The following is a 64777-nucleotide window of genomic DNA, read 5'->3' as shown; positions in this document are numbered from 1 at the left end:
ATGCGAAACCATGCAACTTTCGGCGGCCGAACTTCACCTTCGGCGGCCGAACCTGGCTTTTGTCCCCTTGACCTTTTCATTTCAAAACTCAATTTTCTTAACTCAAAACATGCAAACATGATAAAACACTTAAAAACATCTTAAAAACCTTTCTTATACCCTTAGGGCAAGCTCCGACATCCACGAATCCCGACTTCCAACGGAAAATCCGCCGGAACGTAGGAATTCCGATACCGGGGTCTAGCCGGGTATTACAAGGCCGCTCCGGGTGCGTTCCCTGCCAAGCTCGGTGGGGGTTGAAAGGGATTGGTGTTTGGTTGTTTGGGGTTGTGGGGCTAGAGAAAGAGAATTGTTGCCCCTCTTGGATGGAGCTCAGGTCATTGGGAGTGTTTGCAAGGTTGTTTTCATTGTGGTTGGCCATTATGGATCTCAGTGGGTATTGTGAGAGTGGAACTCCGGCGATGAGAAGATCTCCTTCGTTCCCACAGACGGCGCCAATTGATGATCTGAGATCCAGGAAATAGGGTTTACAAAGCGTTCTGTAAGCTTAGAAAAAACTTGGTCCTAGAGGAGAGTGTTTCTCCCCTTTTATTCTTTTTCTTTGTCTGCCAGGGACGTGTCCCAGCCTTACTTCCATTAGGCCACCTGTCTCTGCCATACTGATACGGACGTACGAGAGTATCAAGTCTCTGTTCCATGCGTAACGGCCATTTAATTCTCCTCTGGCACGCATGCGGATGGACCCACCAGTCGGATGGGCTAGATAATGAGATTAAGGCTGAGCCTAGAGGAGGTCTGTTCATTGGGCCGAAAAGGCTGGGCCGACCTGAGTGGGAAATCTAAGTGGAGTATGGTCCTATGGCTGAGCGGGTTGGACCTGGCTCATGCGAGTGACTTAGAAGCCTTCAGATCATGGGCTGTCATCATGGGCCTGGCCTTAGACCAGGGAAATGAAATCCAGCGGTCATTAAGAACCATACTATTCAGGAGGAATCACACCTCCTTCTCTTCAGGGGGAGAGTTTTAGTGAAGAGAATGTGCCACAATAAATAATGACAGATTTCTTAGAACTAGAGAAAGTAAGTGAAGTTTTCAACATAACAGTCAGCAAGGTCTTCCTGAAAGATGTGATGAAGATTTATTAGTTCCTTCTAGAAAATTACAAATACCAACGTCTGCTGAAGAATCACCAACATCTGAAGAATCACCAACATTTGGAGAGTTGCCATTGCTAACACCATCAACCAAAGAATCAACTCAGAATGTCCTGGACACCAACATTTCTACTCAGGTAAACCCGGGTCCTATACTTGATGAGTGTAATGAAACAACTCTTGTGACAATTTGGCTCCTAGATATCCACAAAGATCAAATAAGGTTGTACCAAGGAAACAGTATGAACCTGACCTTAGAGCCAATGTCAAGTATCCAATTAGTAATTATCTTTCTACTCATAGATTGTCCAAGTCATATGCACTTACTATTAATCAATTATCCAAAATATCTATTCCTAGTAGTGTGCAGGATGCCTTAGTAGATCCAAAATGGACAAAGGCGATGAACGAAGAGATGGAGGCCCTACAAAAGAATTCTACATGGGAACTTGTTTCTCTACCTGAAGGAAAGAAGACAGTTGGATGTAGATGGGTATACACTGTGAAACTTAAAGCAGATGGAAGTATTGACAGATATAAGGCGAGGTTGGTTGCAAAAAGATATACACAAAAGTATGGAGTAGATTATCAGGAGACTTTTGCACCGGTAGCCAAACTTAACACAATTTGTATCCTTAATTCTGTAGTAGCAAATCGAGGTTGGCCTTTGAATCAATTTGATGTTAAAAATATTTTTCTTGATGGAGATTTGGATGAAGAAGTCTATATGGAGGTCCCACCGGGAGTTAAACGGAGTACTTCAAACAGAAATAAAGTTTATAAACCGAAGAAATCATTGTATGGGCTTAAACAATCACCTAAAGTTTGGTTTGGGAGGTTCACTTCAGCGATGAAGGCATTTGGTTATAAACAGAGTAATTCAGACCATACTTTATTTATCAAACACAAAGAAGGGAAGGTAACAGCTTTAATTATGTATGTCAATGATATGGTCTTAACAGGAGATGATCCTTGTGAAATAAAGTTATTGCAGGACTATTTGGCTGCTGAATTTGAAATGAAGGATCTTGGGCAACTTAAATATTTCTTAGGTATTGAAATAGCAAGATCAGAACGAGAGATTTTTCTTTCATAGCGGAATTACATTCTGGATTTATTGATTGAAATTGGAATGCTTGCCTGCAAACCAGCAGAAACTCCAATGGAGGAGAATCATAAACTCCGTTTGTTTACAGAATAAATTCCAATAGATGTGGGACGCTATCAACAATTGGTTGGGAGATTGATCTATTTGACTCATACGAGGCCAAACATAGCATATGTTGTAAGTTTTGTAAGTCAATTCATGCATAAACCAAGTGAAGAACACATGAATGCAGTATATCGAATCTTGAGATACCTGAAGGGGGCTCCAGGCAAGGAACTATTATTCTCAAAGAATGGTACATTAGACATTGAAGGATACACGGATGCTGATTGGGCAGGCGATCAATCAACAAGGCGATCTACTTCGGGTTATTTTACCTTTATGGAAGGGAATCTGGTTACATAGAGAAGTAAAAAACAAAAGGTTGCGGTGCGGTCAAGTGCAGAGGCCGAATTCAGAGGTATGGCATATGGTTTATGCGAGCTATTGTGGATTAAGAGCGTTCTAAAAGAATTGGGAATGGACAATGCAAGCTCAATGAAATGTTACTGCGATAACAAGGCTGCAATTGAGATTGCACAGAATCTCATACAACATGATCGCATCAAACATGTTGAAGTTGATCAGCATTTCATCAAGGAAAAGCTAGACCAGAAGATTTTACAGTTTTCATTTGTTCAAGTCAGAAGACCAATTAGCTGATGTACTCACAAAAGCAATGTCTGGAAAGACATTCCATGATATGGTTGACAAGTTGGGCATGATAGATATCCATGTTCCAACTTGAGAGGGAGTGTTGGAATAAACTGCCTAATTAGGAGTAGATTACGTAATCATAGGAATTTGCATAATTAATAGATCTGATATATATTGTTTCCTGTACAGGCTTATTTTGTTTTCTTAGAATAGGATTGTTTCTTTTTTCTCTCCTGATTTTGTGTTGTAAATATATCTATATATAACCTCTTTTCGGAAGAAAAATACACAACAACTGAATTATTCACAGATTCTATCGTTCAACACATCGTGAAACCCTTTTGAGAACATCGATGCATAAGTATAATGTGCAAAAGTAGAAAGAGAAATAAAGAAAACCCGACGCAAGCCATAAAGAAACCTCCCTCACTATTAAGTTCTGCTCATCGAAAAGCCAACAATCATTAAAAATATATATATATACATCCACGCCTACACATGGAGGGGAGGGAGACAACTTACATCCGAGCGAGAGAGAGAGAGAGAGGGAAGAAGCCGCCCCGCCTGAGAAAGGTAGGGGCAGCTGCAGAAATCTGCGGAGGAATGGCCTTTTGCCCGAGGAACGGCCTTTTGCCTAAGGAAGAGACACCATAAATTGAGAGTGGGATTCAAGTTATCGCCATCATCTATGTTCTAAAACTTTTTTCTAATGAAATATATTTTAGCCAAAAGAAAACAATTTAACTCAATGCTATTTTAATAATTAGTTTTATTTCAATAAATAATAAATTTATTTTAATATAAAAATTTAAAATCTCCAAAAGATTTAGAGCATGTTTGATATATATATTAGATTTAGATGATGGTTGACAGATCTATTGTTATTGATAGTTAATATATTTTAAATATTTAATAAATTATATATAGTTATTAATTTCGGTATAATTTATTATAATAACAAAGTATATATTTCAAAGCATTAATTTATTGTATAATATATATAATAATTAAAATATATTTTTAAAATATAATTATCCTATGCATATATATAAATTTATTTTATAATAATCAATATTGTTTAGTACCAATTTTTGTAATTTCTTTTATTTTTATTTTAAAAAAATATGGATAAATTTTATTAAGTAGTATCACGTCTAACTGATACAAAATATAGTTAGACAAAATATACGGAGGTGGTGAAACAGTCCGAAAATGATTGTACCTGCAACGGTAGAGTTTCTGTTTAGCCAACACAGAGAGGTAATTATGCAGACATCAAATCAGCTTTCTCTTTCTCCTTGAATAAGTTGGGCATCTGCCGAATCCAAGCAACCGAAAAGAATATACAAACAAATTCCTTCATCAAACCCCACAGCCATACACTTCGCAGACATGGTCCACATCACATTCTCCTGGCTTAGCAAAGCTAAGCACTTGCGTCACCAACTAGAGGAGCTAGCTTTCTCTATCTTCCTCTAAAATGCCGACACAAGAAGGAAGCACATGCATATGATCATATCCACAAACTGTAGACACACAGAGCTCGTTCTTCATTAGTCATTACTATGGCTTCCGATTCCCACCAACTACACTTTATCTTGTTTCCTTTCATGGCACAAGGCCACATGATTCCAATGATGGACATAGCTAGATTATTAGCTCATCATGGAATGATTGTTACAGTAATCACTACACCACTTAACGCCCAGCGTTTCAAACCAATCATTTCTCGTGATGTGGAATCTGGACTCATAATTCAGTTTATTGAACTCCAGTTTCCAGGAGAAGAAGCAGGATTACCAAAAGATTGCGAGAATATAGATATGCTTCCTTCACTGGGATCAGGCAATGAGTTCTTCTTGTCCACTTACCGGCTTCTGGAGCCAGTCCAAAGATTGCTCGAAGAGCTAAACCCTCGGCCTAGTTGTATAATTTCTGATATGTGTTTACCCTACACAGCTCAGGTTGCTAGAAAGCTTGGTGTTCCGAGACTTGGTTTCAATGGCTTTTGTTGCTTTTCTACACTATGCATGCTCTGTTTACGCACTTCAAAAATACTTGAGAGCATAAAATCTGAAAACGAGTACTTTGTTGTGCCTGGATTGCCCGATTCTATTGAAATAACCAAAAAGCAGCTTCCAAGAGCTATGCTTCATGATTGGGGTGCATTTTCTGAGCAACTGGTAGCTGCTCAAGAGGTGACTTACGGGATTATTCTTAATTCCTATGAAGAGTTGGAGGCAGCATATGCTCAAGAATTCAAGAAGGTAAAGAGGGATAAGGTTTGGTTCATTGGTCCAGTTTCATTATTCAACAAGAACAACTTGGATAAGGTTCAGAGAGGGAATAAGTCCTCAATTGAAGAATCTGAATGCTTCAACTGGCTTGATTCACAGCAACCAACGTCTGTAATATATGTCTGCTTTGGTAGCCTTTGCAATTTAATAACTTCTCAGTTGATAGAACTTGGGTCAGGCTTAGAAGCATCAAACAGAACTTTCATTTGGGTGCTAAGAGGAGGGGAGAAATCAAAAGAAATAGAAGATTGGATCGTAGAAGATGGTTTCGAGGAAAGAACCAAAGGGAGAGGTCTCATAATTCGAGGCTGGGCGCCACAAGTAGCAATACTCCAACACCCAGCAATTGGTGGGTTCTTAACACACTGTGGATGGAACTCAACGCTAGAAGGGATATGTGCTGGTGCACCAATGGTTACATGGCCACTTTTTGGAGACCAGTTCTTCAATGAGAGACTAGTTGTTGATGTACTGAAGATTGGCGTAAAGGTCGGGACAGAGGCTACTGTGACATGGGGAATGGAAGAGAAGATTGGAATTTTGGTGAAAAGGGAAGCTGTTACAAAGGCAATAGAAAGGTTGATGGACGAAGGAGAAGAAGGTGAGGAAAGAAGAAAAAGAGCAAAAGAGTTTAGCGTCAAGGCAAGGGCTGCAATGGAGGAAGATGGATCTTCTTATCTCAACATGAAATTATTAATACAAGATATCATGCGACAGAAAGCAAATGTTAAGTAATTGCAGTGTGTGAATTTCAATTAATAAATTTAATCGTTGATTATCTCGTACTAACTCGCCCCCAGTTCTTCAAGCGTTCATCAGTATGCCTGCCTAGTTCTGTTTCTAGCATTTTCAAGCTTGGAAGTCTTTATCAGTGGATGTCTTCAGTCTAAATTCTGGAACATGAACTTTTCCACAATTGTTTTTCTATAATTTTATCAAAATTAATATTGTTAGATATTAGTTTTGGTGAGCGGAATACAGGAGGTGAGATGAACCTCCACTTTTACTAGATTAAGTTATTAACCTTAAATCCGGATTAATTGAATAAGTGAATTTCAACATATTTCTTGGAATTAAATCAAGTTGATATTATTGAAAACTAAATTAATTGCAGATTTCAATCCAACTAAAAACTAATTTCATAAAGCATGTTAAATTATTAAATACTAATACATTATTATATTTTTCTGAAAAAAAATAATAATTCTTTAATAGGTAATTAATTTATATTTGGTAATAGATTAATTAAAATTTGTTCAATCACAGATGAATTAGTTTCATTTAGCATCTGCCGAATAGTCCAGGAAAAGCATAAGAATATACAGACAAAATTTCTTTATACATATCCTCTGGTCTTTGGAGCCACACAATTCACCAGTTAGTCTCCTGCATTGTCACAACGGAGTCTAGGCCGGCAGAAAGTAGAAAGCAATATAAACCAGCCGATCAGAATATAGCCATAGCTCGGAACTTGATATTATCACCATGGATTCCAACTCCCATCAACTTCACTTTCTCTTGTTTCCTTTCATGGCCCAAGGCCACATGATTCCTATGATGGACATAGCTAGATTATTAGCTCATCATGGAATGATTGTTACAGTAATCACTACACCACTTAATGCAAAGCGTTTCACACCAACCCTTTCTCGTGCTGTTGAATCTGGACTCAGAATTCAATTTATTGAACTCCAATTTCCTGCAGAAGAAGCAGGCTTACCCAAAGATTGCGAGAATTTTGACATGCTTCCTTCATTGGGTTCGGCCGTTGAGTTCTTCTTGTCAACCTACCGGCTTCTGGAGCCAGTCCAACGATTGCTTGAAGAGTTAAAGCCAAGGCCCAGTTGTATAATTTCTGATATGTGTTTACCCTACACAGCTCAGGTTGCTAGGAAGATTGGTGTTCCAAGAATAGCTTTCAATGGCTTTTGTTGCTTTTCTATGCTATGCATGCACTGCATTTACACTTCCAGGATTCTTGAGAGTTTAAAATCTGAATCCGAATACTTTGTTGTTCCTGGATTGCCTCATCATATTGAAGTAACGAAAGACCAGCTCCCAGAATCTGCGGTTCAAAATATAGATGCGTTTAATGAGCAATTGGCAGAAGCTGACAAGCTGACTTATGGGATTATTATTAATACCTTCGAGAAGTTGGAAGCTGCATGTGTCCAAGAATACAAGAAGGTAAGAAGAGATAAGGTTTGGTGCATTGGTCCCGTTTCTTTATACAACAAGAACAGCTTGGATATGGTTCAGAGAGGAAATAAGGCTTCAGTTGAAGGATCTGAATGCTTCAAGTGGCTTGATTCACAGCAACCAGGGTCTGTAATATATGTCTGCTTTGGTAGCATTTGCAATTTATTAACTTCACAATTGATAGAACTTGGGTCAGGCTTAGAAGCATCAAACAGACCTTTCATTTGGGTGCTGAGAGGAGGAGGGAAATCAAAAGAAATAGAAGACTGGATTGTAGAAGATGGTTTCGAGGAAAGGACCAAAGGGAGAGGTCTCATAATTCGAGGCTGGGCACCACAGGTCGCAATACTCTCACACCCTGCAATTGGTGGATTCTTAACACATTGTGGATGGAACTCAACGCTGGAAGGGATATGTGCTGGTGCACCAATGGTCACATGGCCACTTTTTGCAGACCAGTTCTTCAATGAGAGACTAGTTGTGGATGTGCTGAAGATTGGTGTAAAGGTTGGGACAGAGGTTACTGTTGGATGGGGAAAGGAAGAGAAGGTTGGAGTTTTGGTGAGAAGAGAAGCTGTTACAAGGGCAATAGACAGGTTGATGGATGAAGGAGAAGAAGGTGAGGAAAGAAGAAAAAGAGCAAAAGAGTTGAGTATCATGGCAAAAAATGCAATGGAGGAAGATGGGTCTTCTTATCTCAATATGAAACTGCTAATACAAGACATCCTGGGCCAGAAATGCTGAGATTCCTGATGTAAAATTATTTATAAAAATTTAGGTTGTTGGTCTTGGTTGGTGAAGAAGATTTGTTGCTTACCAACATAAAATCCATGTTATTATTTTCCATTACTGTTTTAAACTGTCAACTTGAATAAATTGAAGGGTTTGGAAAAAGGATGAACTGATAATTAATAATTTCAAAGGAAAATGACTAATTAATATGCTTTTAATGTAAAAGAATCAAATAGATGTGATTTCTTGTCATTTGAAAGGGTAAATGGGTAATGAAGTACATCTCAGAGTCCAAAACGTCATGTCGTCCACGAGACCCCTTTCCAAGGTTTTTTTTTTAATTAATTAATTATTTATTTATTTATTTATTTTAAGGAAGACAGCTTTCTAGTTTCCAGTAGGTTCTGTAACTCATTGTGCTGGAATCTTAAGCTAAATTCCACCGCCTCGATATATACTTTATACTTACGTTGTATGGTATAAAACTCAATTTGAGGCGAGCTTTGCAGTGTACAGGACGCTTATTCCGAGCTCGTCTAGCAGAGTCGCGTTTTTTTCCGTCCCTCGAAAATTAACTGGACTTCAATGGCGGATGCTACGGAACCCACCGCCAGTGCGGATACGGAGAGCAAAACGCCTGCCTCTGTCGTCGAGAGTACAGAGCTAGAAAACAAGCCACAAACGGCGGAAATTACCAGTACTTCAATGGTGGATGCTGCAGAACCCACCGCCAGTGTGGAGACGGAGAGCAAACCACCTGCCTCTGCCGCCGAGAGTACAGAGCCAGAAAACAAGTCACAAACGGTGGAAATAAAGCGATGGGCTGATGTAGTAGACGATGAGGAGCAACCGAGCGGCACTGCCTCCTCATCCGAGGATAAAATCGCTGAGGAACTCAAAGTGGATAAATTAACTATTGATGATGCCCAAAAAATCAACAAATTCCTCGATGACCCCGAAGATTCTAGGATCCAAGCTGTAAGATTTTTGTGCCTTTTGCTAGGGTTTTGTAGAACTATGGAAATTGGAAGAATGTAATCGAGAATTTTGGTTGTTAGTTTTCTTATTCTACTATTTTTTATTACTTAATTTGGATTGGATGCACCTGCTAAGTATGTGTTATAATACTGGAATTATGTTTATGCTTTTGTATGCTGGGTAGTATAAATGCTGCTTCAGGAATGAAGATTTAAATTTTGAGGTGCAAAATTTTAAAATATCATATTGACGTTAAGGAAAACATGTGATGTAATTTTTATTGTAAAGCATAATAGTTTTTAGTGTAAAGCATAATTAGTTTAGTTCTTCTCCCTGACTTTGTTGTTATTTTGGGGTTTATTTGATGTAGGTTACATCTGGTGATACCCCGTATACTTCAGCAAGTACATTTGAAGATTTGAACCTGTCACCTGAGCTGCTGAAGGGATTGTATGTGGAGATGAAATTCCAGAAACCTAGCAAAATCCAAGCTATAAGTCTTCCGATGATTTTGACTCCTCCATACAAAGATTTGATTGCTCAGGCACATAATGGTTCTGGTAAGACCACTTGTTTTGTGCTTGGCATGTTGAGTCGCGTCGATCCAAATGTGAAAAGACCTCAGGCACTCTGCATTTGTCCTACAAGAGAGTTATCCATTCAGGTTAAGCTCTTATACTTTTTTATTTCCTTGCTCCTATTTTATTTTATGTATGTTCAATGCTCAATTTGGTAAATCAAGACATATAGTAGGAAAACTGCTAACAGATGATAAATTTGGGGCAAGTTCCATTGAAATATTTTTGCATTATGTTTTGAAAAGCAATATATATGTATCCAGTATCATCAAATTTATGTTGGGTCGTCAAAGTTCATTTTGTTACCTGAGATCTTCACCACAAGAATTTTATTGGACTAAGGCATACAAACTCTTCAAGCTCTAGTTTGAGAGATAACAGTTAGGAGGTAGTTAGGGCAACAAAATAATGTGCATAATCTTTATTTACCTTGTATTATGTGACATGTGGGGTTTTCTCATTCCAATTTTTTGTTGTAGAATTTGGAGGTTCTTCAAAAGATGGGAAAATACACTGGAATCAGTTCAGAATGTGCGGTGCCAATGGAGAGTGGAAACAGTGATAGGTCTAGAAGTCGGCCACCAATATTTGCTCAAGTAGTTATTGGCACCCCTGGTACAATAAAGAGATTAATGTCGCAGAAGAAATTAAGTGTTATTGATATGAAAGTTCTTGTTTTTGATGAGGCTGATCACATGCTTGCCAAGGTACATTTTTTATATTGCTTATGTTTATACAGTGGTTTGGTTGCAATTTTAATATATTCTACACGGCCTTTACCTCCATTGAACTTTTAGCTTGGCCCATTCTTCTGTTTGCTCAGTAATTTCTTTTATAACATTTTTAACTTGGTTAGCACTTTTTTACTAGTTTTTGGATTAGTGAACCCCCTATAAATTTCATGAACATGAATACATGCTTCTTTGGAAGTATTAAAAAGTGAAAAAAATTTTTACTGTGGTCCAATTGCAGTATATTTCAACAATGTTTAGCTTCTAATTGATTCACTGTGATAATTTTCTCTTGTCTAGATGCAACAATGACATGTTCTTTTGTGATATCTCATACTATTATTTCTTTATTATGGTTTAGAAATGAAATTAAGAATCTTTTAAAGCTGTTAGTCCTCAGCTGCTAATAAAAATCGAACTGTGTAGGATGGTTTTCAAGATGATTCCTTGAGGATAATGAAGGATATTGAAAGACTCAATGCTCGCTGCCAGGTTTGCAAACATGCTGCTTGCATATTTTTTTACCGAAGCTGATGGTGCAGAACTAAGATTGAACTGATATTTGTGTTAATTTTTCTTCAATTATAAGATTCTGCCTTTTGTCAATGATCTTTCGGAGTAATCCATGTCATTGAAAAGGGAAATAAAGTTGCATTTGCAAAGATGAAGAACAATGAGTTACTTGAATCTATTTCCATTTTCTTTTCAGATTCTTCTGTTTTCTGCAACATTTGATGAGACTGTCAAGAATTTTGTATCAAGGATTGTGAAGAAAGATCACAATCAACTCTTTGTGAAGAAAGAAGAACTATCATTAGATTCTGTAAAGCAGTACAAGGTATACTGTCCTGATGAGATGGTCAAAATTCTAGTAATTAAAGACAGAATCCTTGAACTGGGAGAGAACCTGGGACAGACGATTATATTTGTGAACACAAAACGGAGTGCGGGAATGCTGCACAAGGCACTTGTGGACTTGGGTTATGAAGTGACCACCATTCATGGTGCACTCACTCATGAAGATAGAGACAAAATAGTCAAAGAGTTCAAAGATGGGTTGACTCAAGTTCTGATATCAACTGATCTTTTAGCCCGAGGCTTTGATCAACAGCAGGTGCCGCTTCACGTCTAATAAAAAATGGTCCTCTTATTGAATGTCTAATGTATTATCTTCAATCCTAACTCTATTGTTTATCATTTGCAGGTTAATTTGGTTATCAATTATGATCTTCCAGTGAAGTACGAGACTCCATCAGAGCCTCATTATGAGGTGTACCTGCATAGGATTGGTAGAGCAGGGCGTTTTGGCCGCAAAGGTAAGTTTGTGTATTTGTTTTGCTTTTGGTGATCATATGTGCTTTTGTTTGTTTTCTTTTGACGACCATATGAGCTTCTATTTGAGAAATTGGTTCTTAGAAGATGTCTTATTTGTTTTTGTGGTTTTATATTCAGAATATGAATATGTCACTGTATTATTCATTTACCTTTGACAATATTTGAGCAGTTCAACTGAGAGCATGATTTTCCAAGCTCATTAGTTCCTAGATTTTAGGTATAAACCTCAGATTGAGGTGGTACTTAAATTCCACTGGAATTGGAGCATATGAGAAGTTGATTTCATTCTCTCTTTGAGGTTTATTGTAATACTTTTGTTATTTGTAGTGAACGGGGATGATTTGCTTTCTCCCTACCATGTGCTATTTGTATGCATCAAAGCAACTGTGACAATAGTAATTGTTGATTCTAAATGCCCTCTTGTGTTACTGCAGGAGCTGTCTTCAACTTTGTGATGAGTGAGAGGGACGCGATGATCATGGAAAAAATTGACAAGTATTTTGGCACCCAAGTAAAAGCGGTAATTATAAAATACTCTCTCTTGCTTATTTAAACATATTTTTTTCAAGATAATTCATACAATGGTTGATGGTGTTAGAGGACAAGTATTTTTTGGAGTGCCAAGTTTTAATTTTGAAATACATCTAGAGAGAGATGGAATGTTTAGGGTAGGTTGTTCAGTAGTGGTGAATGTTACATAAGACGTCTTTGGAGCAAGCTTCTATTCATAGTTCCTTCAAATTCTACTTCCTAGTGGATGGTGGTAGTCTTAACTGCTTTCATCTCATTACTCCATCGTGCAGGTGCCATCCTGGAACAGTGAGGAGGATTTTAAGATAGCCCTGAAAGAAGCTGGATTGCTGTAATGTTAGCCACGTGTTATCGTTGAGCTTGGTCACTACACACAGAGTCATAGATGTTGGAGTGGGATAGTCTATAGGAGTTGCAGATTCTGGTATAATCTTAATTTTCTAGAGTTGCAGTTTGTCTCGGATGCCAGTTTGCTGTGCCTGAGTCGATCATTCTATGACGTTGCCTTTTTTGTTTTGGAAAATAGCTATATTGATTAAATTATTTGTGTATAAAATTATTATTTATTAAAAGCTTTCAATGTATCTTATGTATAAACATATATTTAATTTCCAAAAAAAGGTTGATTATAGAAGTGTTGAGCTGTGAGCAATGAGCGTGGTCCATGGTGGATTTGGGTAGAGGTGGCAAATGGTTCGGCACTCTCTCTGTCTCTCTCTAAGGTTGAGCCGATTGTATTATTACGGGTGGTAGCTGATTTAATTTATCCATTGCATTTTTATTTAAAAATAAAATAATAATTTTCATCTGATGTGCTCTTATTTTTCTTTTTAAAAAGAATAATTTATTAGTTCTTTTGGTTTAATTGGCTGGGATTAGATCTCAAATTTAAGATTGCTCAACTCTGAAGGTAGATACCTGTACCAATCAGGTAAAATTTATCAGTGCATAAGTCTCAGGCATGGTGAAGATTACAGGTCAATTAGTGGATTATTTTTTAGCGATGATTTGATAATTACGTTAATAGATCAGTATCTAGCATCTAAATTAATTAAATCCATTTTTTAAAATAATATAGTAAAGTTTTGTTTAATAATATCATCCAAATTTAAATTTTATGTTTTTAAGTATTTATTTGTATATCTATAAATATTTTAACATGAAATAGTTATAATTGTTCAATAGAAACACTAATTTTTTTATTAATTTCTTAAACTCATCCAAAAAAAGCAAAAACAAACTGATATATATACACTAACAACTAAGAAATCTTATATATGTTAATATGTGTGATAAATAATTATAAAAATTCCTTCAAATATTTTAAAATATAATTAAATTTAACAATACATAATGTTAAATTAAGGTTTTGACTTAAATTAGTTTATATGAGAAAAAAAGACATACTATGGTCTGTCTCAATAACTCTGTTGGACAACTCAAATAATAAATATTAATATAGGTATGGTATGTAAAGTGGATTGCACGTCTCAATTGGTGGCCACCACTTCGACTGTGGCATGGCATTGCATATAAAATGTTGTCTTCTGAGCCTGTCTTAGCATAGTATTCATCTCTTCCTGTTTTTTACACACACACAGAGAGAGAGAGAGAGAGAGAGAGAGAGAGATGGGTCCAATGGCAATGAAATTGATGGCAGCAGCAGCAGCAGCAGCATTAGTCCTAGTGGGATGCACCAATTTAGCGTTGGGTTGGAATGGGGCTGGAGTGTTACATGTGGCTGGCAAGGTGATGTGCCAGGATTGCACTAAGGGCTATAATGAATGGGTCAATGGCGATAGACCCATTAAAGGTGCTTTTCTTCCTATTCCATTTTTCTGTTCTTGTACTTCATTCAAGCATATTTTTCAAAAGAGTGGAGATTCAAAACCGAAACACTTAGAATTAAGCTGAAATTTGCATACCAAATCATGGTTTCTATATCAATCCATTTGGCATTTCTCCTCACAATTAGGATACTTCACACACACTCATTACTTCCATCAATATTGATGGTTTAAAGATAAAAAAAATTGATGAATGGCAGGAAGCAAGGTATCTCTTACATGCATGGATGAAAGAAGAAGAGTAATGTATTATAACAGTGATGAGACAGATGAGTTGGGGCAATTTGAGATGACAGTGAACAAATACATAAATGGGAAGGAGTTGAAGGAGAATATGTGTTCAGTGAGAATTGTATCATCTCCAGATCCCACTTGCAATCTTCTCACAGACTTTGGTGCTGGAAAATCAGGCCTCAAGCTCACCCAACCCAGCTTCATTTATCGTGATTTGGTTAAGTATGTGGTCGGACCGTTTTATTTCACAACTCCATTGTGTGATCAACCCGATACTACTGAATCTTCTGATGATTATCGTGGAAAGAACTATTGATTTTTCTTTTTCTTCTTTTTTTTTTATGCTCCTTTTGTTCTTACGTTTCTTTTCTTTTTCCCTTTTCAATTTGTAATCATAATTTGAAATCAAGAAAGTTACAAAAAAATAATCTCTTATCAGCAGGATTTAATTTAATTAAAAAATTATAAGTGGAAAAAGAATTTAAAGGCAAAAAGAAGAGTAGGGCCCAACCGGGTTCGAACCGGTGACCTCTTGATCTGCAGTCAAATGCTCTACCACTGAGCTATGGACCCGTCTGCGACACCTTTTTCACATTTCTTTAATTATTATTAGAAAGCATATTCCTCCTCTCCAATAGGCATAATTCATGAGAAAAACATTTAAATTAATTTCTGTAAAATTATGTATAATTTTATTTCTATTAAGAATAAAAATTTTATAAGTTAAAAATTTAAATTAATTCCTAAAAAATTATGTATAATTTTATTTTCATTAAGAATAAAAATTTTATAAGTTCAATAAAATAATTTTTATTTTAAATAAGAAAATTAATAAATTAAATTAAATTAAAATAAATTTTTATAAAAAATTTTATTCCAGAAGAGATAAGTAGGTGACTTTCAAAAGATAGTAAATCTTTCATTTTTTTTTCTAATTGGAATAAAAAATCAATTGATTTATTTTCTGTTAATTTTTATATTTTTAATAAAAGAGTTAAATTCTTTTAAAAATATTAGTATAAGTAATATTAATATAAATTTATGTGTAGGAATTAAATTAAATTAAATTATATTTATTTGGAGATGGTTTGTTATAAACATGTTTTTATGCTAATGGATTCTTGAGGAAAATGAGAGTTGAGAAGGTAGAGAATATAAGAGGGATATTCAACTCTTGAGCTTATAATATTTTAGTAAAATATTGTATATTTTTATTTATTAAACACTTCAATTTTAATCGTAATTTAATAATATATAAATTTTAAAAAATTTATATTTAAAAAAAATATTATTTTAGTATTTAAAAATTTTTTTAAAAAATTTCACTTTTAGAGATAATTTTAAAATTATAAATTTAACTATAAATTTTAAAAAAAATTAAAACTATGAATTTAGTAAATTTATATTTAAAAATAATATTTTTTTAAACTTAAATATTTATTCGATTCCATTCATATTTTGAAGAGAAAGTGCAATGAAAATTAAGATTTTATTCATTTGTTCTGCAATTCTGCATATAAAAAAGGTTGTATAAGGAATAGTTATAAAAAAATTATGATGCAATTTCTTTTTAAGTAATTTAATTTGTGACAATAAAAATTATGGGTTTAACTCTTAGCAAAGTAAACTTTTCACATTAATATTATTAATAAATATTGATGTGATATTTAAAAATTAAATCATAATATTTTTAATTATAATAAATTACATTTTAATTATTAAAATTTTATAGAACATATAATTTAGTAGATGTATTTCTAAATCTAGTTATAAAGTTTTATTTTATAATAAAATACCCCCTTCAATTATAATTTATCTTTATATTTTTATAAATTAAATTTTAAATATTAATTATAATTTCTTTAAATAATAATTTTATATAGTTATCTCTTTTATAATTTTATAATTTTATTATTTAAATAATATTTTCTTTCATTTTTCTCTTAAACCTAAACATAAGTGTGAATTCCGCTTTTCATTTCATATTTTTTATTTCTCATATTTTCTTTCCACCTACCTTTTTTGGTATACTAATAATAAATAATAATAAAGTTTAATATTATTATAATCATTTCTAAAACTGTGAAATTTCATAGGATTTGTTTGTACGTTTTGAGTTAGCAAAAATAATAAAAGAAAAAAATGCTTAATTCTGTAATTTTCTTGATAATCGTTTGTAAAATTTAACTAAATTTGTAAAAAAAAAAAAATAGTGCAAATTAAAATAGAATTTTAAGGAAAAAATTAAGAGAGGGCCCAACCGACCTCTTGATCTGCAGTTAAATGCTCTACCACTGAGCTATGAACCCCTATGCAAATCACGAATTGTTAGATTTAATAATTTAAATAAACTCAGTTGCTTCATTCTGCAGATAAAAAAGAAAAGCAAATTTTGTAATTTTATTATTTTGCTTTTCCTCTTGAATTCGAATAAATTGTGAAATTTTCTCTCCCTGATTTTTCGTTTCATGATTTTTTTTTTATTTCTCCTATTTTCACCCTACCTTTTTTTTTCTCCTAAATATAGGGTCAATAAATAAATAACGATAATCAAATTAAGTGGTATTGAAATCATTATAAAAACACGAGGTTTCAAATTTGAAGTATTAATAATAATTTTCAAAATAATTAATGATTTTTCATGGGATTTGTTTGTATGTTTTGATTTAGCTAATAAATAGATGCTTGATTCTGTAATTTTTTCTCATTAATTGTTTGTAAGAAATATCCAAGGTTATGTTCAATTCCTGCAACTTTTGTGTTCGTTAATGGTAAATTAAGCTGAAGAGGGTTGGTATTTGATCAGAGACTTCTCTTGCTCCTCATGGGTTTTACCATTGAAGAAACAAACCCAATATAGTTTCAATTTCTAAATTGACCATAAAGGTGGAAACTTCCACTGTTAAATCTTTTTCTTGGTGCATTGCCACAAAGATTATCAACTTCCTGTGTCTTCCTCTAAAAGCCATTTGAAAATAAACAGAGAAAAAAAAAATAGAATAGAGAATTGAACCATAAGAAAAGTACGATCATATAATACACAAACATGTCAAAAGCGTATTGTCTTGCAAGAACATTGATACACAAGCAAACATCTTTTCTAAGTATTCAGGTATTGTATTCAAATTCTTTGTCACCCAGTTGATGTTTTAGCTGCAAGGTGGATAAGCGCACGTCTATGGTAGGTTGTGCGGAGTTTTTTGTACTTTTGTACAAAAGCTGGTAGATCTATCTCCCTGTCAATAAGTTGTCTGTGCAGGCTTTCAGATTCCTCTTCTGTCTTATTCATTCCTTCTGCAATTGAGAAACCGATCATTTATATAAGACTTCAAAATGGTATTTTTCTTAAATGATCTTATCATAAGCCTGAATCTTGAAGAGGGATAACTTCTATTATTTACCTTGAAGCCTTTGGAGAAGGGATACAGGAGAGCAGGACCTCATAATCTCTTCTTTCTGTCTGTACAGTTCATTTAATTTCTCCTGAGCAGCAGCCAACTCAGTAGTCCGTATTATTCTGGACTGTTGACATGAACAGGAATTTGGCTTTAAATTCTGTGCACAACAACAATCGAACAAAACAGAAAATGAAACATGGCTTCTGGATCTCACCTGGTTCCTTAGCTCCATTATGCGTGGCTCCTTGTCCAAGTTCTCCCCTATTCATCATGAATAACAGTTCAGCATCCTTTTTCTCTCCATTAATAGTTCAAATAATTTGAAACTTAAAAAGGAAAATGCATAGTATATTAATAAAAGAACTTACTAGCCAGCTGTAGAGTTTCTTTGCGAAGTTCATCCCTTATCTGATAAAAGAAGTGATTGGAGTGGTAATGAATTGGCAACACCAAGTTCCAGAATCAAGGCAACAAGAAATGTATTTTATTAAAATAATTTCTGCTCCCCACCCCCCCCCCCCACCTAAAAAAAAAAAAAACAAAAACCGAAAAGAAAAGAAAATGTGCTACTAAAATAGAACAAGGAAATTTTTTGTATTCCATGAATAATATGTAAATCACAGTTAAACAACAGTTCAGAGAAGCGCAGTTGCAACTTGCAATAACCCCTGATTGCATGGCAAAGGGAACCCTGGACCTTTCTGATCCTACAACATCAGAAAAAACCAGTTCCAATACAACACGTATGTCTTTTTTTAATTTTTGCACATAGACATATATATATAACAATTATATAGGGAAAAGACTTTAAACTAAATCTCCAAAAGAACAAAAGATTGCACCCAACAATATTTATTTCTTGGTTTGTATAGGCAACAAGAAAAGGATAAGAGATTGCAACTTACATTATTTTGAATTTTAACCTGATCAACCGAAAGTAAAAATTGATGATATGCATCCTTGTCTGATAACAGTTTCCGAAGCTCATCAACACTAGAAACATATAAAAATCAAACAAGTAATCAGAAAATAGAAGAAAACAGGCTATTGGAAACAATCAGCGCGCCCCAGATTTTTCTTTACCCATCTCATAGAAGCTACAAAGACAATTGTCTAACTCTGAAAGATAGGATTTGAACCTATGACCTAAACCAAGCAATCTTTACAAAAATCAACAATGTGTTAATAACTGTGCCTCAAATCAATGCATCTCACAGACCTTAGATCCATGCATGATATCAACAATCTACTTGATTTTACTAAGATCAAAACAAAATCAGGCACATAAGGCATATCTCTCAACACTATTTCCAGTTTCCTTCATGTCAATTTCCATGTGTGCTGTAAATTTGTCACAACCAAAAATGGTAGGAAGAATTAAATGTAGAGTGCCCAAAACATTGGACTTTCCTGAGTTGCTAGAAAATATTTATGCGTGGATAAATAATGAACACTGACAGCAAATCTAAGAAAGAGAACAAATCTCATATAGCCCAGAAAACTAGAAAATAATGTTGAAGGAAACAATCAATACAATAACAATATGCACACTGTGCATTAAGCAACCCACCTTTTATCCTTCAAAAGGGCAATAACACCAGCTGCTTCAGAAGGTGACACATGTGAAGGAGACTGTGGTCGATCTGTAGGCCGCTGCACATAGTTACTAGAAGAGCTACTACTTGGTGTTACAGGGCGAGAGGAATTAGGGGAGCTCACTACAGATGGAGGGTACCAAGATTGTGAAGGAGCATTTTGTGGCTGTGGCTGAGTTTGCTGCTCCTGAGAACTCCTGCAGACAGCCATAGTTGAAACATAAGAGCCAAAAAATACAACCCACATGAATGAAAAAGATTAAAAAGGGAATGAAATAAAAATAAAGTAATACGCAAGCGTAATGAGTATGGACACTAGAATTATGTATCAACCACAACACAATTGGTCATTGGATATGATATATGCATTTGGGAATAATAGGTTATACAAGTCATCAATAAACAAGACAAACAAAACCACAATTGTGGATATAACATAAAGGGTATATACTAACGCATAAGCACAACCATTTCACCATGTCTGGAAGGCAAAATCAAGAGCATGTAATGTTAAAATCACGTAGTAATGTCTTGATTAAAACTTGCAATTTTTGCAAATGATGTTGAGTGTTTATTACATCAAATTTGACCATAAAATTCACAAAAATAAAAAGCGAATTAAAGACCATCCAAAATACCCAAATTGCAGGTGTACCAACATCATCGATCAATCCAAACCATTTAAAAAACCAAAATTCAGCACAGAAATTGATAATAAGATCAAGAATCTCAAAAACTCGAAGCAACACCAATTAAACTGACAATGACAAAAATAATTAAAAAAAATTCCCAAATTTAAGAGCGGAAAACGCAATACCAGAACTTGAACATTGCTTGGAAGGAGTCCCGATCGTTTTAAGCAATTATATAAGAAATAGGAACCGTAAAATTGACAAAAAGGCTCTGTTCAAAAGAACAAAAGCAAGGAAACGAGACGATCTCTCTGTGTTCTCTGTCTTCCTTGCCTTGAGAACAGACGGTTTTCTTTTCTCGAAACTTTAGACTTCTATGCGGTGCGCGTGGCGTCGTTTAATGGGTAAAGAAGAAGCGTTTTCTTGGTGCTTTTGGAAAGAAAATACTACGAAATAAGCAGCTGCGCTGCGTTTTGGCGATGTCGTTTTATGTGGCTTTGTGAACTCCTTCGGCCCATTTTCCTCTGCGTAGCCCATTTGCTTAGCTTAGAATTTTGGTTTATTTCCTCTTTAATATCTTTTAAGCCAATTATCTAAAAAGCTGGTGCCTATTTACATTTTAATTTAATTTTTTTAATTTTAATTTAATTATTCTAATTTTTATATTTTAATATAATTTTAATTAATATTTAAATTTTTAAATTTAATAATTTATATGATAATTTAATAATATAAATAATATGTCGTGTGTATTAATATTATTATTTTTTAATTGATTAATTAATAAAAAAAATTCAATGTTTATATTGTTTTATATTTTAATTTAAATATTTAAATTTTAAATAAATTAATTAAATATTTATGTTTGAATATAATTTTAATAAATTTTTAAAATTAAAATTAAAAATAAATAATTTAATTATTAAATATGTAATTCACTATAATTAAATATAAATTAATATTATTTTTATATATAAATTAGCTTATATTTTAAAAATAATAAAATATTATATTCTGAATTTTTATCTAAAATTTAAACGTTTTAAATTAAAACTCAAAATATAAATATCATTTTTTTCATTATTTGTTTATAATAATAATATTTAAATTATCAAATTATTTCAATTATTTGTTCATTAATTTATATAAATAATAATAATATATTATATACTAAACTACCAAATTATCACATAAATTTAATATTACGTATTTATATATTAATTAAAATTACATAAAAATATAAAATTTAAGTTAATTAAAATAAAATTAAAAGAATTAAATTAAAATATAAACACACACAAACTTTTTTAATCAATTAGTCTATCTTTTATTATATATTATTTTATTCTTCCATAAATAAAAATGTTTTTTCAACTATACTTTTAATATAATAATAATATTAAAATAATTTTATAGAACGGTGTCAAAACTAAATGAACAAAGAATATTTCTATTTATTCATTTTTTTTATCTCAATTTCAATTTTGTTCAAGCTTAAGTTTTCACCTAACAATTGATTTTTAAAAAAAAAAAAAATTTGAAAGGAAAATCCGATTTATTCTTAAATCAATCAAAATGGTCAAGCTGAGACAACGAGTACTCAAACTTGTCTACTATTTTGCCTATGAGTGATCATTATATTTTAGTTTTATATTTTATATGAAAAGGAGTTCTAATAATTATTATATTAAGAAAAAGTTATTATTTAATTTTTATATTATAAAAAAATTATTAATTTAAAAAATATATTATAATGTCTCTTATATTTTAAAAATTAGTAATTATTTTATTAATTTTAACTATTAAATATTTTATTATTTATAGTTTATGATTTAAAAAAATTAATTAATTAGTTTTTTAAATTTATAAAATATAAATTAATTAGTTCTTAATATTAAATTTTTTTATATTATTTAATAGTTAAAATTAATTAAGGAATTAATTAGTTAATTTTTTAAATTTCAAAGATAATTTAATTTATTTTTAAAATAAAGAGATTAATTAATGAGTTTTTTCATAATATAGAAATTAAATTATAAATTTATTTTATATTAAATATTTATATTTTAAATTATATATATATTTTTAATTAATTTTGTATTTCCATTTAATATTAAAAATTTTGTAAAAATTTAATTTAATTTAATTTTTTCTAATAATTTTGAAATCTATTTTCTAACAATTTTTATTTTTTAATTTAAAAAATTTATTTTTAAAATAAGTTGAAATTTTTCATAATTTTATGACAATTTATTTAAATTTTTTAATTATAAAATAAATCATATAAATAAAAGTATAAATTTAATATAAATATTTATGTTGTTAATAAAAAATTAAATGAATGAAAACTCAATATAAATCTAATAAATAAAATATAAATTTTTAGTAATATTTATTTTATTTTATTATTAAACTTGTTTATAAGAGAGGCTCATATTAAAAACCTTTATAATGTAAAATAAAAAAAATTACAAATAAAAATTAAATTAATTTTTTATTTATTAATTTAACCTGAAAATTATGAGTCTCGATTAGTAAAATTTGAGCTAAATTTCTTATATAATTTAGCGAACAAATGAAATCAAAAGGTCATGGGATTCTCTCTGGCTATGCCATCAAATTCCATAATTATACAAATTAAACTAAGCTCTAAGAATTATTGGGTGATTGGGTAACAGTCCCCACCATCTGCAGAGAAATGCATGGCTGCTCAACTGGGACCTGCATAAATTTCACAAAATTAATCAAATGGTAAGATGGATTTTGAAAAAAGAAAATAAAAAATATATATATATATATACGCTTACAAAGTGGCCAGCTCCAAGAATCCAATAGAAAGACAAGTTTTGGTATGAGGTTGTGAAGGCTTTGGTGGTGGAATTGTGACCTTTGCAATACAAAGGAGTAGGATCCACACTTAGAAAATTTTTCAAGCCATCCCATCTGAAATTTAAAATTAATCAAACCATTAATATTTGATTATTGAAGAAAATAAATTAAGAAATGAAGCCAAATATTTGTACTTGAGTTTATTAAGCCATGCTTCTGCTCCCTTGGTTGAACATATGAGATCAAGCTGCCATATTAACTACTTCAGCTGATGAAAAATAATGCAAGGGTAATCAAGAACTTTTCCTATAAGCACGAATCTCACCTGCCCATTGTATATGATAACTCTTACACCTTTGGCTAAGAGCTCATCAACCTGAACAACACACAATGAAGGTTGTATAAATTATATAGTAATTATTTTGGGTTTACTAAAAAAAAGTCCTAAAGTTATTTAACACTTTAAACATTAATTAAAAATTCTCTGTAAATTAGATTATAAATTTATAAAAGCAATATAAGGATTTTCATATACCTCTTGGATTCTAGGCTTCATGAAGTCACCATGTAAAGCCGGAAAAACTAAGCCGTTTTGTCCTCCCCACCTAATAATAGCATAACAAATTAACTTCAAATCTTAAAAAGCTAAATACATCAATTTCTCTTTATATCATTTTTATTTATATATATATATATATATATATATATATATAATGGAATTATAAAGAAGATATTATATTTGAATATTATCGTGGATAAAAAAATCTCGATTTATATATTTAACCCATTTAAAATCAACTCACAAATGATGACTGCGAAATACTTGGGCTGAGGCCAGATTTAGAAGAAGGGAAACAGGCTCAAAACCCAATAAAACCAACCAAGCAGTCCAACCCATCAGCGCGTCATCTAACCCGTAATTTAAATAGGCCGGACTGATCTAAGGCCTAAACCCCTCAAAAGAGGCCCTAACACCAGTGTTGTGACGAGGAGCAATAGAACATATCCAACTACACTCTAGTCATATAAGCATGTGCGCCGAAAGAGAATTAAATAACAGTCTGACGAGTATGGCCTAGCAGGTACGTCTGTACGTACGGGACTAAATGATAAAGACAGGTGGTACTATATAAGGGTGACGGTTATACATAACTAATGAAAAAAAAATAAAGGAGAATAAATGACTCTCAGACTAAATTTAAACACATCCTTGTAAATCCTATTTTCTTTAAATTTGAGAACATCAACCAGCATAAAATAAAGAAATTTGATCTTACGTGACATTGCGAGGAATAATCTTGAGCTTCTTTTTGATAAGCCCATTCATCAAGCTGTACAGGTCACTGCTACTCCCTGCTGTGGCACCAGCTGATCTATAAAACCTTGCCTCAACATACATTGAGTACCTATCTTTGGAAAGTCCTTTTGATCTTTCTTTGGAGATCCCCACCACTGGATCATTCTCATAATCAAGCATGAAGTTATACAGGTCCTACAACACCACATTCTTTCTTCATCAACTAATTATACTTATTTTCAATGTATAAGGAAGACATTAAATATTATTAAATACTAAGAGATTATTTAAATTTTATAAAATATTGTATTAAAAATAAAATAAAATAAAATAGGGTTATAATTCAAATTTGTAAAGATTTGTTATAGGTAAGAAAAACATACCACATTGTTACTATAGTCAAGAACAACACTCTCAAGTTCACTCCATGTTGATGTAGCATTTACATATGCACCTTCAGCAAGCTGCTGCTGAATCTTCAAAGCAAGACTGAATTTTGCAAAGATTAATTTTTGTTGGATAATGATTTTTCATTTTAGACATCAAGAGATGATTAGTCAAAGGTAAATAGATTATGAACCTGTTTGAGATGTTTAATCCATTGCTGCTCATTCTTGATAGGTCTTTAAGTAAAGGTCCCCATGAAAACTTCATTTCAGTTCATATGTCTAAATCGTCAGTGACAAGAGAAGCAGAAACCTGAAAGAGAGAGATCTTGAATTGTAGAATTCACTTACCACAAAGTCTTCAGGTGAAATCCAGCTATCTCCCAGAGCAATTCCTGAAACAAAATGAATTGGGAAATATTTCTCTTCAGGACTCATTACCCTTTTAAATTTACTACAATTCAAGTGTGTTTAGTAAAAACGTGGGCATGGACAAAAATTAAAAAAAATTACCATGTGATCCTTATATTTTAGAAAAATTTATTAATTAGTCCCTCAGTTTTGAAAAATGTATTAAAACATCCCTGAATTTAAAAAAAAAAAAATTACCTCCCAGTTGAAGCTTTAATTCCCCTGCTTCAATGGCTTGAAAAGCAGAAATCCCAAGAGTGACGGCAAATTTTCCTCCATAGGACTCTGCAAATATATACAACGGACTCTTTTGAAGGGTCTCATTTCTATTGAAGAGCTCCTTCAATAAGGTAGTTAAATCAGTTGCTGCTTCTTCATCAGTCCTAACCACCAAAGTCTCATTTTCAACATAACTAAATCCTGTAGCCACTGGACTATCCTAAAATTCCATGAAAAACTGTAAACCCTCAGAACAAATCATAACTTACTAAAAAAAAAAAAGACACAAAACCCAGAATTTAAACTGTACCACAAATAAGAGATCAGCTTTGTGGAGCCATGTGGAATTCCTGGGCTTCAAATTGCTGTCCAGGGGTCCTATCTCCAAGAAATTTCCAAATGCAACACCTGAGCCTCCCTGAATTCAACATCAACATTAGCATCACATACTTAAGGATTGTGAATTTCACAATGAACCACATATTTTTATAAATTCTCACTCACTGGTCCTCCTTGGAGCCATAGAATAATTGGCCATGGTTTTGATGGATCTTCCACTCTATAAGGGCTTTTATAAAGCCACCAAAACAGGTGTGCCTCTACATTGTATAAACAAAAAACTAAACTTTAATTTCAAACTAGTTAGAATCAGCTATATGAAAAAAAAAAAAAAAAAAAAGTATTACATACTAGGTCGAACTTCGACGTAGCCCCAGTATTCAGACCCATCAAGGGTTCCTGCAGTAGAGGCCAGACATACATGAAACAAAGTAAAAGAAAATACAAGAGAAATCAAAAGAAGGAAGTGTTTCTCCATGGTGGGTGACAAGATGAAGACTGTTGGTGGTGATTTATATATAGCATAGAGTAGAGAAAATCACATAAGAATCATCACCTCCCTTCCCCTTTGACTATATTTGAAGAAGAAAACAAACATGGAGAAGACAATTTCAAGGAAGCATGTTTTATGGAAAATTCATAGTAAGATTATACTATGAATTTTGTTTGTTTTTATTGGCTGATAACAATGAGCATCATTAGTATTTATTATTAGTAAGCTCATCTTGACGCAATATCAAAATCAACGATACAATCATACACAGCAATCATAGGAAATGGCTCATGATCTCGATTGCTTATTTCTCAAGTGTTTATGTGCATTATGTTATGAAATCAGAAATAACATGGTTAGCCTGTCTACACCTCAAAAACTGTATTTTTATTTAGTTATTTTAAAATTTATCACGCTAATAATAAAAATTATTCTCTTTCGATATATAAAAATTTTTTATAATACAATCATTATAGATACGACAGTTTTATTATTTTTTTATACGATTGATTTTAATGGGATTTGGACATTATAGTTCTGAAAATGATTTCAATACTAATTAATTGAGACTCATTGATGACAGAAATAAGTTGAGATTCCATAATTTCTCAACTTCCCTTGATGGGTAAGTCATGGATTGGAGTATTACCAATATTTCAGAAGCAGGAAAGCAATAGACAGCAGGATAATATAGGGAGTGGAAGTGGAATGGATACAACTCATAATTAATATACCAAACATAAGAATCTTCAAACCTCTCTGTCTTTGCCTAAAACAAATACCTCAATTCCAACAAATCATGTGCAAGAATTTAATGAAAATCAGAAAAAAAAAAGTTTATATAAATATATTTATACAAGTAGTAGGGTATGCATGATCATTAAAAAAAAAATTGCCGAAAACTCTGTCTCTTCCTTTTGTCTTGGGTGTCTCCCCATATATTTTGCTCTCTTATTTGTTTTTTGAGGCCTTGTTTGTTGTTGGAGTGTGTTTCATTTTTATTGGATTAATATATATAAGCCTAATTAAATATAATATTTAGTTATTTTATGTGTATATTATAGAATGTTACACAAACAAATATAAAATAAAATAAATTAAATATTATTTAATTATATTTATATTCTTTCTATTATAGGAATAGAGGATAAGGAATCAAACCCAGATCCTAAAATTGAACAATATTTAATTCTATATTTTCAAATTATCAAATTATATGAAGTATTAGTAATTTAAGTACATCATATTTAATTAGTTATTTTACTAATAAATACTTTTCCATTATTTTTTTAATAGTATATAATTAATTTTAATTATTAATGTAACAATAAATAAAATTTTTCTCAGCGCTATATAAAAAAGAATGCATTGCAAACTGTGTTCAAAATAATATCTTAAATTTCCTTCATATTTTTTTTTTGGGGAAGTCATGATTCAATTTGGGCTCGTATTGCTTCAAGAGACAAAAGCTAGATATAGGCAGAAGGCCCAAAAGGCCAATACTCAAGTGTTAAACTCGCCTGATTACTTGGACATCTCATTAAATACTTCTGAAGTAACGTTTACTCATCCATACCTAAATTATAAATTTTACTTCTTATAATTTTCGGATTTTTTTAGGGGTGTAAATAACCAAATCGTTCGTGAACTATTCGAGATTCGATTCGATAAAAATTCGACCGAACTCGACTCGATTTCTAAACGAGCCAAACTCGAGCTTAATTTTTAGGCTCGTTTAGTAAATGAGCCAAACTTGAACTCCATAGTATTCGGCTCGTTAAAACTCGTGAGTTCGACTCGTTTCTAAATTTATGAGCAGGCTCACGAATAGGCTCGTAAATAATCTCATTAAGTAAACTGAAATTATTATCACAAGAGAAATAAAATCAAACCCTGCATATACTTTCATGAGCCAAACCTAAATTTTCTAAAATTCTTCTCTATATAGTTTAGTTACACTCTTAAACTTGCATATATTCGGATCATTAATATTTAAAAACTCATGTTTATAAGTTTACTAGCTAATTTGTAAATATATTTATTTAACTAAAATTATTTTAGCTTTAAACTTATTAGTTTTAAATTAAATCTCATTATACATGTAAATAAATTGAACTACTCGTGAACTATTTGAGATTAAATTCAATAAAAACTCGACTCGTCTAAACTCATTTGCTAAATGAGTCAAGTTTGAGTTTGCTAATACTCGGCTCGAGTTCGAAATGAGTAAAACTCGACTTCGGCTCGAGCTTGAAAAAATTTTAACAAACCAAGATTGAGCTCTTCAAAGCTTATCTCGGCTCGGTTCGTTCACACTCCTAGTTTTTTTTTTTTTTTTAAGAAGAAGAAAGTATAATGTGAATTTGAGATTTATGAGTAGAAAGATAAGATTTCTTTTAATAAGGGAAAACTCTGAATAATTTTGTCATAGATTGCCTGGTTTTAAGGAATAACTTCTTTCCCCCACTTGCAATTAAAGTGGATGTCAAAAATGTAGTAGATGCCAAAAATGTAGTAGATGCTTTTATATCCTATGAGAATGGATAGTCTGCTTTTGAAAAGGTTTTCTTTTTATTATAGAACTCTCTTTTCACATATTTCTGATTGGAATTTAATTTGAATTCCAAGATATTAATATGCATGCTCACATTATATCGCAAGTGATCGTATATTATATTCGTTTTAATGTATGATTTATTTTTGTAAGTTTTATATGTGACTTTCTTTTTCTTTGATAAGACAACTGAATTTATAACTTGATTTTAATATAATATATTTTATATTTTAAAAAAATATAAAAAATAAATATTCTATGCTTTAATATATAATTGAAGAATTATGGACTCAGAATTTAGCTCCATTAAATGAGTATAACCATGATTAAGTTGAATTAGATAAGTAAAAATTAATATCATGAGTACTTTGATGTCTCATGATATTTTATTTACCCTATTCTTAAAAGTAAAAGACAAAATTCAAATCTTATTCATATAAGTTTACTTTTGTCGATACTTTAAAAAGAAAATTTTTTTGTTTGAATTTCAAATGGAAAAAATTTGGAATCTTTCTTCTTCCTCTTTTGTTATCGCTATCAACATTATGAGTTGAGTAGTTTTATGTTCAACTTTGATTATTCTCTAACCATTTTGATAAACATATTTTTGTACAACTTGCTAGACAACATTTTTTTATTTCTTATGTTTGTTTAATTTAAGAAAAATCTCATACATGTCATAAATAATAATAATAATAATAAGAAGCAGCAACCCTAAGGATGCCCTAAACCTTCTGAAGAAGAGACCATCGATCAACACAAAAATCACCATAAATGAAATAAATATATCTAATGGGATACCCAACAATAAATTATCTACACTCTAAGTGATAGATCAAAACTGAGTAGACCAGAATCTAAGCCCTCTTATCAAACTTGTCAGACAAAACAAATAAAAATACAAACTACTGAAAAAGAGCAATCGTTGGTCACATCTGGCAAACCTTATGCATGCCTTAAATATTCATAACCAACCATAAAACCAACAAAATTAGTTATTTATGTAACGATTTAGAAATTAGATTGATATTGGTAATTTAGATCGATTTAAAGTCATTGAAGCCTGTAGTAAGCCTATTATACAATCTATTACACCTGATATAATCCTATATATGATTATACAAGCATATAAAAATATTCCTACTTTATAAACTAAAACTCGATATATGCATGCATCATAACTAAAACTATAAAACATATACTAGAGCTCTCATCAAATTTCCAGTATGGTCAACATTACATGACTCAAGCTTGGTTTAAACATATTTTAAACTTTAAAATTTTTTTACATAAGAAGATCATAAGCAAAGGATTATAAAAAAAAACTCGGACAAAATACAATTCTAATCCATAATTTATTACATGTGCACCGCTATACTCTTACATCAGAACCATACCAAACAACTCTACTGACTTTTCAAGCTAACTCTAGTCCTGCAAATCTAGGGTTAGGGAAAAGGGATAAGCTACGAGAGTCTAGTGAGCAGAAACATAAGCAAAAGCAGTTTAATAAAATATATGATCGTATGAATGCATCACAATACAAACAATTCACATCAAGATGGACTTGTTACCAGTAACCCCCCATAACTCTAATAGTACCCAGCCCACAACGGGTGCTCCTCGGGACTTTCTCTTAAACATAACATAACATAACTATAGTGCCAGGAGCATAGAGTGGGTAATTCTGGTCCTTCCCTTATATAATACCAAGGGCGTAGAATGGGCAAGTCCTGATCTTTCCATATTCGTCATAACATATCATAATATGGTCGAGGGCTAGTGAGTTATCCAACACCCATCTACAACAACAATTAATTGTGCAATGCATCATATTCGTGAATTCTAATGCAAAGCATTCTAATCATATACACACGGGATTCGTGATGCATGAGCATACTTAAAACGTTTGATTTTTTTAAAATAATAGTTAATTTAGTTTAATTCTACTCACTTCTAGTTGATGCAAGTCTAGTTCTAAAACAGTTATCTCACTGTAAACCTCTACGGTCTCCCAAGTAAGGATGGCAACGGGTAGGGTACCCGCAAAATTGAGAGTATCCAAATCCGAACCCGATTATATGTAAAATTCCCAAACCCGTCCCAAACCCGTTTAGTATTTTAATTTTACTACCCATACCCGTTCCAAATCCGTTTAACAAAAACCGCATAATACCCGAACCCGACCAAATTCGATTTTTTTACTTCAATTCAATGATAAAAAATTTAAAGATTTGGATATTATAACCCAAATAACAAACCTGAATTAGGAAATTTAAATATACTAAAACAAAATAAATATATTACAAAGTCATCATAACACAACCATTAATCAATTATCTATCCAACATAAAATTTTGAACAAATGAAATGTTCCAAAAGTTCATTAAACTACATTGATTGAACATAAAATATATTCAATTGGCCATTTCTGTAATACCCGGCTAGAGTCCGGCATCGAAATTCTACTTTCCGATGGAGTTTCGGATGTCGGAAGTCTCTAGAAGGGTGAGAGTGATGTTTTTCTAACATGTTTTGGTATGTTTATAGTTTTTAAAGCCTAAGGAAATGATTTTTTGAAGGAATTGAACCAAGGCAGAAAAGCCAGGTTCGGCCGCCGAAGTTGAGGTTCGGCCGCCGAACATGCATGGCTTTCGGTTTCACGATAGGCCGCCGAAGGTGGTCTGGCCAGCCACCTATAAATGGCCCTCAGTCGGTTGAAAGGATAAGGCACGCCGCTTCCTTTCGATTTCTGAGGTGAGACTCTGTCCTTCTTGCGTATTTGACATGTTTTCATCAAATCTTGCACAGGTTTGATTAGTGTTTATGTTATTTTGAAGGTTTTAAGCTAAAAACTCAAAGTTGTGAAGTTTGGAGAGTTTGAAGGAGAGTTGCTCCAAAACGCCACGTTAGGATCGTTCATCTTCTTGATTTCAAGGGGTAAGTGAAGATCCTGAGCTTGTTTTTATGTTTTTTGAAGGTTTTATGGGGTTTATGGAGAGAGTTGCATGAATAGGGTTATTTGTGAGGTTTTGATGATTTTGTGAGAAAAGCTTGTATATGTGTTGTATGTTATGTGTTGTTGGGGTTTTTAGGTAGTTGATGACCCCTTTGAGCATATACATGAGTGTATGCAAGTTGAGGAATTGAGATGGTTGAGATTGGGGAGAATTGGTGCATTTTGGCGAGAGGCAGGGCAAGTTTCTGCCCTGCTGATGAACTCAGGTTCGGCCGCTGAAGGTGCATTCGGCCGCCGAACCCATGAGGAGGTGGCTTCGGCTGCCCAAGCTTGCCCCCGAGCTTTTGGACTTTCGGCTCTGGAGGGAAGTTCGGCCGCCGAAGGTGCCGCCGAAGGTTAGAGACTTTTATCTCTGAAATGCCTTTTGGCCTCCGAAACTTGCCCCCGAAAGGGTTCGGCTGCCGAAAGTAGAGTTTCGGCCGCCGAAGGTGCTTGAGTTATGTCTCTGGAGAGGACTTTCGGCCGCCGAACCTGCCGCTGAAAGTGTCCTGTCCAGCTTTCCTTTGCATGCTTTGCATAGGTGTTAGAGTGAGTTTAAGGGGATTCTTGGGGAGTTTAATAGAGTGGTTCATAAGCTAGTTTGGTCCCTCATGTAAGTCTATCTGTATAGGTACAGACCAGAGGAACCAGAGAGAGCAGCAGTGAGTCCTGCTCAGAGTTTTCAGAGCCTGCAGAGTCATTCCAGTTAGCCAGAGGTGAGTGGAACTAAACTTATGAATCGTTTTAATTAAGACATTAACTGCTTTTAGCATCTTTCATGCATCATGTTTATGCAATAGGTTGATTGCATTAGAACTCACAAAGATGTTGCATTGCATAGCTATATTGTTGGTGTGGGTGAATGCTGAATGATCTAGTAGTCTCAGATAGGAAGTCCAGGAGCCTTTGACTACGCCCTGGCAGGTATAGTAAAGACCAGGAGCCTTTGACTACGCCCTGGCAGTTATAGTAAAGACCAGGAGCCTTTGACTACGCCCTGGCAATGGTAAGTACAGAGGTGTTATATACACATATATATATATGACAGGAAGACCAGGTGCTCGATTCTACGCCCTGGCACAGAGTTATTGGGACTATGTGGTGACAGGTTTACCTTGATGTGGATTGTTTGTGATATGGTGCATTCCATGAGATCATATTTTACTGAGATGTTTTCCTGTTCTACTCACTGGGCTATAGAGCTCATCCCACTCCCTTAACCCCAGTTTTGCAGGTTCAGTGTCCAGTGTACAGGGACAGTCCAGCAAAGTACAGAAAGAGTAAAGAGACTTGTAATAACTTAGAGTGGACATGTAATTTTAAAGAGATGTAATAGTTGTGTTAAAGTTGTGCTTGACTTAGTTGTGTTGTGTTGTAAATCTTTTGTTATGTACATGATCTGTATATGTATATATGTTTTACTACCAGGCTTAACAGGTATGAGTTAACCCATCTAGAGCAAGCTCTAGTCAGGGGTACAGAGTACAGAGTACAGAGTACAGAGTACAGAGTACAGAGTACAGAGATAGTGCATGCACAGGTTAAGCCTTGGTTCAGAAAAGAGTTTTTATTTTCACAGAAAATATATGATCATGTATGAGATTTACAGGTACACAGAGAGTACAACAGGCTTGCTACGGGTTCTGGCGGCCTTAAGCCGACTTGAATCCTAGCGCCGGTGATGGTCCATTTTGGGGTCGTTACAGATTGGTATCAGAGCCCTAGGTTCACATGATCGGACCTATAGAGATAGTGTTGGGCTCATAGAGGTGAGAAGTGGTCAAGCACAATAAGAAATCATGTCCACTAGGATAGGGTGTTGAGTCCTATCTGTTTACTGCCATGAGTTATGCATGTGCATTATTGTTATGTGATGTTCATATGTTAAAGTGCTATATTATGTTTTCCAGAGAGTAAAGATGAGAGGAACTCGTCGATCAGCTCGATTGACTGGAGTCCCACTAGATAGTGAAAGAATAGCTGCTCGTCCTCCTGCATTGCCGAGGGCAAGGTCTCAGAGATCTAGCAGGGAAGGTACGTCAATAGACCCTAGAAGGTCTGTAGACGAGAGCAGAAGAGGTACAGCTAGGGGAGAAAGATCAGAGGAAAGGAGGGAGGCTATGGAGAGTGACCAGTCTAGAGATGACAGCATGGGTATAGGCAAATTTGAGGAAGGTATGGGAGAGTCGCAGGGAGGTGTTCAGGCCTCAGGGTTTGGCTATCCAGCCTTTCCGCAGGACCCAGAGTATCCGATGGGAGGTATGTCGGAGTACTCTAGTTTTGTTCCATATCCTCCTTATATGCCATATATGCCTTATCCTCCTTATTATCCACCATATCCGATGTATCCATCTTCCCCTACCCATCCAAGTGCAGCACACCCAGAGCCAAATGACCCAGTACCACCACCAGAACCAGTAGCCCCTGTTGCCCAAATACCTCAACCTAGCTCATCTGGAGGTAAAGTGCAAATGACGGAGTACTTGAAATTGGATGCTCCTAAATATAACACGAGAGATGATCCATTTGAATACCTCAGATCAGTTAGGATGATAACCAGTGAGTTGGGAGCTGATGATAGTAGGGCCATTGAGATGGCGGGGTTTACACTTAAATGTAAGAAGGCGAGAGAATGGTTCAAGAATTATGTGGAACCCAGGATGAACAGTATGTCTTGGGGAGAGTTCGCCAATGCATTTGCAGGGTGGGCTTTTCCTGATAGCTCTAGGGAGATGAAGGTTATAGAGTTCGAACAGTTGAGACAGACAGATGAAATGAGTGTTGATGAGTTTACAGATAAGTTCCTGGATTTGCTTCAGTATGTAGGTCAAGCCTATGATACTGATCAGAAGAAGGCAAGGAGATATACTATGAGATTGCATCCCAGGTATTCTTCCTTGATTCTTCCAGCAGAAAAGGAGAGTTTCCACACGATAGTGGACGCAGCCAGGAAAATGGAAGCTAGTGCCAATATTCAGAAACAGTCAAAGGCACAGGCTTCGGGTTCTAAGGCCCCCGGTTCAGGCACTTCAGGCAGCAAGAGATGGGATAGAGCAAAAGGAACAAAGAGTAAGTTCTGGAGTAAAGTCAAGTCAGGTCTGGGAATAGGTAGTGGCTCAAGCTCTGGCACAGTTCCAGTATGCAGAAGATGCGAAAAACCACATGGAGGAGTTTGTCGGTTGGGATCTACAACTTGTTTTAGATGTGGACAGGAAGGGCATATTGCTCGGGATTGTCCTCAAGTGACTTTTGCACCATCCCAACAGATGAGTTCAGGCAGTGTGGTACAGCCAGCAGCTCCAGTCATGCCTCAGAGTAGTGGCAGAGGTAGAGGGAGAGGGGCAGCCTCTACTTCAGTAGCAGGTTCCCGAGGTGGAAATCCGGTAGCCCCAGCACGGATTTTCACTGTGACATAGGAGGAGGCTAACACGTCGAACACAGTGGTGTCAGGTAATCTCATCATTGGGTGTTCAGATGTGTATGCTTTGATGGACCCCGGTGCTTCTCATTCCTTTATTGCTTCGAGAGCCATAGAGAGATTGGGTTTGATCAGTTCTGAGTTAGAGTATCCTCTCTGGGTCAGTGGACCTAAATGTGACCCATCAGTGGCAGTGTCAGTCTGTCGTTTCAGTCCAGTGTTCATAGAGGGTAGATGCCTTCCAGCTGACCTTGTGGTTCTAGACTTGACAGATTTTGATGTCATTCTAGGGATGGATTGGCTATCTGCATATAGTGCTACTTTGGACTGTAGAGAGAAGATAGTTAGTCTTAGAGACCAGGATGGGTTAGAGTGTGTCTTCAGAGGAGACAGGAGAGGTACACCCAGAGGTTTGATTTCAGCCCTTCAGGCTCGTCGTTTGCTTAGGAGGGGTTGTCAGGGGTTTCTAGCTCATGTGAGAGAGCTAGACAGTCAGGTGAGGGAACCAGCCGCAGTACCAGTAGTCCGAGAGTTTCTCGATGTTTTCCCAGACGAACTTCCAGGACTACCACCTGGTAGGGAGATAGAGTTTGAAATAGAATTGCTGCCTGATACTAGACCTATCTCTATTCCTCCCTACAGGATGGCGCCAGCAAAGTTAAAGGAGTTGAAAGAACAGTTGCAGGATTTGGTAGATAAGGGTTTCATCCGCCCTAGTACCTCACCTTGGGGTGCTCCAGTGCTCTTTGTCAGAAAGAAGGATGGAGCCCTTAGACTTTGTATTGACTACAGACAGTTGAACAAGGTCACTACCAAGAATAGGTATCCTCTACCTAGGATTGATGATCTATTTGACCAGCTAGCTGGAGCGGGTTGTTTCTCTAAAATAGATCTGAGATCCGGGTATCATCAGTTGAGAGTCAGAGAAGTAGATGTGCCAAAGACAGCTTTCAGGACCAGATATGGGCATTATGAGTTCTTAGTGATGCCGTTCGGGTTGACTAACGCCCCTGCAGCATTCATGGATCTCATGAACAGAGTTTTCAGTGAGTTTCTGGATCACTTTGTCATTGTTTTCATCGATGATATTTTAGTGTATTCCAGAGATGCAGAGGAGCATGCCCAGCATCTGCGGATAGTTTTGCAGACACTGAGAGAGCATGGTTTATATGCCAAGTTCTCGAAGTGTGAGTTTTGGTTAAAGAGCATTTCCTTCTTGGGACATGTGGTATCAGCAGAGGGTATTGAGGTAGATCCCAAGAAGATAGAGGCTGTAGCTAACTGGCCCAGACCCACTATAGTGACTGAGATTAAAAGCTTTCTGGGACTGGCAGGTTACTACAGGAGGTTCGTTCAGGACTTCTCAAAGATAGCAGCTCCTATGACCAAACTGACTCAGAAGAACCAGAAGTTTGTCTGGTTAGACCAGTGCGAAAAGAGCTTTGAGGAGCTCAAGAGGAGATTGACAACAGCACCAGTGTTAGCTCTGCCTGTCAGTAATGAGGAGTTCAAAGTGTTCTGTGATGCATCTCGAGTGGGATTGGGCTGTGTTTTGATGCAGAGTGATAGGGTGATAGCTTATGCTTCTAGAAAGTTGAAGAAGCACGAGTTGAATTACCCTACCCATGACCTAGAGATGGCAGCAGTTATTTTTGCACTTAAGATGTGGCGGCATTACCTCTATGGGGTTAAATGTGAGATCTTCACTGATCACAAGAGTTTACAGTACATCTTGAGTCAGAGAGAGCTGAATTTGTGACAGAGAAGATGGGTAGAATTGCTCAGTGATTATGATTGTAAGATCCAGTATCATCCGGGTAAGGCGAATGTTGTGGCAAACGCCCTAAGCCGGAAGTCACTAGGCAGTTTATCCCATATTGTAGCAGAGCGGAGACCAGTCGTGATGGAGCTTTACAAGCTCTTAGAAGAGGGGTTACAGCTAGAGTTGTCTGGTACAGGTGCGTTGATAGCACAGATGAGAGTGACACCTGTGTTTCTGGAGCATATAGCTCAGAGACAGCACGAGGACCCAGTGTTGATGAAAATTGCCAGGACTGTTCAGTCAGGCAACAGTGCAGAGTTCAGATTTGACAGCAAAGGGATCCTCCATTATGGGAGTCGACTTTGTGTACCAGATAGGAGCAGTGTGAAGGAAGACATTATGAGGGAAGCTCATAATGCGAGGTATAGTGTTCACCCAGGAGCCACCAAGATGTACCAGGATCTGAAAAGAGTCTATTGGTGGCCAGCCATGAAGAAAGAAGTGGCGCAGTTTGTGACAGCCTGTGAGGTTTGTCAGAGGGTGAAACTAGAACATCAGAAACCAGCAGGAATGCTTAACCCACTGCCGATTCCAGAATGGAAATGGGAGAACATAACTATGGATTTTGTAGTAGGCTTACCGGCAACGTCCAATAAGATAGACTCCATATGGGTGATTGTGGACAGACTCACGAAATCTGCTCATTTCATTCCAGTTAGGAGTAACTATTCTGTGGATAAGTTGGCACAGGTTTATCTAGATGAGATCGTGAGCTTACATGGAGTTCCAGTGTCTATATTTTCAGACAGAGGACCTCAGTTCACTTCCAGATTTTGGCGAAGTTTGCAGAGTGCGATGGGCACGAGGTTGGATTTTAGCACTGCTTTCCACCCACAGACTGATGGACAGTCAGAGAGGACCATCCAGACCATAGAGGATATGCTTCGACTGTGTGTGTTAGACTTTGGCGGTTCTTGGAAGCAGCATCTACCTTTGGTGGAGTTTGCCTACAATAACAGCCATCATGCTAGCATAGGGATGGCTCCTTATGAAGCTTTGTATGGGAGGAAGTGCAGATCACCTGTTTGCTGGGAAGAGATAGGAGAGAAGGCTCTTGCAGGGCCAGAGTTAGTAGAGATGACCAGTATAGTGGTGCCCATAATCAGAGAGAGAATCAGAACAGCTCAGAGTAGACAGAAAAGTTATGCAGATGTTCGCAGAAAGCAGTTAGAGTTCCAGAAGGGTAATTGGGTATTGCTTAAAGTGTCTCCAATGAAAGGAGTGGTTCGGTTTGGAAAGAAGGGTAAGTTAGCTCCACGATACATTGGACCCTTTGAGATTTTACAGAGGATCGGAAATGTGTCGTATAAGCTAGATTTACCTGCTTCGATGGAGAGAATTCACCCGGTATTTCATGTTTCTATGCTACGGCAGTTTGTGTCAGATCCGAATCAGGTTCTGAGTGAGCCTGAGGTGGAGATTCTTACAGATCTCACCTATATAGAGCAGCCAGTGCGGATTCTGGACACACAGATCAGACAGCTAAGAAACAAAGAGATCCCAATGGTGAAAGTTCTGTGGAACCACCATAATCTAGAAGAATGCACCTGGGAGACGCGGGAGTCTATGTTCCAACAGTATCCATATTTGTTTTGAGGTTAGTTTCCTCCTTTTTATGTGTTTATTTGTTGTTTTTAGGAACATTCGAGGACAAATGTTCTTAAGGGGGGGAGAATGTAATACCCGGCTAGAGTCCGGCATCGGAATTCTACTTTCCGATGGAGTTTCGGATGTCAAAAGTCTCTAGAAGGGTGAGAGTGATGTTTTTCTAACATGTTTTGGTATGTTTTATAGTTTTTAAAGCCTAAGGAAATGAGTTTTTGAAGGAATTGAACCAAGGCAGAAAAGCCAGGTTCGGCCGCCGAAGTTGAGGTTCGGCCGCCGAACATGCATGGCTTTCGGTTTCACGATAGGCCGCCGAAGGTGGTCTGGCCAGCCACCTATAAATGGCCCTCAGTCGGTTGAAAGGATAAGGCACGCCGCTTCCTTTCGATTTTTGAGGTGAGACTCTGTCCTTCTTGCGTATTTGACATGTTTTCATCAAATCTTGCACAGGTTTGATTAGTGTTTATGTTATTTTGAAGGTTTTAAGCTAAAAACTCAAAGCTGTGAAGTTTGGAGAGTTTGAAGGAGAGTTGCTCCAAAACGCCACGTTAGGATCGTTCATCTTCTTGATTTCAAGGGGTAAGTGAAGATCCTGAGCTTGTTTTTATGTTTTTTGAAGGTTTTATGGGGTTTATGGAGAGAGTTGCATGAATAGGGTTATTTGTGAGGTTTTGATGATTTTGTGAGAAAAGCTTGTATATGTGTTGTATGTTATGTGTTGTTGGGGTTTTTAGGTAGTTGATGACCCCTTTGAGCATATACATGAGTGTATGCAAGTTGAGGAATTGAGATGGTTGAGTTTGGGGAGAATTGGTGCATTTTGGCGAGAGGCAGGGCAAGTTTCTGCCCTGCTGATGAACTCAGGTTCGGCCGCCGAAGGTGCATTCGGCCGCCGAACCCATGAGGAGGTGGCTTCGGCTGCCCAAGCTTGCCCCCGAGCTTTTGGACTTTCGGCTCTGGAGGGAAGTTCGGCCGCCGAAGGTGCCGCCGAAGGTTAGAGACTTTCGTCTCTGGAATGCCTTTTGGCCTCCGAAACTTGCCCCCGAAAGGGTTCGGCTGCCGAAAGTAGAGTTTCGGGCGCCGAAGGTGCTTGAGTTTCATCTCTGGAGAGGACTTTCGGCCGCCGAACCTGCCGCTGAAAGTGTCCTGTCCAGCTTTCCTTTGCATGCTTTGCATAGGTGTTAGAGTGAGTTTAAGGGGATTCTTGGGGAGTTTAATAGAGTGGTTCATAAGCTAGTTTGGTCCCTCATGTAAGTCTATCTGTATAGGTACAGACCAGAGGAACCAGAGAGAGCAGCAGTGAGTCCTGCTCAGAGTTTTCAAAGCCTGCAGAGTCAGTCCAGTTAGCCAGAGGTGAGTGGAACTAAACTTATGACTCGTTTTAATTAAGACATTAACTGCTTTTAGCATCTTTCATGGATCATGTTTATGCAATAGGTTGATTGCATTAGAACTCACAAAGATGTTGCATTGCATAGCTATATTGTTGGTGTGGGTGAATGCTGAATGATCCAGTAGTCTCAGACAGGAAGTCCAGGAGCCTTTGACTATGCCCTGGCAGGTATAGTAAAGACCAGGAGCCTTTGACTACGCCCTGGCAGTTATAGTAAAGACCAGGAGCCTTTGACTACGCCCTGGCAATGGTAAGTACAGAGGTGTTATATACACATATATATATGACAGGAAGACCAGGTGCTCGATTCTACGCCCTGGCACAGAGTTATTGGGACTATGTGGTGACAGGTTTACCTTGATGTGGATTGTTTGTGATATGGTGCATTCCATGAGATCATATTTTACTGAGATGTTTTCCTGTTCTACTCACTGGGCTATAGAGCTCATCCCACTCCCTTAACCCCAGTTTTGTAGGTTCAGTGTCCAGTGTACAGGGACAATCCAACAAAGTACAGAAAGAGTAAAGAGACTTGTAATAACTTAGAGTGGACATGTAATTTTAAAGAGATGTAATAGTTGTGTTAAAGTTGTGCTTGACTTAGTTGTGTTGTGTTGTAAATCTTTTGTTATGTACGTGATCTGTATATGTATATATGTTTTACTACCAGGCTTAACAGGTATGAGTTAACCCATCTAGAGCAAGCTCTAGTCAGGGGTACAGAGTACAGAGTACAGAGTACAGAGTACAGAGATAGTGCATGCACAGGTTAAGCCTTGGTTCAGAAAAGAGTTTTTATTTTCACAGAAAATGTATGATCATGTATGAGATTTACAGGTACACAGAGAGTACAGCAGGCTTGCTACGGGTTCTGGCGGCCTTAAGCCGACCTGAATCCTAGCGCCGGTGACGGTCCATTTTGGGGTCGTTACAATTTCAATATCCAATATTACATTGTGCTTGAAAACATTCAAAAACACAAATACATAAAAATTAGAATATCACAGTTGCAAAATAATACACATTATTATAAAAAATAATGTAATAAAAAAAGAATAAAAATCAAACTTACATATTAAAATTGTAAAATGCATTATTTAATTCACATCGCCCTCAGCATCCCATAAACAAGATATACTCTCATTTGAACAACCAGCTACATAGTAATATAGAAAAAATTATTAACATTTATCGACTTTACATTAAAATAAAATAAAATAAAAATAAGAGTTTATTGTTGTAATTACCTTCAATTTCTGACCATAACCAATTTTGTGAGCACATCAATGCTTCCAAAGTATCTTCATGGAGTCTACTTCTATGAATACTAACAACTCTACCTCCAGTACTAAAAGCAAACTCAGATGCAACTGAAGACACAGGTATAGCCAAAAAATCTGTAGCAATCATTTGTAGTGTAGAATATTTTATCTCATTTGTCTTCCACCAATTAAGAATATCAAATTCTTGCATCCATGGCAAAACATGCTCTTCAAGATAATGATTTAATTCAGATTTCACATGAACACTAGTGGAAGAAGAATTAAGAAATGCAACTAGATTACTAAAGTCTTTCTTCAAAGAACCTTGATTTTCTGAAATTGAAATAGATGGAACTGAAGATGAACTTTGAGATTTTGGCTTGAAAGCTCGAGATTGGTTATCATTAAGTAAGTTGTAACAAGTAACCTTAACTTGTTCAATATCATTTGATGCATCATCACCATAAATCATTGAAAAACAGTACTCCACCACTTTTATCATATACCGTGGATCCAATATGACAGCAACAGCCAAAACAATGTGAACCACACTCCAATATTTTTCAAATTTTTCAAACATTCTAGCAGACATTGACCTTATAACATCATCATCAGAACTCATCCATTCCACTATTGAATTTCGCAATTGGCAAATGGAAATGAAAAAACAATTAGAAGTTGGATATTTTCTCATAGAAAATATTTCAGTGATGCTATGAAAAGTTTCTAATTTTTCTGTAACTCTTTTTGCCATTTCCCAATCATCATAAGTAGGCACATCCTTGTAACTTCTTCACCTAATTTTCAATCCAAGAAAGAAAATGATTAAAAAAGAGAGAGAATTCTCTCCCTAAAAGGCTAGATAGAGAAAATAATTTGAGTGAGGCTAAAGAAGATAGCCTTTTTTTTTTTTTTTCAAAGTCAATATATTGAAGAGGGATTTTAAGCCTACAAGGATATACCCAATATATAAAAGGTTTTGAAGTTTAAACAGAAAAAAAAAGCTACGTATAAAAAACCAAAGAAGGTCTAAGCCCACACGACTCAAGCCCAACCCAAACCAAACTAAGCCCTAGCTTTTTGGCTGCAAGATGGCTCTGATCGGTCACTGCTTGGAACCAGCCAAGGGGAAGAAATAACAAATCATCGAAGAAGGAAAACAACTATGGAGCACCAAATTTGCACCATCAAGCCACACCAAGATCCTGTATGAGTCACAAAAGCCAAAATCATTAAAGAACAAACTGCCACCTGAGTTGTGGAAGAGAACACAATGAAAATCACATCGGCAGTCTTCAAGCCACAGAGATCAAACGCTCTTTCAAGGAAGAGACAACAGAAGATCCCAGATGCTCTATGAACCAAGATTAAGAAACTCTTCTACAACCAAAATAGATTGGCTACTTATTGGAGCATAACATACGACAAGGGTGAGAAAACTTTCTTACTCCATTACATGCAAAGATCGCTAAAATAAAAGTGCCATTGAGAACTTGCATGCAACATAATAATATAAACTGACAAAATACCCATATATAAAAACTGAAATCCAACAGATTAAGAGAATTTCTCATTAAAACCATAGATCTACAAAGAAATAAAAAAAATATTTATTTATTCATATGATCCCGCTCAGAAATGGAAGAGAATAAATCCACTTTCTAGGCTGAGGAGCCATCCCAACATTTTAACCCTAAAAAAGAAAATTTGTAGCCGTCAAATCAAATAAAAGTCATTAATATAATATTATAAATGGGGTCTATTATAATTTCAGCCTATATAATTTTTTTATTGGTCAAAATATATATAATTGGATAGGTTTAAAATTTATCCTTTACGAAATATCTCTCAATAAGATTCCAATTTTGATATTCATTTTTCGTAGCTACTTGCTAACCATTTTTAACCAAAAGGTCCAAAACTATGATTTTTAATTTTAATTTTTTTATCAGAAAAAATAATGAGTTGGAAGAATTGCTAGGTGCCCTCTATTGATACTCTCTAGCCCTTTTTCAATTAATTGAAACATTAATTAACAATGGGATGGCAAATCATTTTCTTTCAATTAATTGAAACCCTAATTAACAATGGGATGTCAAATCATTTTCTTTATAACATAGGTTTTGGGTAGTGGGATTGGGGAGCTTTGAGATTTTATAACCATGTGCATCACAAAAAAATGGACTATTAGCGATGGATTTAGTGACAGAAATTACTTCCGTCGGAAAAAAAAGTTAGCGACGGAGCAGCGACGAATATTTTATTTTTATATTTTCATCCTCTCTTTTGATTCAGTCGCTGTCTTTCTCTCCTCTTCTCGGTGCCAGACCCTTCTCTTTATTGTTGTTGTCGCTGCTGCCGCTACTGCTGTTCCCGCTACCGTTGCACTCGTCGCTCGTTGCTGCTGGTGTTCCCGCTGCCGCTGCTGTTGTAGCGGCCACTGCCGCTCGCCGCCATTGTGTATGGTTAATGAAATGTTTATTATATTTTCTTTTTTTACTTAGGAAGTTTATTTGAGTGACATTGCTGAAATGTGAATGACAATTGTAAAAGTCAATCTGCTTTTTATTTGAATAAGTGGATTGAAATTTCTAAAAGTAGTAAAGGGAGTGTTTAAGGTTTTGGATCTTTTGATATTGCAAAATCAGGAACTCCAACTGCATCTTTCTCATGCACATCAGCTCATCTTGGAAGACTTTCTCAAACTATGTCTTCTTTAGAGGAGTTTGAACAAATATTAGAGCAAAACCGAATCAAAATGGAAGAAGACATTGAGCAAATGCAAAAGCAAATGCGAGTGCAGATAGAAAAACAAATAAAAGATCAGATGAAATAATTGAAGAATAAAAAAAGATTTTCACCGCATAACACAATTGCAGATTCTACTTTTTTATCAGATAATCCAACAAACTGATAGATTAGTTTTAAATTTTATGAATATTGTTAAGTATTAAAACAGAAAATTATTTTTTGTAATTGAATTTTAACAGATTAGCGATGGATTTATGAGAATATTTATTAAAATGTGTTAATATTTTGGACGGAAATTTTCTGTTGCAGATTAGCGATGGATTGTTCATCTGGAATTTTTGATGGATTTAGCGACGAACAACATTCATCACAAACATTTTCAACGGAACTATCCGTCGGAAAAGCCATCGCAAATTTATCTAACGGAGTTCAGATTCGTCGGAAATCTGTCGCTACTATTTTCGATAGAATTTTGATCTATCAGAAAAAATTAGCGACATGACTTTAAGCAACGAATTTGAGTCCGTCAGAAATCGTCACTGATAGTTTTACCTTTTAACGACAGAAAAATCTGTCGCTGATAGTCTGATATTTTGTAGCACCTTACCAGAGTTGTATCACATATTAATTTAATAATAAAATAATATGAATGGACAAAAAGGATATATAAAATTAAATTTATCAAAGTAAAATTTATTAATTTATATATTGATTATATATTTTTTTAATGTATATGAAAATAATTATATACCTATCCCCATCCGGCAAGAATATAAAATATGCTTTTCCAGCAATCCTAAAACCAGCTAATGGCGAAATCTAAACCTCATAACAAATTGCAGATGAAATACAATAATAATCAAATTTTAATTTCAAATTAATTGAGATCAGTTATATAGTTTTGCAATATTATTTTTTCAATTAAAGACTAATTTACACCAATAATTTTAGGAATTCAGAAGGTCTGCAATATGCTTGAGAAAATTTTTCTTTTTATTTTAGGAGATTTATTATTTATTTTTTATATATTGTCATTATTAATAAATTAATTGTTATATCTTTAAATATTTTTATTTTTTTTTTAATAAAATAGTATTTTTTTTCTTTTCTTTCTTAAATAAAAAAAAGTTAGAAAAAAGAAGAGGAGGAAGATGAAAAACGATAAAAATAGATAAAATTGAATGGAAGGACTGATTCGGAAAAAATAAAAAAATTTAATAATTTTTTTAAAATTAAATGGATGATTTAATAATATTTAAAAATTAAATGGTAAATTTTTTTTAATTTTTGTGGTGTGAAACCACTATTTTAATACTAATATTTCTCATAAAAGTATTAGCCATAAAGGCACTTTGATTGCCTTTTAAATCACATGCCCCTTTATTTCACAGACAGACAAAGAGATGAGGACTCAATGACTTATGGCTATGAGAATGGGTTTGGACAAGGGTAGCTTAGGATTAATCATCATGCTAAAGGACCACTAGATTTCACCTCTTCATGGGAAATTAGTAAAATTTCTCTCTTTATCTATCTGCATAGCTTCTTCTAAAATTGCCCTAAATCTCTTATACTTTTTGGTGGCAATCATTTTCCCAAATTTGGGATGAGGTTCTCTAATTGGGTTGCATTCAGAAAATATAAAAAAATATATATATTATTTAATTTTTATGCTATAAAAAATTATTAATTAATTTTTAATTTTAAAAATTATATTAAAATATTACTTATTAACTTTTTTATTTTACCCTTCACTAGCGTCAATGTCAATGTCACGTCACTCTAACATCTGTGTCTTTGGTGGTTAAAACGTCGGCAGATTAAGGGCAAAAAAGGAATTAAAAAAGCGCCAAACCCTTTATGAAACTTCCTCTTCCATCTCCAAACGTAGGACGCGCCCGCATTGATGGTCTCTTTTTCTTTTTTATATGTTTTTATCTAAATTAATTTAAAATATTTATTTTTTAATAAATTTATCGGTTTTTTAATTTTGCTTAATAATTAAGAATTTTTTTTTTAAATAACAAGAAAATTTCATTAATTCAAAGAGAATAAAGAAACAATATGAGGAGGAGGGATATCAATCCAAACTCCTTGACCTGACTCAGAATGAGCCGATGTTGCTAGAACATGAGCGACATCATTCGCAGATCTATGAACAAAAACACACTTTGCTTCCTCATAACTAGATAGAAGCAGTTTACAATCTTGAACCAAAATGCCAAAAGACGATAAATCATCTAACAAAACACAATTAACTGACATCACAAGTACCTGAGCATCCAATTCGAAAAGAACTCTGATTCCATCCACACTCTTTAATCCAGCTCAATGCTTCCCGGAATGCTATAGCTTCAGCACACTTTGCATCCATCTGGCTATAAAAAGAGCCTGCTCTAGCAGCCACAAAACTCCCATCATCCTTCCGGATTACACAACCGAAACCTACCGAACCTCGTTGCAAGCTTAAAGAGGCGTCAATGTTCGCCTTGATCCAACCGTGCGGCGGAGGAGACCAGATCGGGCGAGCCGGGTCGACAATGGTGCTTACTGAGGACACGACCCGGGCTGCTTTCCATTGCTGCAAAAAATTTAGAGCCATGAAGAACACACCATTCGCAGTCTGACCCTGACCCTTCCATACAACATTGTTCCTATTTTGCCACAAAGCCCATAAGATCATTAGCATAAGGGAATTAAGAACTTAATTTCTTTAAATTGCTGGATGATTTTTTTTTTACTTTTTTATTTCCTTCTTAACTTATTGCAGGGATTTTTTTTCCCTTTTTAACTTATTATATAAATTTCTTTTAATTTTTTAATTTAGTTCGTATATTAAAAGACTTAATTTCTGAAATTTTCAATTAAATTGGATAAAAAAATTAAAAATAAGTTAAAGTAAACTTTTTCGATAAATATCTCTTCTTTATTTAAAAGTATATTACGGAGATATTTTTAAGGTAGATTAAGTCATTTCGCTGCAAAAAATTAGGAAAAAAAAAAACTTTTCAGCATTAATATGATACTATTGCACAATAACTTAATTTAATAATTTGAATTTATATTAATTAAAGATTTAAAAATTAAAATTAAAATATTAACTATTCAATCCAAACATTTAATTGGTTATATTATTTTTTTAAAATTATTTTTTTATTAAAATAAAAATTTTAAAAAAATTTAATCGAATTAAATTCAACTAGTTTAACTCAGTAGGCCATCTCATTACACTCAATCTAAAACTTGAAGGGCGAAAATGAGAAAATCCTAAAAAAATAAGAATTTGAAATATCAGGTAAAGAATTTAAAAATATCTTTCAAAGAGAAAATTAATATATAAAATAGCTTCTTTAGAAATAGAATGCACAATTGAATTAACTTATTTTATAATTTAAGTTAAAATTTAATTGAATCTTTGAATTAATAATACTCTACTTATTGAAAAAATAAGATAAAATAATAAAACTTGAGTCATGTTGGATACTGTATTTATTTTATAAACTTTCAGGATTAAATAGATTTTTCTAAAATTTAATTTTCAGGATTAGGATAACAAAAAACCAACAGAAAATATAGAGAAGAGAAAGAATAAACTAGAAAAATGAAAGTGTTTTTTTTTTTATATATATAAAAATGGAGGTTATTTATAGTGAAAAAACTGATCGTTATAAGCGGTTATAAAAATTTTGAAATAATATAATAAAATCACAATGGCTAAATTTAATATTAGATTTAAATATCAAATTTGCAAAATAAAAAATCTCACAAATAAAATATGTAATGATCATAAAATTTTCAATGACCACAAAATCTTTTGAAATCTAAATTAATTTACAATAATCTCCCACATATTTCAAAAGATTTTTCATTGCTGGATTTAAAAATTTAGTGTATATATTTCAAATTTGGTGTCTTTTAGACTATGAACTAGATCTAGATTAATAAGACTTAACATACAGAGTAATCGGTGAAACTTTTGTTTCTATGAATAAAAACCTCTTTTTTGTATGCTAATATTTCATCAATCTCATAACACTTCATAGATTTTGTTGTCGATACTGTTTTCCGCTAATAGGCTATGCACGCGCATGGTAGTTCATAAGTGCTCTAGAGATTATGGCATAATCTCATAGAAGTGGCCCCACTTCACACTTATATAGGTGATATCATCAAGATTTTACTGCAATTTATACATCACCCACAAAGGAATATGAAAATCATTAAGAGTTTTCATCTCATCCTCTCATTAATGCGTTTAACACTTCTCACACCATAGAAAGAGACAACGACAAATTGTGATAACACAACTAACAAGTGACTTGTTATCAGCCATATGAACCTATTTTATGGGATCTCCAATCACAAAGGTTAGGTTTCTATTACTGTTAATTTCAAATTGGCTCAAGTTCTATTCCCCTTGATGTTTCATATATTAGTTTTCTCTCTAAAAGTTTAGTTAGAGGATCGGCTAAATTCACTTCTTATTTCACATAAATCAATGAAAATAGTTCAATCTTTCAGCGGCTGTTTAATAACATTATGTTTTAGACGAATATGTCTATTCTTACCATTGAAAGTTTTATTCTTTGCAATGACTATTGCCGTTTGACAATCGCAATGCATTGATACAGATGGTGTTGGTTTTATTCCTGACGGAATATTTGCTAAGAAGTTTCTTAGCCACTCAGCTTCAGTTTCAGCTAATTCCAGAGCAATAAACTCTGACTCCATAGTGGATTTAGCAATGATATTTTGTTTGATTGATTTTCATGTAATTGCACCACCTTCTAGAGTGAATACATAATCACTAGTGGATTTTATCTCATCTGAATCTAAAATCCAGTTAGCATCACTGTATCATTCTAATATAGCAGGAAATCCACTATATAAGATACCATAGTTCATGGTACCTCTGAAATATTTTATTAGTCTAACTAATGCAATTCAATGATTGTCATTGGGATTATATGTATACCTACTCAATCTACATATAGCATAAGTTATATTAAGTCATGAAAAATTCATTAAATGCAACATACTTCCAATGATCTGTATATATTCAGATTGAGCAACAGAGTCACCTCTATTTTTCTTTAATTGAGAGCTAAGATCATAAGGATACTCACTGGTTTGATATCGAAATGTCCAAACTTTCTTAGAAGCTTCTCAATATAATGCTCTTGTAATAGTATTAGATTATCATTCTTTCTTATGATTTTAACTCCCAAAATCACATTTGACTCTCCCACATCTTTCATATCAAATTTAGAGGCAAAAAAAGTTTTTTTATTTACAAATTATATCGTAACTCGTACATAAAATAAGCATATCATCCACATATAAACAAATAATCATAGATTCATCATTTATATATTTTGTATATACACACTTATTAACTTCAACAGATATAAAACCATCATTCAACAAAATTTGGTCAAATTTCTCATGATACTGTTTAAATGCTTGTTTCAAAGTATATAAAGATTTAAGAATTTTATAAACTTTATTTGATTCTTCCCTCAAGTTGTACCACAAACTTTTTCTTTCAAATCTCTAAAAAATAAAAATCGAATCGGTAAATAAAGTTTTATATAATAAGTTAAAATAATTAAATTTGAATATTTTTTAAGGATTAATAGATATGATTTTAGCAAAATATCCCACACTTTTAAATATTTTAACTCAAACTTATAATTTTTTCATAATTCATATGAGTTTTTCAATTAAAAAATATATTTTATTTTCTTCTATTACAATACTCTTAATGTTATTATAAATAAAAATAAAAATAAATAAATATAAGTCTATCCTTCAAAATAATAGTATCAGAAAAGCAGTTATAGGACTTAACGAGTAATCAAGCATGTATAACAAATAACAAAAAAAAGTAAATCAGAAATAAAAAATAGGTAATTTCAATTGGCGGAAAAAAATAGTAAATAACCTTGAGAAATAGCCATTTTCAATTTTCGAATTGAATCCACAGATTTAATATTTGATCGATATCTATTTTCTTTGGTTGACCAAAAGAAGATAAAAAAAATAAAAAAATTAAATAAAAAAAAGATTAACATTGAATGGGCCAAAGAATGAAATATTTAAAAAAAAAAAAAAACATGCATTGCATTAATGCACATTAAACTGTTACAATCAATAATTAATTTTTTCAATTAATAAATTGCTAACTTATGATATATTCAATTAACAAAATGAGTAAATTAGCACTTTTACTTTCCAAAATAAATATGAGTTGAACAACTTAATTTCTTTTTTTTTTTATATCAATAATAATATAAGAGTATGCATTTGTCAATAAGAATATGGATAAAAGCCACTTATTGAAAGTTTTAAGTTAAATATTGATGCTGTATTATTCTTATATCAAGGCTATGGAAGTGGATAGTGTTTTAAGGAAATGAAATGGTGAGTTACTGGCTCAAAGATGATGGTTGGTCCTCGGTTATTGTGGAGTCAGACGCTCAACTTTTGATTCGAGCTATAGCTGATTCAAATTATCAGGATTTGTATCATTTAGTAGTCTTATTTTTTTTTTGTAAGTCTCTTATCTCATAAATGATTTTTATTTCTATTAATTTTGTTCGTAGGTCTGTTAATGGTGTATCTCATGAGCTTGCTCGAGCTAGCCACGGTATTCTGGACCTGGTTGAGATCTTTTCCTCACCTCTGATTGTATTTCTGAGTTGATCATTTTTGAATTTTAATGAAATTTACATTTTATTCAAAAAAAAGATTTTTTTAAAAATAAATGAAACCAAGAAATAAAGACAAAAAAATAAAATTCAAGTAAATAATAAAGTTATTAAATTTTTCAGCAATAGCAATATTTCCGATTTGTATACTTAAAACTATTTTTTTATCTATCAAAATTCAGACAAAATCATTATTTATTATCCAATGTTGTTTACACTAGTATATGCAAATATGCACCATCACAATTAGAAAGATTTTGAATTTCAATTTTATAGCTAGTCCCAATAATTAAAATAAAAGTAAAAAATCACATAAATCATCATTTATCTTCTCAATTTCAACATTGCACTGTATTTGACAACCACTTTAATAGTAGAACCTTATTTGTCATATTCAAACAACATTTACCCAGTTTGTAAACTATTATTTCAAAATATTTCCACTTTAAATCATGATGAAGTGAAATTATACACTGACATGTTCATGTCAATATATAGCTCCAATTTAGATCATAAAAACTAATTAATTAATTTCTCTTTTAATTTATAACTTAAGAAAAACTTAGTGAGTTTTGATGACCACTACAAAATAATTTTAAAAAAAATGAACTCAAACATCACTCCACTCAAGTTTCACGTAACCATATGAATAACCACTTAAAAAATAATTGAAGTTATAGAAGTAAAGGATAAATAAAGCCATAAAGTCATAGAAATAAAATATTAAAAAAATTTTAAAAAGCAAAGAACTTAACTTAATAGAAATTTTAAAAAGTAATATTCATTCACACATTGACCTTAATAATTATGACTGTTTCAATCTTTCAATATTTGATGTTTGAATTATTGTCTCACATTTTCGGCTTGTAAATTTCTTTCGCTTCAATCTCTCTATTCTTAGCTATTGTAATAAATCTTTAAGAGTGTTGGAAAAATAGGATAAATTAATAAAATTTGAGTCATGTTTGACACTATCCTTAATAATTTATTTTGTAATCCCGTAGGATTAAATAAGTTTTTTTAGAATTTAATTTTCAATATCAGGACAACAAGTATTTATTTATAATTTATAAATCAGTAAAAAATATAGAAAAAAAGAGAAAAAAATAAAAAAATAAGAATATTTTTCTTTGTAAAGATCGAGACTATTTATAATTAAAAAAATAACCGTTGTAAACGGTTACAAAAATTATGAGATAATATAATAAAATCACAATAATTAAATTTAATATTAAATTTAAATATCAAATCTACTATAATAAAAAAATATCACAAATAAAATCTTTAATGATCATAAAATTTTGAACGAACACAAAATCTTTTGGAGTTTAAATTAATTTTACAACTCTACTAGTACTATCCATAACAATTATATTATTATTAACCAATTATATTAACACATCATTCTCATTATCTTTTTAATAGACTTTTTCGTTGTTAATAATAAATCAAAATAAAATTGCGTCCACGCACTCTACCTTTTCTTTTTCCACACACTTTACCTTTAAGATAATATTCAATAATTCAAAAGAAAAGATTACATCTTTGAGATAATAATTAATTGAGAGATATTTTCTTAATTATTAAACAAGCTATTCACCCTAATTAGAGTGATCCATATCTAAACACTTGTTGACAGTGAAAGCAAAGAGAGGGACGAGTCGGGTTTTACTTCGTGAGAGTTTCGTTGCCTTTGCGCCTCTGATTTGTCTGTAGAGCTCGCAATACTAATTTTTTATGACTGTTTTGATCTTTGAGATTATCGTTTTCTTAGTGTCAATGTGTAATCTAGGCAGTCTATTCTTCATCTTCGATAGAGTTGGAAAGGCATTTTGACTGACAGTGTTCAGTGAAAATGTCGAATTGGCGGTGCTACCAATTTGCTCAGGTGAGCTAGTCATGCTTTTTGAGTTGGACTTATATCCCATTGGATTTTTGGACAGGGTTATATGTTTCAATTGTGTTTTGTCTAATGCTATTATTCAATTGCATGGTAAAACCCCCAAAAAAAAAAAAAAAATCCATGTTTCATCCATTAATGTTAAAGAAGAAAATGATTAATAAAACAATAAAATAAATAAAAATTTCTCAATTTTAATCGCACAACCGTGGCTATTCCTTTACAGGCCCAAGGGCAAATGGACACTGATGATGATGCCACGTTTCACTTGAACACGTGGCAGGCGGTGGAAAGAGTATATTTCGTGTGAGCAGCTGCAATCGAAGTCCACGCATAGACAAGTGGCCGACCTTTGTGCTCAATGCCTACGTAGAGACGCAAAGAAGATCCCGAGTCGCGTAAGCGCCAAACTCACCCATCCCTGTCTGATCATCTAAGGGTTTTTTAAATTCTTCAGCCACCACAATCAATCTCAGCCGTTAAATTCCCAAGGTATTATTGCCTCATTTGTTTATGCTCCTTCTCCATTACTCTAGGCGTTGCTTTGTTGTTGATTTCTAAGTTGCAGGTCGTTTAAACCTCTCTCTCTCTCTCTCTTCCATTTTTGATCTCCAAGTCTTCTTCTTCTTCTCCATCTTCATCACCATCAGCAAGAATTCAATCACTTGTTATTGGGCTAAAGAATTAATCACATTCTTCATTCTTGCTTATTTATCTGCTCTGAAAATGGTAATAATTAATTAACATGTTGTGAGCAAGTGGGGTTTGTTTCTTTCTTTTTTTTTTTCCTGAATTCTTGGTTTTCTCTTAATAGGATACATTGCTGGTTCCGCCATGGTTAGAATCATTACTAAGCGCAGCTTTCTTCTCCATCTGCCGCACACATGGAGGGGCAACCAGAAGCGAATGCAATATGTATTGCTTAGATTGTAGAGGCGATCCATTGTGCTTCTATTGCCGTCCTTCAAGACACAAAGATCATCAAGTAATTCAGGTAAGCTTTTAATCATTATTCACATTTCCCATTTCTTTGACATTGGCATTCAGGTAATTGCATATATAAGTTTGTGTTTTAAGAGTAATGACTTCCTCTTCTTTCTTTGTTCCTTTGTTTTTGGGTTTTTGATGTTGGTATAGATAAGGAGATCTTCATATCATGATGTAGTGAGAGTTGCAGAGATTCAAAAAGTATTGGACATAAGTGGAGTTCAAACCTATGTGATAAATAGTGCCAGAGTATTGTTTCTCAATGAGAGGCCACAGCCAAAATCTGGGAAAGGAGTTGCTCACATTTGTGAAATTTGTGGAAGAAGCCTTTTAGACCCATGTCGTTTTTGTTCATTGGGATGCAAGGTAATTAATTAGTACTATTGCATTAATCACTAAATTACCCTTATTCACTCGCATTAATGTGTAAATATCTTCTTCATCATCATTCATCACAAGGGCTCATATCATATCATCAAATGGTCAACATTTGCTCATCTTGGCTACTGCAATGACCTACATTTCACATACTATATACATCACCATCATAACAACCTCCATTAATTAGACATCATCATATGCACATTTCAATGATGTTTTGTTTTAGGTCATTTTTGAGAGTTACACTAATTTTTTTTCTTATTATATGTTTAAATAGCTTGTAGGAGTAAGGAGAAGTAGAGATTCAAGCTTTACCTTAGAGACTAAGAATGGGGAATTAATGGAAAGAAGAAGAGAAAGGATATCATCAAGAGATGATATTGAAGAAATGCATGAAGGGTCACAACAAGACATTTACCCGTCTACGCCTCCTCCATCTCCACCTCCTACTCCTACTTTTAATGCAAGGAGAATTTCTAGAGCAAGAAGAAGAAAAGGCATTCCTCATAGGGCTCCTTTTAGGTCATAAATTAATCAATTAAAATACACCTATTAGTATATTCTCTCCCCCACCATCATTTGTTGCACTAATTACTCCTTTAATTCATTCTCATGGGTTAATTGACCTTAACTAAATAAAGTTTAGGATCCCCTTTTGGCCGGGGTGCCCACAAAGCCAAAAGAAGCTAGCAATTAAGTAAAAAAATATATATATATATTGATAGTTATTTAGTGATAACTGCCAGAATTCCTGAAGAAGAATACAAGCCCAAATTCATCAAATCATTCTCGAGCAGATCGGTCTAATATCACAAGCCCTAACCTGACAATATGAAGTAGGCCGAATCAGTTATATGTGCGGGTTCAAGAGAAAATAGTCTAATCCAGTGATATGACGCGGGGTAGAATAACAGGTTCAATCACTTAGTTGTTCTACCAATATGTTAGCAGTCTTACTAACATGCGTGCCGGGAGAAATTAAATGGTCGTCTGACTGAGAGGGGTACGCTGGCGAGTCCGTACATATGGATCTAAATGACAGAAATAGGTGCTACTGTAATAAGATGGCGATTATGCATCACTAGAGAATAAAAGGGAAAGGGGAGAGACATGATTTTCTGTGATTAAACTTATATTCACAATATAAATCTTATTTTTTGAATCTCATAATATAATGGAGATAGAAATCGAATATTGATCAGCTGATATGCAAAATATAATATAATGGAGATAGATATGTAAAATATAATATAATGGAGATAGAGATAGATATGCAAAATATAATATAATTGAGATAGAAATCGAATCTTAATCAGCTGATATGCAAAATAAAATCTCTTGTGAAGTAGCAATAAGGCAATAATGCATGCACATTGTTATTGATTGTTGATTGATATAGTTGCAAGGTGTAGATTGTAATAAATAAATTAGAAGAAAGTCATTGGGAAGTCCATTTATTATAGTTTTGAAGGGCCCACCAACCCACATGGGCAATTTACATAAAGAAACAACACCTTTTGATTTCTATATTAACACATTTGATGTATGTATCAAAGGCAAAATCAAGTTTGTACGCCAAAATTGAAAGAGTTAGTGGGATTGAACACTTGGTTTGTTTCATCTTTTTCTGTCAATTTTCTCTTTTGTTGTGTAAAAAAATTTTCCCATGAAAATGACAAAATAGAATATGGATCTCAGTGGTGGCACTTCTTGCCATTTAGCCAAAGGAGACAAAATATTAGGTGGAATGGATGTGGATTGATAGCTACTTTGATATTAGGTTTATTTTCAATCTCATTGGCCTGCATCTTCCATGTGTCACCCACCTTATTTTTTGTTTAATACTTGCCAATATTATGTACTCCATCATCATGCATGTGTTAGTTCACAATTGGTGGAGGTCCTTTTTTTCCAAAAAAAAAAAACCATCTTTTTATTTTTCTTATTTGATTTTAAATTTAAAACATAATGTTTTGATGATGAAATTTTTATCATCACAATGTCTAATTGCTTTTGAATTTAAATTGAAATGTTAAAAAAAAAATACTTTAAAAAAAAAATTATTTTAACATGCAAATTTGTTACGGTTTCAGACTTTGTAAATCGGTATTACGCTATTAAAAATTCTTTTTTTTTAACAAAAAAAAAACTTTAAATAAAATTTATCACAACAATTAATCATATAATTTCTTTATTATTATTATTATATATTCCTTAATTTCGTTTAAAAATTGTCTGATTTGAGTTACTGTTGAATTGTAATAATATAATAAGAATTCAAGGTTGAAGCAATTTGAAACGCTGCGGTTTCCTTTCGACAAGCAACAAGCTATAGCGAAGCAACAGCTGGATGATTGGCCTAAAGGTCGAAGCATTATCATTCTCATAACCAGATCTTCATGATCTTCTTGTTCAAGCAACTGGGCTAAATTTTGAGTCCTTCCTGTTTTGCTGCGGATATGGACTCTTGTTTTTCAATGAAAGCAACAATGAATGCTCTACAAATTGGACAATTGGCGTGAGCCAAGAACCAATCATCAATGCCGGGGACTTGAAACTCATATCAACAATTAGGCAATGGAAGTATCTCGTCAGCTTCCTCTGACTCACCTAACCAATTAACGCATTCGCTTTGATCAATCTTAGCCAACTTGGTGTTGTTTTGAGTATAGAAGAACTGGGATTGCGATATCTTCAACCCCATTTTCCATTTCACCTTCTTATACTGGTGTAGTAGGGATAGAACGAGCCATATGCGATTTTTGAGATGTGCCAACTACGCCTGCTAGAGAGAAGAGAAAAGGAGATGAGGAGGAGACTGGAGGTTGGGTTAACTGGTGGTCCTAGAGTATCCACGAATGGTTGATCTTATGCTTTAATGCAGAGAAGAAGAAGAAGCAGGCGTTTGTGAAAATTACTGAGAGAAAAATGGGTATGCATTCTGTGTTGCTTTATTTATTTATTCGGTTTATTTTGCCATATCAATTAAGTATAAGTATGCTAAGAATCATTAAACCGCCCAATCACGCTACGCAAGTTAATTAATTTTCTCGACATTAAATTTAAAATATTTATTTTAAAAACAGATTCTTGGAAAACGAGATATTGACTCTGAAATATATGAGAAAAGTAGTCAAGTGGATGAGATGAGATATGTGGGTAATGTTCACAACTTGACAGATAATGCAACTTTTATAAGTTTTAATTATTTATAATTTTACGACTCAAAAAAAATATTTATAATTTTATGAACTAATTTAGTTTTGATATGTGACAACTGGTTATAATAAATTACCCCCAAGTCTATAGTTCAAAATAAATTATAGATAATATTAATTGCACAAAATAAGTTCAGAATTGAATATTATAAAAATAATATTTTCAAAGATAATTTAACATTATTAAGGTAAAGTTGTGAATGAAGTAAGTTTAATTTATTAGTTTACATTTAAATATAATATGCAAAATTGTTATCTATGAGCTTAAAAAGAATGATGTAAAGTCTGATAGAAATTAACAATTGTTAAGCCCAAACCCAAGCCCAATACCCACAATGAAAACAATCCTCATGTAAGGGCTTAGCTAAGGTAGAGGCCAGCATTCGGTCGGTTCGGTTTAAAATCTAATCAAATTAAAATAACTAAAAATCGAATTAAATAACTTTATAAAAATCAAACCGAACTGAATAAGAGGAATAATCAAATTGAATCAAACCGATTTGATTCGATTCGATTTGATCGGTTTAATTGATTAAACCAATTTTTAACCTTTTCATTAATTTTTTTTTGCCATTGATTTTTAGTGTTCTAGCTTCTGGTTTTCATCAATTTTATTATGCTCTTCAAAGAATTTGAAAAAATAGTTGCACCAAAAAATCAACTCAATTATTAAAAGAGTTTCAATAAACTCAATATCAGAGGAATAAACATTTCGTCTTAGAACAAAGTATATTATGAAAACTTAAAAAACATGAAAGACAGGCTATTTGCAACTAGCTCAACCTTATAATTGCCTAATTTTCATGTTCTATGTTTAGCATTTACCCCGAAGATCCAGAGCAGCAAAAGCAGTAGAAATAGCACGTTGCACCAAGGGATCTAAGTTTTCTACTTGGAAACATTATTTAAAAAAGAAGAAGAAAATAGCGCAAGCAACTGAGGGCTGGAGGTGTGAGAGAGATGTACGATACAATAGCACGCGGCAGTGTACGACACAACAGCACACGACAGCGGCGACGGGTGACGCGGCATCGACGATTGCGGCGACGGGTCACACAACCGCAACGTACAAGCTGAGTTACCCTACGATAGTCAATCAGTCGATGTTGCCGGGAGAAAAGTGGAGGTTGGACGGTGAAAGCGCCGCTGGAAGTGGTGGATGGAGGCACATGCACCGTGAGTGTGAGGTGAGGGCAGGCGGCATGGAATATCGAATGGAGAGCGACAGAGAGTGAATGCGGATTGTGGCAAACGAGATGATTTTTAAATTTAGGGCAAATAAATGAACTATTAAAAACGACGTAATATTGGTGATTTCAGTTCGGTTCGATTTAATAAAAAATTTTGAATCTAAAACCGAACTGAACTAAAATCATCAATTTTTCAAAAATTTCAACCTGAATCGAGCCGAATAAAAAATAAAATCGAACTAAATTTTTAAAATTAATCGGTTCGATCAGTTATTTCAGTTTAAATCAAATACTGCTCACCCGGTGTTTAATAAAATTAGATTTTCTTATTTAACTCAGTTAAATATATATTTTTAAATAAAATTTTATTTATTTAATTCTTTTAATTCTAATTAAAACATACGCTTGGAATTTTACAATTTAAAAATAATTTTAATATTAATAATTTTTCTTTTTATTAAAGTGGGCAAGGAAATTGATCCAGCATGATAACGGGGCTAGAAAAATTACCTGATAGTTCTGTAAAATTATTATTAACTAATCCAATGCCATTATATGGAATTTGATATGTATCGTTTTTGCTCAGTTTTTGGATTGATTTATATAAATATTTCCAAGTGCATGGAGCATGTGATTTCTCTTCAAATGTTTGATTAGATACGCCATTAATTAACAAATAAAATAATTAGTGTCATGATCTGTCATTAACCTCATAATCAACAAAGAACAGTCTTAGCCAATAATTCAAGAAAAAGTCTTAGGAAGCCTGTGTTGAGAAAATGACAATACCAAGGTGAAATTGCTATCATCCGCACATTTTTAATCTTCAATAGATACCACAGATTCCATACTTCATACTACCCCATCTGAATCTTTTACTGAAAACTCCTTCACCATGGTGTCCAAATTCCTTAGCTTCCATCTCCATCCGCAACTCCACCCTTCTCTCATCTCTGCAATACCCAAAATCATAAAGCTCCCAAACCAATATTCTTCATCCCCAATTACATTTACTACCAAATTAAATTTCCCATATGGGCAAAATCAGTTTCTCCACAAGAGAATGGCATTAAATCAACCCAGGATTAATCAGCAACTAGATGAATTTGAACCTGATCCAACCCTTACAAACAATGATCTCAAGCCAGTTTCACCAAGTCAAAGGACCTTTTCTTGGTTGGAAATGGCCAGCCTATGGATTGGGCTTGTTGTGGGGGTGCCATCTTATTACTTGGCTGGGAGTCTTGTTGATCTTGGCATGGCTTGGTGGCAAGGGATAGCCACAGTTGTAGCTGCCAATATAATTTTATTAGTTCCTTTAGTCCTTACAGGTGAACCTGGAACACGTTATGGGATTTCTTTCCCAGTCTTGGCTAGATCTTCATTTGGAATTCGTGGTGCCCATATTCCTACTCTACTTAGAGCATTGGTTGGATGTGGCTGGTATGGAATTGAAACATGGATTGGTGGTGAGGCAATCTTCATTCTTTTACCTAAATTTATTAAAGAATCTTCTTGGTCTCAATTCTTGCCCTGGCTTGGCACTTCCCCATTAGAATTTGCTTGTTTTATTGTCTTTTGGGTAGCTCAATTGACTGTAGTTTGGAAGGGAATTGAAGGGATTAGACAGTTAGAGAAATACTCAGCGCCTATTTTAATCACGCTCACTGCTTGTTTACTTGCTTGGGCTTATGTTAATGCTGGTGGTTTTGGTCATATGCTGGCTTTATCCTCTAAGCTATCTTCTTCTGAATTTTGGGCTCTGTTCTTCCCTTCCCTAACTGCAAATATTAGTTTCTGGGCTACTGTTGCTCTAAATATACCAGATTTTACAAGATATACCAAGAGCCAAACTGATCAAATTATTGGTCAGGCTGGTCTGCCAATTTTTATGGGTGCATTTACATTTGTTGGGTTAGCTGTAACTTCATCTACAACTGTGATTTTTGGACGTGTGATCTCTAGTCCAATTCATCTTCTTGAACAAATTGGAGGGTTCACTACAATGATTCTAGCCATTGTTGGAATTAGCCTAGCCACAATTACCACAAATATAGCTGCAAACGTTGTGGCACCAGCCAATGCTCTTGTCAATCTTAGCCCATCAAAGTTCACATTTAGGAGAGGAGCTCTTTTAACTGCATTGCTTGGTATTGCTTTCCAGCCATGGAGATTACTCAAATCAAGTGAAAGCTTTGTTTATACATGGTTAGTTGGCTACTCTGCCTTGCTAGGCCCAATTGGGGGAATTTTACTAGCAGATTATTATCTTATTCAGAAGAGAAGTTTAAGCGTTGAGGACTTGTACACATTGAGCCCACATGGGGCATATTTTTACTCAGGGGGTTACAATTTGGCAGCATTGGCTGCTCTTATTATTGGGATTTTGCCAGTGATTCCAGGTTTATTACAGAAGGTTGAAATTCTATCTACAATTCCAGGAGCCTTTCTGGTCATCTACAATAATGCTTGGTTTTTTAGCTTCTTTCTTGCAGGTTTTCTTTATTGGATTCTGTCAATTCTTACACGAAAACACAACGAGTCACTCCCTATAGATCCTCTCTTGCCTAGTGCAAACTAATGATTATTTCTTGTCTTCTTGTTCTTTTGCTTTCCCTTTCACTATATTATTTTTTAAGCACAGGAAATTTGTCAAACTGCTTGTAAAGAAAATTTATGGTAATTCTGTTGTAAATTCCCATTCATGTACATTTTGGGCTTCAATACATTAATTTGAAGGGTTTGATTTTTCATTGTGCCTTGCGTGCAATATAATCGTTAGCAGTAAATTTGCTGTTTTAATTTTTTTTCCCCTCCTTTTGTTATATGCAATTTCCGTTACATTCTCATAATTTTTGTGATTTTAATTCAGACTACCGATCCAATTTATTAGAATTCGTAGGGAAAGAAAAATTTGGAAAATCCAAGTGGGATGTGCATTAATATAGGCAAATAATTTAGAAGATAAGGTGAGTGAGGGTGACCTTCGGTCGGTTCGGTTTAAAATCGAATCGAATCGAATAAATCGAAAATTAAAATTTTGATATTTATAAAAATTAAATTGAATCGATTTTGATTCAAAATCGAATCGAATTGAATCAGTCTGATTCAGTTCGATTTGATTGGTTTAAATTTTTAATAAATTTTTTTATTTTTTACACTTTATTTTTAATATTTTAAAATTTAATTAAAATATTTTATTTTAATATAATTTAATCTCTCTATATTATTTTTAATAATATATTATTATCATTAATTGGTTCAATTTGATTTTTTTAATTTTTTTTAATTAAAATTAAATCAAATCAAAATAATCGAAATTTTTAAAATTAAAAATCAAATTAAATTAAAATATTTAAAAAATTAAATTAAAATTTTAAATTAATTCAATACGGTTGATTTTTTTAATTTGAATAAAATACTCTAACCTCTAGATCTTATGTGTTCCCTCGTGTGGCTGCCAGGCTCTTTCATGTTTAGTGTGCCTAATGCCAATGAACAAATTTCGCACGTGAATGGAAGTTGGAATACATAATTTAAATTATATACTCGAAAACGAAAAAATAAATTTTCTTTTTTTTTTTCCGTATTAATGATTTATTTTGCATTTAAGTAAATATATATCTCACAAAACATTAAATGTTTTTATAATTACAAATATGTATATAAAATATTATATATATATATATATATATATATATATATTTTTTTTTTAAATAAAAATTAAAAAATTGGGTGTACAATCTAAAATTTCTCAAATTTACTCAAATGCACTTATCACCAGAATAAGTCTGTGAATACTATAAAAAAATTTAATTAGATAGTTGTATGCTTTCTAAAATAATAACAGTTAATATATTCTACTATAAGTTAATATTTTTATATTAAGTTTATAAATTTTGTAAAATATATTTCATGAATATTTTCAACATATACTGCATGTTGATTATACTTGCTGTACTTATAATTTCTTTCACATATTTCATGCTAATTAAAAGTTAGTTTAAATTTAATTTCTTAATTTTAAATAAAATTACACATTGAAATAATTAAATTTTATCCGTAAAAGTATTGAATATTATATGTAGGTTTCAAAATTTAGATAAAATTAGACATTCAAATTTTAAGTTGGCATAATAAATCCAAAAGTGAAATATTTTTATTAAAACTCAAACAGACTTTTTTATTTGTTTAATTAGCCTTTACTTTGTACATGATGTTAAAAGTAATAGATTAAAAACATCACATAATTCCAACATAAAAATAACATACAAATCGTGCATAAACGCATTGTTTTTAAACTAAACTTCAGGTTGTGGACAGGATTTATGTACATTAAGTAGGTGCTTGCTAATTAATAAAATTTGGTCTGCGCTTTTTTTGTTATTTTAGTTGTTTACATATCATTTGTTTTGAACAATTTAAATTCCTTATGGACTATCGTCACAATCTTATTTAGATATCATTTGTTTTGAACAATTTAAGTTCCTTATGGACTACAATCATAATCTTTCTGAAACTACTTTATTAGTCGGTGATTTAACTTTATGTTGAATTCTTGAAAGAAGAGAGGCAATACTGTTAACTGCAATGTTGCTGATTCTTTTCATTTTTCGTTAATTTTTTTGATCTTACTGATTTGGACTTTAGAGATTCCATTTTCACCTGGAATAACCGTTGTGATGTCTTTTTTAACATCCAAGAGAGGCTAGATCGCTCTTTAGCATCAATTAATTAAATTCATATCTATCCTAATGCAACTGTTGAACATGTAGAGGATAAGGGATTTTATCATTGTTCCTTGTTGGTTAATATCTCTCCATCTATGCCAAAAGCAAAGAGATTATTATCTTTTGATGCACATTGGATATCTAAGCCAGAGACTTTTTGAATCATTGAGCAAGTCTGGTCTTCATCTTTTAGAGGCTCTGCTATGTTTAATGTACATTCAAAACTGAAAACTTGTAGACGGGCCTTAAGTGCTTGGAGTAAGAAGAACCCATCTAATTCTAAGGCAGGAATTGAATCTCTCTAATAGAACCTTGATAGCTTGAAAGCTAACATGCATATATGTGATTCAGCTCACATCAAAGCCATTGAAAAAGAGCTGATTATTGAAATAAAAAGTGAAGAGAAATATTGGGAATAGAAAGCAAGGATCAACTGGCTAAAATCAGAGAACAAAAATACATCCTTCTTTTATACAAGGGAGATCCAGAGACATAAAAAGAACTTTATAGCGGGGATTGAAGATGAACAGGGGGTTTAGAAATCGAAGCTAGAGGACATTCGAAGGATCGCTATCCGTTATTTCCAGAACATTTACACCTCCTGTAATCTAAGAGATTTTCATTTTATTACTGCATGATTTACTCTACGGCTCTCGAAGGAGATGAATGCTTCCTTAATTGCCCCTTTGGCATTTGAAGAAGTTACAAAGGCAGTTTTCTCCATTAACCCATCAAAAGCTCCAGGGAAAGATGATTTATCTGCCTTATTCTTTTAGAAATACTGGAATCTCATTGGTAGGGATATTTTTCAAGGGGTTATGGAGTTTTTTAATAGTGGTCGAATGTTGAAAAATGCCAACCACATGGTTATTTCTCTTATTGCCAAGGTCAAGTCAATTAAAACCATGAAAGATCTTCGTCAATCAATTTTTGCAATGTTTTCTACAAGATTATTGCTAAATTGCTTACTTTGAGGCTATAATCTTTGATGGACTCTATTGTGGATTTGGAACAGAATGCCTTCATTAATGGCCGCTTGATTTCAGACAATGTTCTTATCTGCCATGAGATCATGCATAGTCTTAAATTGAAAAAGCATGGCAGGTCTGTGGAATGGCAATCAAGCTAGATGTGAGTAAAGCATATGAATGTGTGGAGTGTTTTTTTTTTACAACATATGCCCTTTTGCTTTGGCTTTTATGAGAAGTGGATATCTTGGATTATGTAATGTGTCTCTTCAGTAACCTTCTCTCTTCAAGTTAATGATCACTGCTTTGGATATCTAACTCTGACAAGAGATATTCGACAGGGAGACCCCCTATCCCCTTACCTCTTTCTTTTAGTAGCAGAAGGTTTTTCTCATACTTTAAATAATTCGGCCATTAGAGGGTTATCTACTTCTCGACATGGCCCATCTATATCACATTTGTTATTCGCAGATAACTCTATATTATTCACATAAGCAACTATGGAGCAAACAAATATAATCCAATCCATTCTGCATAACTATCTAAGAGCAAGTGGGCAATCAATTAACTTGGCTAAATTAGTTATCATCTTCAGTCTCAATACTTCTCCAATCTTGAAGCAACAAATTTGTTCTTCTCTGAATATTCATAACATGGAGGGCCACAATCATTTTCTAGGTTTTCCTACTCACTTTCACATATCTAAAACTCAAACATTTAATTACCTCAAAGAATGCATTGAGAAGACATATGCAGGGTGGAAGGAAAAGCTCCTATCCAAAGGTGGGAAAGAGGTGTTGATTAAAGTAGTATCTTTAGCTATTCCTATTTATACCATGTCCTATTTTCGGCTTCCTACTACCTTATGCGA

The 64777-nt window shown here is 33.7% G+C and overlaps 8 protein-coding genes and 1 non-coding gene across 10 annotated transcripts; 6 read left to right on the top strand and 3 right to left on the bottom strand.

Annotated features, from left to right (window-relative positions):
• Positions 1-4377: 4377 nt before the first annotated feature.
• Positions 4378-6186, top strand: LOC110607725 (UDP-glycosyltransferase 73C1). The gene has a single exon (XM_021746878.2). It carries the CDS (start codon positions 4524-4526, stop codon positions 5988-5990), a length of 1467 nt encoding a protein of 488 aa, XP_021602570.2. The 5' UTR covers positions 4378-4523; the 3' UTR covers positions 5991-6186.
• Positions 6187-6560: 374 nt separating this feature from the next.
• LOC122724695 (UDP-glycosyltransferase 73C1-like) lies at positions 6561-8478 on the top strand. The gene has a single exon (XM_043960440.1). The coding sequence runs from the start codon at positions 6741-6743 to the stop codon at positions 8196-8198; it is 1458 nt and encodes a 485-aa protein (XP_043816375.1). The 5' UTR covers positions 6561-6740; the 3' UTR covers positions 8199-8478.
• A 107-nt stretch (positions 8479-8585) lies between these two features.
• On the top strand, positions 8586-13146 carry LOC110607726 (DEAD-box ATP-dependent RNA helicase 38). Its single transcript, XM_021746880.2, has 8 exons — positions 8586-9164; positions 9535-9828; positions 10222-10449; positions 10900-10965; positions 11183-11587; positions 11678-11789; positions 12243-12328; positions 12612-13146. Exons 1-8 carry the CDS (start codon positions 8772-8774, stop codon positions 12672-12674), a joined length of 1647 nt encoding a protein of 548 aa, XP_021602572.2. The 5' UTR covers positions 8586-8771; the 3' UTR covers positions 12675-13146.
• A 156-nt stretch (positions 13147-13302) lies between these two features.
• LOC110607723 lies at positions 13303-14748 on the top strand. Its single transcript, XM_021746876.2, has 2 exons — positions 13303-14152; positions 14387-14748. Exons 1-2 carry the CDS (start codon positions 13969-13971, stop codon positions 14734-14736), a joined length of 534 nt encoding a protein of 177 aa, XP_021602568.1. The 5' UTR covers positions 13303-13968; the 3' UTR covers positions 14737-14748.
• Positions 14749-14921: 173 nt separating this feature from the next.
• TRNAC-GCA lies at positions 14922-14993 on the bottom strand. The gene has a single exon. It is a non-coding gene; the product is annotated as a tRNA-Cys (tRNA).
• Positions 14994-17427: 2434 nt separating this feature from the next.
• On the bottom strand, positions 17428-20462 carry LOC110607724 (vacuolar protein-sorting-associated protein 37 homolog 1). Its single transcript, XM_043959541.1, has 7 exons — positions 20231-20462; positions 19389-19610; positions 18724-18811; positions 18187-18226; positions 18033-18079; positions 17822-17942; positions 17428-17714 (listed from the first exon to the last, which is right to left on the bottom strand). Exons 1-7 carry the CDS (start codon positions 20242-20244, stop codon positions 17554-17556), a joined length of 693 nt encoding a protein of 230 aa, XP_043815476.1. The 5' UTR covers positions 20245-20462; the 3' UTR covers positions 17428-17553.
• A 2100-nt stretch (positions 20463-22562) lies between these two features.
• LOC110607727 (serine carboxypeptidase-like 51) lies at positions 22563-26141 on the bottom strand. Its single transcript, XM_021746881.2, has 13 exons — positions 25878-26141; positions 25692-25786; positions 25498-25605; positions 25167-25407; positions 24909-24952; positions 24752-24819; positions 24555-24660; positions 24152-24366; positions 23410-23479; positions 23200-23250; positions 23069-23121; positions 22853-22988; positions 22563-22766 (listed from the first exon to the last, which is right to left on the bottom strand). The coding sequence occupies exons 1-13, from the start codon at positions 26002-26004 to the stop codon at positions 22695-22697; spliced, it is 1386 nt and encodes a 461-aa protein (XP_021602573.1). The 5' UTR covers positions 26005-26141; the 3' UTR covers positions 22563-22694.
• Positions 26142-52757: 26616 nt separating this feature from the next.
• Positions 52758-57090, top strand: LOC110608000 (protein RGF1 INDUCIBLE TRANSCRIPTION FACTOR 1). Of its 2 annotated transcripts, none has more exons than XM_043959687.1 (4): positions 52758-53161; positions 53247-53426; positions 53570-53785; positions 56075-57090. In XM_043959687.1, exons 1-4 carry the CDS (start codon positions 53159-53161, stop codon positions 56201-56203), a joined length of 528 nt encoding a protein of 175 aa, XP_043815622.1. In that variant the 5' UTR covers positions 52758-53158; the 3' UTR covers positions 56204-57090. The 2 variants fall into 2 exon arrangements, with proteins under 2 accessions (XP_043815622.1, XP_021602886.1); XM_021747194.2 differs by lacking the exon at positions 56075-57090 and adding an exon at positions 54078-55406 and having other exon boundaries at positions 52774-53161.
• A 1916-nt stretch (positions 57091-59006) lies between these two features.
• LOC110607999 (purine-uracil permease NCS1) lies at positions 59007-60961 on the top strand. Its single transcript, XM_021747193.2, has one exon. It carries the CDS (start codon positions 59104-59106, stop codon positions 60787-60789), a length of 1686 nt encoding a protein of 561 aa, XP_021602885.1. The 5' UTR covers positions 59007-59103; the 3' UTR covers positions 60790-60961.
• The last annotated feature ends 3816 nt before the right edge of the window (positions 60962-64777 follow it).

The sequence above is a fragment of the Manihot esculenta genome, chromosome 9 (assembly GCF_001659605.2).
Source record: "Manihot esculenta cultivar AM560-2 chromosome 9, M.esculenta_v8, whole genome shotgun sequence".
Lineage (NCBI taxonomy): Eukaryota > Viridiplantae > Streptophyta > Magnoliopsida > Malpighiales > Euphorbiaceae > Manihot > Manihot esculenta.
The sequence above is the reverse complement of the archived record's forward strand: the minus strand, read 5'-3'. Positions and strand labels throughout refer to the sequence as shown.

Coding starts and splice junctions, on each gene's coding strand:
- LOC110607725 (XM_021746878.2), top strand. CDS start 4,524: ATGGCTTCCGATTCCCACCAACTACACTTTATCTTGTTTCCTTTCATG.
- LOC122724695 (XM_043960440.1), top strand. CDS start 6,741: ATGGATTCCAACTCCCATCAACTTCACTTTCTCTTGTTTCCTTTCATG.
- LOC110607726 (XM_021746880.2), top strand. CDS start 8,772: ATGGCGGATGCTACGGAACCCACCGCCAGTGCGGATACGGAGAGCAAA. Junction 9,165..9,534: donor AAGATTCTAGGATCCAAGCT/GTAAGATTTTTG, acceptor TATTTGATGTAG/GTTACATCTGGTGATACCCC. Junction 9,829..10,221: donor CAAGAGAGTTATCCATTCAG/GTTAAGCTCTTA, acceptor TTTTTGTTGTAG/AATTTGGAGGTTCTTCAAAA.
- LOC110607723 (XM_021746876.2), top strand. CDS start 13,969: ATGGGTCCAATGGCAATGAAATTGATGGCAGCAGCAGCAGCAGCAGCA. Junction 14,153..14,386: donor TGGCGATAGACCCATTAAAG/GTGCTTTTCTTC, acceptor GATGAATGGCAG/GAAGCAAGGTATCTCTTACA.
- LOC110607724 (XM_043959541.1), bottom strand. Junction 18,080..18,186: donor AGAAACTCTACAGCTGGCTA/GTAAGTTCTTTT, acceptor CATGATGAATAG/GGGAGAACTTGGACAAGGAG. Junction 17,715..17,821: donor CCTTCTCCAAAGGCTTCAAG/GTAAATAATAGA, acceptor TCTCAATTGCAG/AAGGAATGAATAAGACAGAA.
- LOC110607727 (XM_021746881.2), bottom strand. CDS start 26,004: ATGGAGAAACACTTCCTTCTTTTGATTTCTCTTGTATTTTCTTTTACT. Junction 25,787..25,877: donor CTACGTCGAAGTTCGACCTA/GTATGTAATACT, acceptor TATACAATGTAG/AGGCACACCTGTTTTGGTGG. Junction 25,408..25,497: donor AAGCTGATCTCTTATTTGTG/GTACAGTTTAAA, acceptor ATGGAATTTTAG/GATAGTCCAGTGGCTACAGG.
- LOC110608000 (XM_021747194.2), top strand. Junction 53,427..53,569: donor AAGATCATCAAGTAATTCAG/GTAAGCTTTTAA, acceptor ATGTTGGTATAG/ATAAGGAGATCTTCATATCA. Junction 53,786..54,077: donor TTTGTTCATTGGGATGCAAG/GTAATTAATTAG, acceptor ATGTTTAAATAG/CTTGTAGGAGTAAGGAGAAG.
- LOC110607999 (XM_021747193.2), top strand. CDS start 59,104: ATGGTGTCCAAATTCCTTAGCTTCCATCTCCATCCGCAACTCCACCCT.